The 72,089-nt window shown below is 40.7% G+C and overlaps 1 protein-coding gene across 1 annotated transcript; it reads left to right on the top strand.

Annotated features, from left to right (window-relative positions):
* Nucleotides 1-19,350: 19,350 nt before the first annotated feature.
* On the top strand, nucleotides 19,351-57,544 carry MAP3K7CL (MAP3K7 C-terminal like). Its single transcript, XM_042955323.1, has 6 exons — nucleotides 19,351-19,509; nucleotides 20,015-20,068; nucleotides 21,534-21,642; nucleotides 34,866-34,927; nucleotides 44,796-44,911; nucleotides 56,428-57,544. The coding sequence occupies exons 2-6, from the start codon at nucleotides 20,033-20,035 to the stop codon at nucleotides 56,606-56,608; spliced, it is 504 nt and encodes a 167-aa protein (XP_042811257.1). The 5' UTR covers nucleotides 19,351-19,509; nucleotides 20,015-20,032; the 3' UTR covers nucleotides 56,609-57,544.
* Nucleotides 57,545-72,089: the final 14,545 nt, after the last annotated feature.

Raw genomic sequence — 72,089 nt, 5'->3', positions numbered from 1 at the left:
GGGTAGTTCTGCCCACTGGGGCCTCCAAATGGTGGCCCCCAAATGTCCTGGGAAGGTAGAATAGACACAGGCAGGTTGCTAACTCATTGCTGAGACACCTGGAGGGAAAGTCTCTCTTCCTTTTCTCTTAGGCGTTCCTACTTTCCAGGTTGGGGAGGGCTTACCTCACTGTTTCGAGGGATAAGGAGACCATTCCTTGTGGTTCCATAGATCCCTGCAGTGCTGATTCCCAGATCCTCTCCCAACCCATGGGAGAGAAAGCCTGTATCAGTTTCTCTCCTCTGCAACTTGCACAGAGCCCAAAGACTTCCTTGTATCCAGTTGTTGATTATGTGGCATTTGTGCCATGATGGGAGACAAATGGGTTGGAGTTGGTCGTGGAGGAGAAGGGAGTATTGGTTACAGACTCCCTGAAAAGAGCCTTCAAATATAAAAATGTTGATAAACAAAGTAGAGTCTGTAGCCTCTTGGCAGTGAGAGGGTAGAGGTGGAATATTTATAGCTTCTGGTTTAAAGTGAGTCTTTCAACATGGCGGGGATTGATGGGATTGGGCAAAGTTTGTTATAGAATAGTTCAGAACTGGTGGACAAACTGAAAATGAAAGTTGTAATAAAGCATAAAGAATCATTTGATGAGTCTGGATGAGGGCCGTACTGTTCCGAGAGGTAGTTATTTACTCTAATGAGGACCAATGAATCGTCTAGGTGTTTGGATAAATGAATTTTAGGGAAGTTCCTGAGACACTCAACTTCTTTACACTTCATCTTTCAAGTTTCCTGGAATAGTAATGTGACATTGATGTAGACAATGACCTGTGTGGATGCGGATGGTTTTTGTGTTCAGGGGTCTGGGTCAGGCACCATCTTTCCAAGCTCCCCTGCTGCCAACTATGGCCTTCACAGGTGCATCCTCAACTTTGCTCTTTTAGGGTCAGTGCTTCTGGCTTTTGGTTGCACATGGAACAATGATGTCACTGAAAGGAATTCCAGGAGGGAGGGACAGGTTATCTGATAACAGCCAAATGCAGATTGTATTTGGGGACAGGGAAGCCTCTTTGGGAATCTTGATCTGGCCCTTGGTAGTTCTCAGAAGGGAAACAGAGGTTGGGCGACCTCCTAAGAAGACTGTTGTAGGCCAATTGACTAAATATTACAAGGTGTAGAGACCCTGTTGACCAATCAGAAAATCACAATAGTCAAAGAACTATGGGACCCTGTTGCCCTTACATAATCCAATCATCAAACATGCAGTTTTATCAGAGAACTTGAACATGCTTTAAAACCATTCATATCATGGTTCTGGTCGGCACTGGGCAAGGGCATTTAGCAATAAGAAGTGTGCAGAGTTTCAAACAGCAGTTTCCAGGGTTCTCACCATTTCTGTTCAAATCTGGGTGGCCTTTTTTGTTGACCTATATTTCAAAGTTAGTTTTGCAAATAATAAAACAAGAGTTTTATTCTGATTAAAAAAAATCAAACATAGAATGCAGACAGAAAACTAAATAATAGCAAATAATCATCATAATAAAAACAATAAGAACTCTCAGAGTTTAGGTGGTATGGATCAGGCCCTAGATTAATGGGGAATGTCTGCAGTCCATACCCTTGAGCTCACAGATTTTAGTCAAAGTGAAACACCCACAGTTACCTTAGATAGAAGACGGGGATAGGAGGGGGTTGGCAGGAAACTCAGCCAAAGGAGGCCAGATGCTTCTCCCCACAGGACACTCGACCTTTGACTCAGAGTCCTCAGGAAATCATGACCCTTTTCTTGAGTATTTGATCCTCAGCTGATGCAAACCTTTTATTTATGTTTGCCCATTGGACAACGGGGCAGTTGGTCTGTCTTCACGTCTATAAAAGGCAGCACAGAGTGCTTCCTTTGATGTGTTCCGCCTCTGTTGTGGCATCGCCATTGCTGGCTAACTTGGTCTTTCCCATGTAGGGCTCTGGATCCCACTCCTAAAAGCTCTAATTTGGGGATCAGAGCCCGAAATAGCCCCAAAGGTATCCTGTTTAGCTTGTCATTTAAATAGCTAAGCCCCTGCCATGACCATTTCAAACCCTCTCGCCTTTCATTTAGCTAAGCAGTTCTTTTTTCAAATTCAGCTTGTTTGTGAATGCAACATCTCTTTTTCTTTTTCCATTGCAATTCTGCATCTATAAAAAGCCTTGATTGAGGGAGGGAAGAGTGAAATCAACATTCCTCTTAGTAAAGGACCTAAGTTAGAATTGTAGAACTAGCTAGGAACTGAGCACAATGGCTTCCAGTGTCTCCCCGGTGAGTTCAGAGGTGTGCAGCGTGTGAATCCCAGCTCCAGTGAGGACTAGCTGTTTCACCTTGGGCAAGTTACTTAACACCTCTTTGCCTCAGTTCCCGCATCTGTAAAATGGGAGTGGTAACCTCATCGACATGACCGGTTACATAATTTGCAGAGTTCCTTGTTCAAATTTCAGTGAAATGACAATGCTGGGCCTCTAGTTCCAATTTCAAGATAGCGACAGCAGAGCATTAAACCAAGCATGGGGTCCTTCTGAGCACGGAACCCTGTGTCACTGCAGGAAGCTGGCCCTGATCTAAGATTGTTGTGAAGATAAAATGAATTATTGTTCTTAAAACTCTTAAAGTAGCATTTGGCATATATACCATCTATGTAAATATTAGATGTGAAAAATGACAGCTGGGTGATCTGGGAACTGAAGAGGTTGTCACTACTTCAGGGAAACAGTGGGTTGGTGGTAAATCGAGGCTCAGGCTCTGTCTGCCCAATTGCTTCCTTCATAGTTTATTTACATAATATGCTCGATGCTTTTTTTCAGCGAAAGTCATTCATTCAATCAGCATTTTCGAATGCTTTAATGTTCCATGCACAGTGGGAGATTGTAGCAGTACGTCATTCATGAGTTTTGTTTTTTACTTACAGTGCATAGCACTCTAGACTAGACCTCAATTATACTAACTGTCATTGGTTGGGCCTTGGGATTCTTACCTTATTAAGCTTTATCAATTTAGAAGAGTCAGCTAAACGACACTGGGATCTTGTCCTCAAAATATAAACAGAACTTAGAAGTGTAAATTATTTAAAAAATATAAATGTAAATATAAATGGTGGGTCAGTCTCTTCATGGGTTCAACCAGGGGATGATTTAGATGATTTAAAAGAAATCTAGTTCCAGCATTAGTGATGTAATCACATGTGCTCCAGATTTGTTAACGCTCATGTAGACACAACTGCAAAGACCTAGTTAAAATTACTCTGTTTTGCTCTTAATGTGTCCTTAAAGAAAATTATTAAAAACATCTCAGATCAATGGCAGATAAAATTTTCTTAAAATCTTGTCTAAAGACCCTAAGTGGAATACAAAATACTGTTCATTCTATATTCTCATGAATCTTCATTTACTCCTTTTCTTGGTAAAGGGAATATAATTCAGATTCATGTGAGTTTCAGAATCTAAATTTGGAAATGGAATCCTAAAAGCATGTTAATAAGGCTTTGCAAAGAGTTCTTTAAAAATTGACTACACCCATCTAGGGATTACTGAGTGATGTATAGAATTGTTGAATCACTACGTTGTATGCTTGAAACTAATAATTGATATTGTATGTCAACTAGACATCAATAATAAATTAAAAAGTTTGAATATATATATATGTAATTTTAACATGCAAAGTATGAAGTAGCTACAGTTAGTTCAGAAGACTTTTTAAAGCAATAAACTTTTTTGGGAGGTGTCTGTGTGGCTCAGAAGGTTAAGCATCCGACTCTTGATTTTGGCTCAGGTCATGTTATCATTATTCGTGAGCTCAAGCCCCATGCCGGGCTCTGCACTGGCAGCAGGGAGCCTGCTTGGTATTCTTTCTCTCTCTTTCTCTGCCCCTCCCCTGCTTGCATGCTCTCTCTGTCTCTGTCTCTCTCTCTCAAAATAAATAAACAAACATTAAAAAAATTAAAAAAAGAGCAAGAAGCTTTTTTAATGTTCAGGAATGTTTTCCTGATAAATAACTTCCATTTTCATGGAACTCAGGCCATAAAAGGCTCTGTACTACCGACTTGTCTAATTTGAATTATTTGGACTAATTTGGCAACCTGTGAAATATCACTTTGGTTCTTGTCTTGGTCATGCTCACTTTGAATAAGGCTTTTTGTTCATGATGCAAACTCTTATCACCAACACAAATGCATTTGTGAACTCTGTCGTAACTACTGGTAGGTTTCTTATATTTAATATATAATCAAATCTCAAAAGGAGATCATCTCCTGTTTTTCATTAGGATTTTTCAGTTCCAGGAACATGTCGGTTTCTATTTGTAGACTCTTCTAGGAAATTTTCTTCATTCTCATGTAGCTGGAACAATGATGAGAAGCTGTCGCTTCTCTGATGGACTTAACAATGCTATTTCTGCATCTCATTGGAGAGGCTAGGCCGCCATTCGTTTGTGGCTAATACTGTAATTCTTAAGACGTATTTTTAAGAAGTGGATGGAGATATCTGAAACTCCATTTTCGTTTGAATGCTATCACTGCTTAAGCACACACAGAAGTGTCAGCAAAGTGCTGTTTGTGTTGGGCGACTTCTATGAATTGAAAGTAGCTAAGCTAAAAAAAGGGAAATTGACAGGTGTCTCATTAGGCTGTAGCTATTAGTCATTTTTGTATCTGCACAAGTAGGTGACACTCCACTTCTAAACAAGGATTGTGCATTTGCATGTTTTCAGGAAGAAGTCCTGCTGGGTGATTCTAGTCCACTATTTTGGGATGTGATGGCTTAATTTGAAAAATGTTTTGATGAACAAAACATGATCTCTTCCTTGTCACTTTCCTCCGGTTTCACAGTATAATCAGGGACTGAATGGATTTTGCTGGGGTATGAAATATCTGATGACTAAATGGGTTTGGCAGTAAAATTGGGGGTGGTGTTGGTAACTGGCTTCAACAGGAAAAAGAAGAGGGATTATCTTCATTCTGTTCTTTTCTTGACAGTTGCTGTAAAATGTATTTTTGGTTTATTACAAACCAGTTGACCCTTTACTACTCAAAACTGGGGAAGGAATCCTGAGGATAATTATTTGTTTCATTTTTGGGGGCTGCTCTCTCTCCTAAAATGAACGGTTTGGAGTTATAAGAACTTTAGAGAGCCTAAAATTTAAATCTCTCTTTTCCGGATGAGGAAAACTGTAGCCCAGCGATGTGCAGTAACCATCTCGATGTGGCTAAGTGAGTGGGAGGCGGAACCAAGATGAAAAGGTTACTGAAACACTCTGTGGACTCCTTTTTCCTTTATTCTTGCCTTGGTGACTTTTTCTACAAAAAGGCAAATTGCTGAGCCATATCCCACTCTCATCCTTACCTTACTTCCAAGTCATTTTACTTTCCTCCCACCTCTGAAAACATGAATCTACATGAGCCGATAATCAAATGGAAAAGTTTGAGTTGGCGATTTGATTAATTAAATACCACCACCACCATTAACGACATTTTTCCATACCAGCAGCTTCCCCTTTAGATGAATCCTACAGCTTTCCGTGTCATTGGCCTTTGTGATACCACTCAGGAATAGTGTCATACTCCAAAGCGACCGTACCCATTGGGTAATCTCTGTTGTCTCCTCACAAGCACCTTTCAGTTCAGACTCACTACTTTTTTATTTTATTTTATTTATTTATTTATTTATTCTTTAAATGTTTATTTTTGAGAGAGAGAGAGAGAGAGAGGAGAGAGAGAGAGAGAGAGAGAATCCGAAGCAGGCTCCGTGCTGACAGCAGAGAGCCTGAAGTGGGAACTCATGAAACTGTGAGATCATGACCTGAGCCCAAGTCAGACGCCTAACTGACTGAGTCGTCCAAGTGCCCCCTCACTACTTTTTGACATCCTCAAAATACACACGTCCAGAAATACTGGTTGACGGTAGTGGTGGTATTTAATTAATCAAGAAGTGGATTTTCCTGAATGTTTCCTAGGGAAATAGAGAGAATGATTTCATCACATACTGCCCCCCAAAACGTACACTGTCCCTTGGGAATCTCATGTTTCTCTTCTTGGCATCCTGTTTTCGGTCCCTTTCTTCACTTCCTCTTTCTCACACAGCTTTTTCAATTCCCTTTGTTTTCTGGAGCCCCTCAGCTCTGGCCTAAAGAGTGAATGGTAATCCACCTAATCCTTGGAGGGTGCGTTCCAAGACCCTCGGTGGAGGCCTGAAGCCACGGATGGTACCGAATCCTATGTATGCTATGCTTTTTTCCTATACCTATGATAAAGCTAAATTTATAATTTGGCACAGTAAGAGATGAATGACAATAACTAGTAATAAAATAGAACAATTATAATAACATGCTGTAATAAAAGTTATGTGAATGCTGTCTCTCTCTCTCACGAAATCTCATCGTACTGCACTTACCCATCTTGTGATGATGACAAAATGCCCATGTGATGAGACGAGGTGAAGTGAATGACACAGGCATTGGGGCGTAGCGTTAGGCTACCATTGACCCGCTGATGATATATGTCAAAAGGAAGATCATCTGCTTCTGGACCATGGTTGCCTGGGGGGTTAACAGAAACCAAAGAAAGCAAAAGTGGTGATAAGTTGGGGAACTACTCTATGCTGCTCAGCAAAACAAAGGCCCCTGGTAAACAATGATCTGGTATGTTCTTTATGCACGACTTTAAGGGCAGGGGTGCCTCAATTCATTTGGTCATAGCTGTGGGTTTTTGGTTACTGATTCTTCACAGCAACAGATCTAAAGTTAAGAGGTTATCTTGGATTCAGGTCTGGCAGTAGACAAAACTGGAGATGCTGGCAGAGTCAACTGATATCTCTTAATTTTTCTCCTAATACCCCTGGCTTCTCTGGGTGCTGTCCCCACTAGACACTTGTAGCCCGGATTCGATTTAGTTCCAGAAATATTTATTGAGCTCCTGCTATGAACCAGGCACCGTGCATGTGCCTTTGCACTAGTGGTTTAATGCGGGAAGGGAACAAAGGTGTAAAGAGAACAAAACCACAAGGTGCTGCTGAGTGCTTTAGCTTAGTCCCTTTAGCTTTAGCAAAGGGACAAATGGCTCTGGGAATAGTGAGCTGAATGGCTGCACAGAGGAGGTGACAGCAGAAATGGCCTTGATCTGCAAAGGCACAACGTTGGTACCAAGGCTATGCTTTTTTTCCCTTGTTCTCTTAATGTTTATTTATTTTTAACAGAGAGAGAGAGATAGAGAGAGAGAGAGAGAGCGTGAGCAGGGGGAGGGGCAGAGAAAGAGGAAGACACAGAATCCGAAGCAGGTTCCAGGCTCCGAGCTGTCAGCACAGAGCCTGACGCAGGGCTGGAACTCATGAGCTGTGAGATCATGACCTGAGCTGAAGTCAACCGCCCAAGGGACTGAGCCACCCAGGCGCCCCTGTAGCTATGTTTCAGGACACTAATGTCTCAGTGTGGCCCCCTTGTGGTGGTGGGGAGAGGTACATGAGATGAACACAGGCAAAGAGGCCAAATTGGGAAGGTCTTTGAATGCTGAATGTTATCTTCTAGGCAAGGCTCAGTCCACAAATGGAAACTTAGACATTTTTATCAAAGTTTGACATGCTTGTACACTGAAAAGTCAAGTAGTTCTCCAAGGCTTGTTGCAAACCCCTCCAGCAGCCCTCCTTCCCTTCCTCTCCATTCAGAGGTATCCACTGTCTAGAATGATGTTGGTCTTTACCTCCCCATTCCTATTGTGTTTGCATTACAGTTTCTTGCATTTTTTGGTCTCTGCCATAATCTGCTGGCTTCCCACCATGGAGGATGAGGATTTGGCTCTTTTCTCTCTGCACCCTGATGCCATCATGTGCACAAGCACCCTTCCTATACCGCCTCTTTCCAACAGCAGGATTTTGGTTAAATAAATATTCATTATTTACGTTATTAAGGTCATGTAAATGCTAGTCACAGAAGAGGCAAATAGTCAACTACAGTTACTTTTACTTTGCTACAGACTGCCTCTTGAGTTCATTTTCTTGTTAGTTTGCTTTTTCTTTTCATGTATTGTCACTAACTCAACCCTAAATGTCTTTGCCCTTCCGCCAATGGTATAAATCTCTTCTCATATAGTCCCAATAAAGTCTAACCATTTCCTATTCCTAAGGAGCCATTCCTGTGGGCTTTGGACCTGCCACTGTGGGGACTGGAGACAGCCCTCTGCTTCTTGCACATAGAAGATCATTTAAATCTTTACTGTCATCCTGAAAGTATTTTACTCTCTCTTGTGTCTCCGGCATCCAAGGCTTCCTCTTTTCTGGTTTACCCCAGTAGCTTTCTGGGAAAAGCGCACGGGATATAAATTATTTTTTTATGATCTTGATCCTCAGTCTTGATTGATGGTTTGGTCAGATATGAAATTCTAGGTTAGAAAGAATTCTTTCTTTAGAATATTTAAGACTAGCTCCATTTCCTTGTGGTTTTCAGTGTTGTTACTGAGAGCTCCAGAAACACTTCTGACCACTGATTCTTTTATTTTTTTTTTCCTCCGCTTACAAGGATTATAATCTATTTCGATTCTCAACTTTCCCTGCTAAAGTTTGATTCAGGCCTCCCCAGGCCTCTTCCACCTACTTTCCAGCCTTGCATAATTTTGTTCCTCTTGTGTCTTTTCCTATTTTCCCCATCCTTGTGGATTTATACCTAAAACCAAAAACAAAACCAATAAAAAGAAAAACCAATGACAACAACAAAACTTTATATCATTTTCGTAGGGCTTTAGAAATAGAAAATGTTTAAGCTGCCATCTTTACCTAAAGTCCCTTTGGAGGTAGGGGTGTGGATCTTGGTTAGTAGGGCTTGAAGTTCATGGGTGTTGTTGGAGAGATAGTCTAGAAAATCATGCGTGCCCTCGGGGGGCACACTAATACCATGAGATGACCAGTAGCTCTGTACGATGATGCTGTCGCACTGTGAGTTGGTGGTGGGGTAATAATGGAAGACATTCCTACACTGGCTCAGCCAGAAACATCCTCTGTACTGAGACAGGGAATCACATACATATATGGATAATAAATGTATCTCTAACTCAACTTCCCTTTAGCCACATTCCCACCGTAGCTCATTTCCACTCAACCCTAGAGGAAGTGTGACAGAGGGGAAGTCGGATTGGTAAGACGTGGAAATCTCAACCAGCGCAGTTAAACGATCTCACTTTTGCAGATTCTACAAAGACGTTATGACTATGTGAACCCATTGTAAGGGCCCCTTCCAGGTTCTTGGAAGGAGTTTATGGGAGTGAGGGTTCCCAAAAGCTGCCTCTGTTCAACGGATGTTTTTCACCAGAGTATGATAGTGATTCACACTTTTCTTTTTCTTTTTTTTAAATTACTTTTTTAATGTTTATTTACTTTTCAGAGAGAGAGACAGAGTGTGAGCGGGGGAGGGGCAGAGAGAGAGGGAGACACAGAATCTGAAGCAGGCTCCAGCTAAAGCTGACAGCACAGAGCCTGACACGGTACTCGAACTCATGAACTACGAGATTATGATCTGAGATGAAGCCAGACGCTTAATGGACTGAGCCACCCAGGAGCCTGCCCCCCTCCTCTTTAAAAAAAATTTTTTTTTAATGTTTCTTTATTGTTGACAGACAGAGGGACAGAGCATGAGCGGGGGAGGGGCAGAGAGAGAGGGAGACACAGAATCCAAAGCAGGCTCCAGGCTCTGAGCTGTCAGCACAGAGCCCGACTCAGGGCTGGAACTCACAGACCGCAAGATCATGACCTGAGCCTAAGTTGGATGCTCAACCAACTGAGCCACCCAGGAGCCTCAGGCCCCCCTCCTCTTTTTAAAGGAAGGTGAAAAAAGGTGACTGTGTGCAGATGAGCTAGAGGAGAGTCAAGGTAGGAGTTTCAGTGACTGAGTCACCACCTGGATGTTGTGAAACATAGCTGGGAAGAAATCACCCAATTTGGTGATCAGTTCTGCATGCAGAAGTGAGGGAAAGGAAGTCCTGTGTGAGAAGGATCAGTGAGATTAGAAATTTCTCCTGCCTCACCTCTTTCTTTCAAAATTTAAATGTTCTAAATCCCTACCTTATAAGAGTTCTATTCTGCTTTCAAAAGTACTATTTGGTTGGTATATCTGTACTCCCATATGAATTAGAGCTCATAAAGAGGATGATGCTCCTGGAACAGGTGTGAACTTTTAGTGCTTATCTCCTTACTTTTTGTTCTCCCGTTCAAAGGCATACCCTTTTTTTCCTGGACCTCAGTTTCCCCAGGAAGGAGATAAAGATCCTAGTCTAGTCTAATATTCTGTGTTTCTCTGAATGCTAATGATGGAGGTTTCTTAATGATTCCTTGCAGAAGAAATAACTCATTTAATTCATTGGATGAGGTGAACAGATTTGTATCTGTTGGTATTGTTAATGAGCTAATACTTTGTATATTCCAAGACTTTGCATTTCTCCTTCATAAAGGATTGGCTTTTTGAGACTTCCAGTCTGGTAATGGGAAAAGGCATCTCCTACAAAGGCAACTTTAGCCATATACTTTGAACAGGATTTTGGTTTGTAGATGAAGCGATTTATTTTGGCAAAAAAAAAAAAAAAAAAAAAAAAAAGTCTAGTACTTTATTAGCTCCAGAACTTTGAGCAAATTACTAAAACTTTTTGAGTCCCAATTTATTCCTCTGTAGAACAGAAATGACAGTAGGTATCTTAAACAAGTGTTTTGAGCATTAAATGATGTCATGTGTATGAAAAGAAGCTAGCTGAGTGTCTGGAATATAGTTATTGCCCCATCAAGGTCATTTTCACCAACATCTTGAAATCCGAGTGCCTTTTGGGACACTAACACATCCTACTTCCATAAGTATTAGCATAGGATTTTTAAGCAGCCTTTGCTTTCCTTTCCTTTTTTCCCTTCCTCCCTCTTTCTTTCTTTCCTTCCTTTATTTTGCGGTATATCCAACATCAATTTATCAGTTTGGGTAATAATTTCTTCTCTACCCAACTTTCTGGGTGGGCCTGTGATGCAGGCCTCACCTGTCCAAATACTCTACTCCTTGTCGGTCTACAGTGATGGATATAGCCAATGACTTGGCCAATGACTATTGTGCCCAAGTATTCTGAGGAAAAGATACTCTCTTTTGATTGAGTTTTTAAAGCTGATAGGATGTGAGTTTAGAAAGCTGATGCCCCCTCAGGGGCAGACTCCATCTGAAAATGGAATTAACACAAGAGAAAGATGGCCCAGGAGGTGAAGAGAGACAGATTCTTGATGTCTCTGTGCCTTTGGATAAATCCACTTCTTAAATGAGAAGGTCCCTGGTTTTCCTAGTTAGATGAGCCAATAAATACCTTTTGTTATTTGAGCCAATATTAAATTGGATTTTGACTCTTATATCCGAAAGAATCCTGCCTAATTTAAAGTTAAAACTTCTTTTTTCTTTCCCCTTAATAACACAGGAGGTTGGACTGGCATTTGGTCCACTCTCCCAGTTGGAGGCTTTCAAAGTAAAGACATACACCAAGAAGACAGACAACCACAATCATTAATGGACCATACAGCTCAGTGTCAGGGATTTTTAGTAATAGTTCAGTGAGTCTGTTTAATTAGTAATTGTTAATAAATTCAGTAAAGACCTTAAAACAAGCTCGTTTGAGAAATGTCAGAAAGGCATTCAGGATATATCGGTTTAGCCCTTCTAATTTTAACAGGCTGTGTTCACGGGCTAATATGGTACAAAAGAAACAGTAAGTTGTGGTTAGAAACAAAAGGAGACCAATGTTTGCAGACACCAGATGCTCAGCACATTCTTCATCATGTGTACTTATTGCGTGAAGGGCAAGGATGTCATGGGCAACAATCAGGCATGAGTGGTCACAGAGGACCAAAGTCATGGGCAACAATCAGGCAGGTCACACAGGAAGAGTCCATAAGCAACCAGTCATTTGGAGCATTGTGGATGGGAGGAACCCTGATGAATCATACCCCACAGAATGAGTACTATATTCAAGCTGTGTGTACTCTCTTATTTCCAGGAAAGCATTCTGTCACATTAAATTGATGTGGTTAAACTCTATTCTAACTTTGCTTTATTTGTATTTAATTTGTAAACTTGTTTTTATAAGTGCTTCATCAATTTGGTTTTAATAAGAGTTTCATAAGAAGCTTACCCATAGTTTTATGCTTGTACTTACTTAAGTAACATTTTATCAAAATGATCTAAGTCACTATTGGAGAATATTTTTTTCTTTTAAAATAATGGTATTCACATTGAGTTCTGTACTGACTCTGCAGAGCCTGCTTGGGATTCTCTCTCTCTCTCTCTCTCTCTCTCTCTCCCTGCACCTCCTCTGTTTGCACTCTCTCTGTCTCTCTAAAAATAAATAAATAAATACTAAAAAAATTAATAAAAAAAGAATAGTATTGACTACCTATGAAGTCCTTCCTCCCCTCTCCCCCACCAAAAAAAAAAAAAGGTAATAATCAATCAATCAATCAATCAAACCTGAATCTGATCAAGTTTCTGGATCCAACTGTCAATTTACAGGGAGTCTAGAGCAAAGGGAATCATGTTTAACAATTGTGGGAGCTCAATGGTTTTCTAAAATAAATAAATTACCAAAAAATGAATTGGAGGTGATATCTATAGATTTAAAAAATGTAAGAAAAAAATAGCATCCACTCATATATTTGGACATTGTTTAGGTCTTGATTAAAAATAAAAAAAATGAGGGGCGCCTGGGTGGTTTAGTTGGTTGAGCCTCTGACTCTTAAAATTGGCTAAGGTTATGATCCCAGGATTGTGGGGTCAAGCCCTGCATCGGGGTTCTCTCTCTCTCTCCCTCTGCCTCTCTCTACTGCTCACGCTTTCTCTCTCTCTCAAAAAATTAAAAAAATATATATTAAAAAATGGACTGAAAAAATAGTTTAAGACACTTGTGAGGAAATTGGGGATTTGAATGCTATCTGGATGTTTAATGATGTCAGGCAATTGTGGGGGCTGTTGTTTGGTATGATAGCACTATTCTATGTGTTAGAGAAGGGAGTATTCTTGTCCTTTGGGGTAGATACTGGGATGTTTATAGCTGACAAGAAGTTCATGTTTTCCTTAGACTACTATTAAAGTGTTGAAATACATCTAACTGTACTGTAGTAACAAGTTTTAAAACTTGGTTTTATTAGTCCTAGATTATTCTTGGGAAAGATGGAAATATTGAAATAGAAGATAAATATAATTTCCCATAGTCAAGAATATTAAAGAAAAGTTCATTCTTCTCCCAGAGACTGATGTCTAAGTTATTACAGAAATGGGGACACATATGTCAAATCTAGTCAACTATAAACATATAGTACAAAACCATTAAAATTCTATATAAGTGAAGTTATAAAGGATACACACACGCGCGCGCGCGCGCGCACACACACACACACACACACACACACACACATTTTTCCAGTTTAGGAAACTCTGAGTTATCCCATGCTTGACGTTGGTTAATTCTGTACACGAAGGGTCTTAAAACTATAAACATCAGGAAAAACTGGCCCCTTATCTGTTTTGGTGTAGCTTATAAGCTAAGAATGGATTTTATATTTTTAAATAGTTGACAAATATCAAAAGGGGACAAACTTCCAGTTTTAAAATAAATAAGTCCTGGGAATGTAATTTACAATACGGTGACTATAGTTAATAATACTGTATTGTATATTTGAAAGTTGCTAAGAGAGTAGATCTTAAAAGCTTTCATCACGAGAGAAAGAATCGGTAACTATGTATGGTGAAGATGTTAACCAGATTTATTATAGTGATCACTTCACAATATGTACAAATAGCAAATCATTTTGATGCACACCTGAAACTAATATGGTGTTAGAGGTCAATTGTATCTCAAAGAACCTTAAGAAATACCAAAAGGAAAATATTATTTGGTGATACATATTGTCACCAAATTGTATGATACACTAATGTCAGCACCTATAAATACAGTTTTACTGGGATACAGCTGTGCTTATTTATTTACAGTTTTGTAAATAAAGTTTTATTGGAGTCCATCCATCAGTTTGCATATTGTCTATTGTCACTTTCGACAACAGAGATGGCAGAGGTGAGTCATTGTTACAGACATGAATGTCCTGCCATGCCTAAAATATTTACTCTCTGGCTCTTTACAGAAAAAGTTTGTCAACCCCTGCTCTGATGACAAAACTGAGGCTGGGGATGTGAAGTGTCTAGTGTAAACTTGCATGGAATCACAATTCAAATCTAGGTCTTCTAACTCTAGATACCCTTTGGGTATGGTTTCCCCTATGTTTTTGCCCCCTAGAAATAATAATTTCTACTTACACCGTGCTTATCTTCCTGGCATTGTTGTAAGTACTTATATTAAGTCTTTAAATAATCAAAACATTCTATGACATATGTACCATATTTGGGGAAACTGAGGCACGGATTAGTTAAGTAACTTTACTGGAGTCCCATATCAGAATGGGACAGAGCCAGGCTAGGGATCCAGGAAGTCTGGCTCTTAAATTCTGTGCACTATTCTGTCTCTCCCAGTGGGGGAACCAAAAGGCCCAGGAAGGACCCATTGAATGGTTTTGTGATTCTAATCTACTCATCCCTCTCTTGAGCTTAGTGATATAAAGTTGATCATTCTGCTATCTTAAGCCTGAATTCTCCTCCCACCCACAATACAGTTGACCTTGAACAACACAAGTTTGAACTGTGCAAATCCACTTCTGTGCAGATTTTTTTCAATACGGTACTGTAAATGTATTTCTTCTTCCTTATGATTTTGAGATTTTCTTTTCACTAGCTTACTTTATTGAAAGGATAGAGTATATAATACATACAGCATATGAAGTGTGTGTTACTCAACTGTTTATGTTAACAGTAAGGCTTCATTCAAGAGTAGGTTATTAGTAGTTAAGAATTTTTGGAAATCAAGTTACATGTGTATGGTTGACTGTCAGTGAGGGTGTTGGTGCCCTTAACCCCCACATTGTTCAAGAGTCAACTATTTCATGACAGTGAAATAATCAGTCTTCCCTTACAACAATTCTCTAAACACTGCGCATAGGCATTAGTATTTCTTATTTAAATCTACAAAACCCTGGGCCCATCTCAGCCCTACTGAGTCACTGCCATGACAGAGCCTGGGAGTAGATATTTTTAAAAGGCATAAACCCAGTAATGAGGAAAATTTGGGAAATGCTAGCCTAGAACATATTAAATCTTCCTCAAATGAGGGATGCCTGGCTGGCTCAATTGGAAGACCATGGAATTCAATCTTGGGGTCATGAGTTTGAGCCCCACATTGGGTGTAACGATTACTATCAATCAATCAATCAATCAATCAATCTTCCTCAAATGCTTATTGAATTTTATCAAGAAATTCAGACCACAGTAATTGTGACAAGGTCTACACCATGAGCCTCTGTGCATATTATACACCATAATTCAGAAATAAGTCTAGGTTTCATTATTTGAAAATCTCCTTGAATGCTGTTAAAAATAACTTCTCCTGGGGCACCTGGGTGGCTCAGTCAGTTAATCATGGGACTCCTGATTTTTGTTCAGGTCACGATCTCAGGGTTCAGTTAGTGAAATTAAGCCCCCGTCAGGCTTATGCTGACAGCGCGGAGCCTGCTTGGCTTTCTCTGCCCCTTCCTCTGCTGTTGCGTGTACACTGTCTCAAAAGAAATACACTTAAAGAAATAAATTTTCACATAACAACAAAATACATTTATTGCTGAGAAGAAGAAAATAAAGATTATACATATTGCTTCTATCCAGAGACATAATGTTAATCTGCTAATATTTTGATGTGTACTCACAATCCTTTTTTGATTGAATTAGTACAATTTTATTGAACTCTTAAAATACCATGTAGTTATTTTGGGTTACAGTTGTGGGAAGGGATTTCACTTGGGTTTCAGATTTGTTCTCTCTTGGAAGTGTTTACATAAAGAGCCAAGAAATACACTGTCGCTCCTATGGGAACAGAAGAGCTAGTGAATATTAATTGCTGTTTAAAACCTTGAATTTATATGATGAAACTTGGACAGAGCACATTTAGATTATTTGGATTTATTCTTTTTGTTGCTTTCTTGTTGCTGTGAAATTATCCTTTAATAAAATCCTTTTCTTTACAGCTCTTTGCCAACTGGGCATCCACCAGACCACTGCTGATACCATCTACGATGTTATGAGGACGGAGCCATCGACACTGAAGCCCACACACTGGGAAGTCCCCAGGATTGCTTTAACTGATGCTGGAGAATTCTCTGCACAAAGGCCTATGCTGCATCCGTCAGGTGCTTCTGAAAATATCATCAAAGATGATAGTTCCAGGACTAAAAAAAAAGATGATGGTTTCATTGTATTTAATGTGCAACTGTCCCTTTCTGTCTCTGGGTGGTTCCAGAGTTTTGATGGCTGAGGCAGAGGAGGCAGGTGCCACCTCATTTGGGGTCTTCCCATTCTGAAGGATCAATTTCACTGGAACCCAGATGATTCCTGTTGCTGATTCCCTTGGAAATGTTGATGTCACCACCAGGTTTTCTCTAGGGGCACTTAGCGGTTGATTTGGGATCCAGTGATGATGTGGTACCCCCTTCCCTATCATCACAGATAGAATGAACAACTTGGATTTCCTTGGGGTGTGGTGATAAATATGGCTGGTGTCAGATGAATCTGGATGCCAGACCATTGAAGAAAGTTTCACTTCTGTCTTCTCCAAGCCAGAAGTTGAGAGTCAGACATTGTTAATGAACTAATTCAGTTTGGATATTTCATACGGAGTGCATCTGGTGTAGTGGAAATAGCATGAACCTCCAATTAGAAAACCCAGATCGTATCTGGGTTCTTTATTCCATATATATCATTTACCCCTTAAGCCTGTTACTTAGATTGTCTGAGTCTCAGTTTGCTCACCTATAGGGATGACAATATTGACCATGATTGTGTTACAGGATTACAGGGAAGATAAAGATAAGGTAGTGGATAAGATCTCTTGATAAATTAGAATGCATTATGGAAAGTGATATTACCCATAAAATAACAGCAAAACAGTAATAATTCCTGAAAAGGTTTACAGTTGCGAAATGCAAATAGGTTTACAGGTGAATGCTCTAATCATCTGAATCTGTGCCATTTATTGCTGTGAATATCCTAACAAATTAGCCTTTTATTCATGAGATCAAGGGAAACTGCTAAGTCTTAGTTATTTAACCTTCTTTGAGCAGCTTCAGGTTTACAGGAAAGAAAAATTTCAAAGCAGAATTCCCATATGCCCTCCCAATGTTTCTTCCCTGTTTATTTCCCCGAGTATCAGCATCTTGCCTTAGTGTGGTACATTTGTCACAATCAATGAGCCAATATATATATTATTAACTAAAGTCCATAGTTTAGGTTAGAGTTCACTCTGGGTGTTGTACATTTTGTGGATTCTGACAAATGTATACTGACCTGTATTCACCATGATAGTATCATTCAGAACAGTTTCGCTGCCTTAAACATCCCACCTGTTTGACCCTCTCTGCCTCTCTCCTGAATCTCGGGCATCTACAGACCTTTTTTACTGTCTTCCTAATTTTGCCTTTTCCAGAATGTCTCATTGTTGGAATCAGGCAGTCTGTAGCCTTTTCAAATTGGCTTATTTCACTTAATAATATATGCTTAAGAGGCACCTGAGTGGTTCAGTAGTTTGAACATCTGTCTCTTGATTTCAGCTCAGGTCACAATCTCACACTTCGTGAGTTCCAGCCCCGGGTCAGGCTCTGTGCTAACAGCGCAGAGCCTGCTTGGGATTCTCTGTCTCCCTCTCTCTCTGCCCTTTCCTGCTCATGCTTTCTATTTCTTTCAAAAATAAATAAATAGGGGCGCCTGGGTGGCTCAGTCTGTTGAGCGTCCGACTTCGGCTCAGGTCATGATCTCACGGTCCGTGAGTTCGAGCCCCGCATCGGGCTCTGTGCTGACGGCTCAGAGCCTGAAGTCTGCTTCGGATTCTGTGTTTCCCCCTCTCTCTGCCCCTCCCCCGTTCATGCTCTGTCTCTGTCTGTCTCAAAAATAAATAAACATTTAAAAAATAAATAAATAAATAAATAAATAAACATTAAAAAATGTAATGTACACATAAGGTTTTTTTTCCATGTCTTTTTGTTTTAAGTGCTCATTTCTTTTTATCACTGAATAACATTCTACTGTCTGGATGTACCACAGTTTGTACTTTCCAAAGGACGTGTTGTTTCCTCCAAGTTCTGGCAATTATGAATAAAGCTGCCGTAGACACGCAGGTGTTAAGTTTTTGTGTGGATGGAAGTTTTCAGCGACTTTAGGTAAATACCAAGGAGTGTGATTACTGGATCATATGGTAAGAGTTCATTTAGTTTTGTAAGAAACTGCCAAATTGTCTTCCAAAGTGGCTGAGCCATTTTGCATCCTTGTCAGTACTGGGTGTCGTCAGTGTTTTGGTTTTGACCATTCTGATATGTGTGCAGTGGTAACTCATAGTTGTTTTAATTTGTAATTCTCTAATAATATATGGTGTTCAGCAGCTTCTCATATGCTTATTTGCCATCTTTGGTGAGGTGTCTGCTCAGATCTTTTGCCCATTTTTTACATTGGGTTTATTTTCCTATTGTTTAAAGACGTCTTCTTATATTTTGGATACTAGTTCTTTTTCTGGTACTTATTTTGCAAAGGCTGTTCTTCCCATCTGTGGCTTGTCTTTGCATCCTCTTAATACTTATTTTCCTTTAATTGTTTAACCTCAACATCACCACCCAACTCTCTCAAAGTACCACTGACCTTCAGGTTTATAGCTATTAGAAAGGTTGAACAGTTCTAATGCTCCATTCCTTCTCCCCATTGACTGGTTTGGCGGTCAAGTGCACTTGTAGATGGGATCAAGTCATCAAGCCCATCAGTGGCTCCATCTCAAACCTCACGTTCTTAACCGGGATCGTTGCTGCTATCATCTGAGAGTTAGCTTGCGGTCTGTCCAAGTTGGCTGGGTCTTGCTGAGCTGATTGGAGCTGCCGACATTTTTGCTGACTGGAGTCATGCTATCTTTGCCAGTTTGCTGGAATAGACACAGACACCGATTGGGTCACGCTGAAGACATTCCTGTCTTGTGAAGCAAGTCTGTTTGTATTTTAGGTTTGCCAGGACTAATGAATTAAAACATTTGGACTCTCCACAACTTGCTGTTTATCAATGCCTCTGACAGGAGGAGGGTTTTCTTTTGCACTTGCTTTTTCTAGAAGCATGACAACATCCTGGCTGTTGGAGAGGCAAGGAAAGGAGAGAGGGGTTGTGGAGGGAAGCGGAACAGGAGGCCCGTGGGACGCGGGGGTCTGGGGGAGAGCAGGTAGCAGTGAGCTGCCCTGACAGCTGTCACTGCTCCTCAGATTGTCAGTGGTTGCTATGCAGCAGGTGCAGCCTGCCCTCTTACTAGGTCTTCACTCCACAAAGGCAACGACTGGCCAAGGCAGCGGCTGGCCCTGGATTACACAAGTGCAGACACTCAACTAAGTGAGGTAAGGCAACAGGTGTGAAAAGCGAACTAAATGCTCGGGGCACCGGCCACTGAACCAAAGCTCTGTTACAGCCGAGAGGAGGAATCAGTGGTCCATTTCCCCAGGCGGTGTGATGAAAAGGCAAGTTGCTTTAGGGGCTCTCCTGGCCGACACCGTGGGGAACTCAAAATCTACCCCACTTGGCTGTTGTCATCCTTCCTGAGGCAGACAGATGTTCTTGCTTGTGTGGAGGGGAGGGGCTCTAATGAGCTGTGTTTATCAATTTCATTGCCCGGCGCGAGAAACCTGGAGGCAAATTTTCACCTTTTGTGCTCGGTTTCTTGGTGCAGGAAAGCGTTGGGAAATGTAGCCAAAAGAGGAGGGCTTTTCATCCCTAGATGTTAGGATAAGATGGGTTGGTGATGGTATAGTGCATAACAATAAGGCTTTTTCTTTTAGCTGCAACTTTAAGGGGCTTTTTATTGTTTGTTTTGTCAAATTTGAGACAGTCTGTTCTATTCCCTAGGAACAGGTGGCTAACAAGATGGTTGATTCTAAGCAGAGGAGACTACACAGAAATGTATGTCAGAGCTAAGATAAAACAAATCCTGAGTCAAGTAACAGCAATTTCATATTACCCTTTTCTTACGTTGAATGTTTCACGTTATTACTCTTTTCTAACTTAAGACGACATGACTCGGAGTGCTTTATGGTTCACTGCTATTTGTAGTTTTAAATGAATGGGCCAGATATCATTCTAACTGGGTGATAAACAGCTGTGGGTTTTTCTCCAAAGCTGTACTAGGTGTTTAATATAAGCTTGTTCTCTTTCCATATACGGGGTAGGATGATTCCATATGTATGTATGTCTAAATATACGTGTGTGCGTATATAAATATACATATGCATTCGTGTCTGCTCTATAAATAAGCGTAAAAACAAAATTCACTGTCCTAGACACTATTTTTAGATATAGAAAAGTTATGGGAAAGAGTCAGAAACCTTGCTATGAGAAAATGTCCTGGTAAACATTTCCCAGAAGCTCGCTCAGGATGGCAGAAGAGATGATTTATATTTTGCCATTTTTAGAGACGTTTTCCTTAAAATATCACTCAGTTTTTTCCTTAAAATATCACTCAGTACTCATGTACTGCTTACATGACAAGGAAAGCAGAGAGTTTAGGGAAGCATGATTAAAAATAGAAAAGTTGCACATATGTATTCAAATAATGAAGATATATGTATAACAATATCTTTTCCTTAGTCCCATTGAACAAAAATTATCAAATATCTTGGTTAAAATGTATTTGTGCTAAGTTCTATTATTATAACAAGGAAATATTCATGTATTTTTGCCCATCCTAACTCATCTGTAGGATGTTTTCCCATTCATTCTATCTTTATCAATTAAATGATAATTTAACACGTACATCAATAGAATGTTTTTAAGTTCTGTCTTTTGCTTGTATCATACGTTGTTAAGATGTCCAATCTGAGAAGTGTTTCATGTGTTTACATGTAGTTAATTAGATATTCAAAGCCCGTAATGTTCATAATATAACTGTAAGATATTTAAAAATAGTCTTGGTGTTCTTGAAATGGTTCCGTGATACTCATTCTTTACCACTCAATAATTCAGGTCCAATTTAGGCATTTGAGTATGAAAAGCTAATCTAATATGAGGCTGTCTGATGCCCTCTTAGGACTTCTTCATCCCCCTCAATCAAAATAAAACATTATATCAGACCTTGAAGGGCTAGGGTTGGACCGGTCAGTGTGAAGGGGTACTAAAACAGTGAGGTGGGTGGAGATTTTGCTCTATCTTGTACATTTTATTCTAGGTGTGTATTTCCAAAACAATTCTTCTATAAGCCAGAAAAAGAATTTTACATGGAACAGGTGAATACTTTCCATGCAGGGGAGGAAAGCTAGGGACTAGGAGTATCTTCAAAATAAGACAGTAATGCTTACTAACTTTCCAAGGTCCTCTGAATATTTGAAGGACGACTTGGGTAAATGACAATGGCTCTCTTTTGTCCTTACAGCTGGAAGACCCAGGGGAAGGCCAAGGCTCAGGTGCCCACATGATCAGCACAGCCAGGGTACCTGCAGATAAGCCAGTACGCATCGCCTTCAGCCTTGATAATGCCTCAGGTACGCTCTGCCCCCAGGGAAAGGGTCACCTCTTAACCATCATCTTTTCCTGTTCCACAAAGGGTGTTTAAACATGCATGCCTGGCATGACCTAACGATGGGGCGTGTGATTTTTCATCATGTCTTGTTCGAGTGTGGCCTCCAGAAATGCCTCTGGTGATGCTTCCCCCATTTCCAATCCTCTGGTTGTTTTAGCACATTCCTTCTTCCTTTTTGCTTTCCCCACTTTCTTTTATTATCAAATACATGGAGCTATAACCACTTCTAACGATTCCAACGTATGTCATTGTTGAAACTGTGTGAGGAAACATTTATAGAAGTGCTGGCAGTTGGTTAGGTAATATAAAAATATCACTGTCCTGGTTCCAGCAGCATTTCCTGGAGCCCAAGTTCCAAATGCTGGTTTCCCACTGGTGCTCCCACACTTCCGGCTGAATCAACAGATTTCAGCCAGAGGGATGAATGGGACAGGTGAGACAGACCCTCTCGAAACAGTAAGGTCTGAGGTGAGGCTGCCATACGTAGAGCCCTTTGTCATGGCTCCCCTCAGTGGCCTCTTAACACACATACTGAATTACACCACCTATGATGGAGACCTCAGGCGGTGTGAGGTCACAGACGTGAGGAAGGGAATGCTTGGATCTCTTTCACTGGCGTAAGCCTTCTCTCTCAGTCTGTCATCTGTTAAAATCACATAATCATGTGCTCAAACAACATTAGCATTTATACCTTGAGTCTTTTGAGGGCTGATTCTGTTAATCAATCAATCAATCAATCAATCAATCATCTATTCTTCTTCCTACAGTGCCACTGTAGGAATAATATTTTAAAACGTAATAATTGGAAAGGACCAAGTTTATCCCTAAAATAATGCAAAGTAAGGATCTGGGCTCTCTGAAGTCTGACATTACACAGCCAGTTACTATATCAAGTAATTACGGTGGTAGGACATGTGGCTCCATTTTCCTGGACTGTGCAGCCCCCCGTGGAGGATATGTTCCAGAGTAAGGAGAAGTGAAGCCTTGACTCTTCATCATCTGTTCTTTCGACCCTCTTCCCACGGTCTGCTGTTGTCCTATATCTCCACTCAGGGGTTGCCTTCAAGCGCAGGGGTAAAGGGAAATTCTCCCAATAGGCAAACCACTCTATCCCAACAAAGAAATGATAGTTAACATTAATTGCATTCCTCTTTTGTATTAGGCATTCACATGTATTATTTCGAATCTTTAAAATAACCATGCAACAGGGGCACTTGGGTGGCTCAGTCGGTTGAGCGTCCGACTTCGGCTTGGGTCATGATCTCACAGTTTGTGAGTTTGAGCCCTGCATCGGGCTCTGTGCTGACAGCTTAGAGCCTGGGGCCTGCTTTGAATTCTGTGTCTCCCTCTCTCTGCTCCTCCCCTGCTGATGCTCTGTCTCTCTCTCTCCTTCAAAAATAAATAAAAACATTAAAAAAATTATAAAATAACCATGCAACATAGGGGTGGCTGGCTGGCTGAATCAGTAGAGCACAAGACTCTCGATCTGGGGGTTATGAGTTCGAGCCCCACTTTTGGTATAAAGATTTATTTATTTGTTCCTCAAATAAATAAATAAATCTTAAAAAAAATAACCACGCAATGTAGGCATTAGTATTGCCAATTTACAGAAAGAGAACTTGAGGTCCAGAGACCACACTGTTAGTAGGTAACAGAGTTCTGATTTAAACTCAGGTCTCTAGACTTATGAATCTGAACTCTATTTTATATCACTTCTCTGAAAAGAAAAAGAAAAGTCCCTCCTGCTTTAATGCATTTCATAAGTGCAAGATTTTGAGGAATAGTTCATGCTTGACTGGCTAGCTTTCAAGACAGGTACGTGTAAGCCCCCAAATCCAGGGAGAAAGAAGTATAATTTTCTTCCCTGTGACTGTGTCCCAGAACAAGTCTTATTATAGTCAACAGCCTTACAAAGAAAGTTTTAGTGTATAAACTTGTTTATTCCAAGCAATATTATTGTATCATAATTTTGGACGAGACAAATAAATGTACCATTTCCTCGTCTTTATTTTAACAGAATTTAATTTATCTACAGAAAAGAGCCATGCAGAGGTGGATCTTGATATTTGGGCCGCGTGAATAGACTCTTCCTTGAAGTACAAGACATACAGCTTGTCATTAATTTGCCACCATCCTTTATTGGCCCCTGACTGGGAGCTCTTGCATGTTTTGTATCAGTCAATTTAGATTGATCTGTTCCAGTCTTTCAAATGTCCCAGGAATGCCCACTTTTGAAATTCATGGTTTTTTTTTTTGAGATGGTAGCTTCAAAAAGGGGTTGTCATTTGTTTCCAGTAGTGCCACAAAAAGATGCTTAGGAAGATTTATAAAGAAATTGCTAAAATTAAAAATTTTTTTCCCTTATGATCTATGTGTCCTTGTGTCCCTAAAAAGGCATCCAACTAGAGAATCCAGGGGAGGAATGGGTTTCTGTGTTTCTCAGCTTTTCTCAAAATAATCATCTGAGAGCCCTCATCAAAAATACATGTTCCCAGGCCCTAGTCCTGTATATTCGCATTTATGCAGTGGGTACAGATGGAGGCCCAGGAATCTGTATTTTTGCATGCACATGAACTTGTGAGTGTACAGAAAGATGCTTTGCAGATATTTGGAGACACTCCCTCTGAATTCTTGAAGAAGGAGCATGTGGAGTGTCACAGTGAGTAACACTTGCCGTCACACACTGTGCATGCCTTTTGAATTCCAGTGCATTCTAGACCACACATTTAGGGGGAAATAAAGGAAAACATCCTAGACTTCCCTTGTAAATGGGGGAGCTAAGGTGGAATTTTGGGAAGCATCTCCATATTCATGGATTTATTGCTGAGGGGTATGCAGAGTCCATGAGAAAAGAGACATCTTTGCCTGTTAATATTAATTTGTTCATTCTTGGGTGCCTAATACAGTTATATTAAGTTATATTAAACTTCTTGCATGTTTTTGTATATTTTGCACATTTTTCTGAGATGTCTTGGTGTAGAGGTTAAGGGCATAGGCTTTGGAGTCAGGAAGATGTGGTTTCTAGACCCGTCTCCATCACTATTTCTTTGATCTTGGTGAAGTCACTCAATTTTGCTGAACTTCAGTTTTCCACAAGGGGTATATAGTGATAATTCACACATTTATTGTAAGAATTAAATAACACTATATAGGTAAAACATTTAGCATAGTGCTTGATGCAAATTATGTACTCAACTGGTCCTTATATCTATGATAATTGATTCTGGAGTATTAAGGAAAATATAAACCACTTAAGCAATTTTATGTCCCACCGATACCTCCCACATCTACTTAATATCAAGGTAGGGTTTATAGCATAAATGACCTGAGATTATTTAGGGACTAGTTATCCAACTGGTGGATTGTGGGTATCCCTGCCTCTCCTTTTATCAATGAGCTGAACTTAGTTTCTGTGCTTCCAGCAACCTTCCAAAGGTGGGTGAGATGTGCAAAAGAGGAGTGTTGCATGATCCTTCCTATGGGTTTCATAAGGCAAAGAGATTTGGGGAAAAATCCGTGTCACCAAGAGCAGATGAGAACAGCTTCTTGGGAGATGTGATAGTCTGCCAGGTCTTGAAGATGGGTAGGGTATTGAAAAGCAGTGTAGCATTTCTGGGTACCAGGTATAAAAAAATGGGGGCGACACAACTTTTAACAATTCTTCTTTTTCCTGCCAAACAGAAAAGCTGAGCAAAACCTAAGAGTCAGGAAGAGCATGATATATTCAAGGAATAGTAAAATTCTTGTCAACTGGCGCAGAAGTCTGAATGGAGGGAGAGTAGCATACCATTTAAATGAACCCTGCTTTGAGCCTTACATTGAATATCTGTTTACATAGCCATAGATTAAAGTTAACAATATAATCCTGAAAGTTCAACAACACAGTTTGCATTTGATCAGAAACAATCAAGTGTCAAAAGTTCTTGAGCAAGGGAGTGATAGGATAAAAATGGTAAATGTTCCATTGGTGGCATAGTCTGGAATATGTAGAGATGAAAAAATGGATGAAGCTTTTTATAATGGTACAGAGACTGGGTACCTGGATCAGATAACAGAATGAGATGACTGAATTCAGAGAACACTATGAAGGAAGAGTTGAAAGGACTTGGTGAGAGAGGGAGGCAAACCATAAAAGACTCTTAGATACAGAGAACAACCTGAGGGCTGCTGGAGGGGTGTTGGGTGGGGAATGGGCTAAATGGGTGATGGGCATTAAAGAAGGCACTTGTTGGGATGAGCACTGGGTGTTATATGTAAGTGATGAATCACTAAATTCTACTCCTGAAATCATTATTACACTGTATGTTAATTAACCTGGATTTAAATAAAATTAGAAAATTAAAAAAAAAAAAAGAAAATGGTGGAGCCGGGACTCAAACCAAGGTCTCTTTGACACTGATATCCTTTAAACAATACCCCATTGCCCTTGGTGGGCTAGAAGCAATTTATTAATCCATCTCCTTTTGGATAAGTTGCATCCAGTACTTGATTGGAAAGAAAGAAAGGGTTATAAATGTAAATTTTTCTATCTCTAACAAAGTGTGCATGATCTTGCTTAAACCAGTCTTATGCTATGTAGCAAGAAATTGCTAAAGGACGGGATACTGGTAAAGCTTAATTCCAAGAAATTCTACAATTGCTTTAAAAAAAAAAAGGACTTGGTGACAGACTGGCCCTGGTAGATGGGGAGTTTATCATTGTTTATTGATAACAGAATGAGGCACAACAATCCAAATAGACCCTGGACCTCCAGGAACTTAAATAAAGGAAGCAAGTTTTTAGGGGAACAAAAGCCCTTTAAAATACAATCACCTCTTCTAGCTTATCATCAGAACCCTTTGTTGATTAACACTTAGCTAACCATAATCTTGGAGGCATCAGTGAGTGTCTTTAATAAACTAATGATCTGATTGACATTACTTCCAAACTGGGAATTCCAAAGAGTTAACTTTCTAAATTGGGGCATTCATGGAGTTAGTTTTCCCAATAGAAAATATGCAGAAGAGAAACATGAATCCCATCTCTTGGGTTATTAGAGAGTCACTGGCCCTTCTCCAAATGGAGAGAATTTAGAGTTGGACTGACATGAGGATTTCATGCTCGTTACTTGAGAGTTTTCTTTATTTCAGTCAAGCTATGAAATCTGGTACACTCAAGCATGGATTTAGACCTTGACTTTGAGGTTCTTTTTTTTTTTTTTTTTGTTGTTGTTGTTGTTGTTGTTATTTTTTATTTAGAAAGCGTCAAGGAGACTAGTATCAGCCCAAGATGGTAGCTTTCAACATTTTGTTTTTAAAAAATTCTTTCAAGCGAGGCACCTGGGTGGCTCAGTTGGTTAAGGCATCCGACTTTGGCTGAGGTCATGGGTTCCAGCGGTCTGTGAGTTTGAGCCGCACGTCAGGCTCTGTGCTGACAACAACAGAGCCTGGAACCTGCTTCAGATTCTGTGACTCCCTCTCTCTCTCTCCTTCCCCCGCTCATAGTCTGTCTCCTTGTCTCTCTCCCTCTCTCTCCAAAAAAAAAAAAACCATTAAAAAAAAAATAAAAACTAAATAATTCTTTCAAGGTATCAGAATTTTTCCTATCTGGGTATAAATTAATCAGATGACATTTAGTTGAAAAAGCACAAGGCCCATCCTGTTGGTGTCTCTTTTAAGTAACACTATTCTCGCATATCAGGGTGTTTGTATGGACTTGCTGAAATAGCTCCCATGCATCTAATTTAACCGTGTGACTGTCTAGTGTGCACGTGCACAATTGGTTCTCAGCGAAATTGTGAGGCAGGGAAGTGTCTGTTGTCATTGTTGCTTTCCTTCAACTTTTTCTATCTGTGGTACCTTTGGGTAGTATTTCCCTCTCCCTCCTCCGGGCCCTAATGTTTCCCGTATTCTCTTTGCTCCCTGCTCTCAGTCCTTGTTCAATGCAAAGTCTCGGGAAAACCTCATTCACACTAAGCATTAAATGAATATTGAGGTTAACTTTTTAAAAACAATCTCTCTCACGGTGTTGCTGTTGTTCTTGTTGTCGTTGTTGTCGTTGTTTTGGCATCTCCACAGGGGAGTCGGTAGGAAGTCAAGGATTTGCCTCCAGTTATGCCCAGCATGGACAGCACAGTGGGAGGGGGAGGTAATTGATTCCAAAGTCCAGTCAAGATGCTGCCTGGAACAGTGGTTCTCAAATGCCGCTTTGCAGACCTGGTCTGGCTTTGATGAAGTTTTCACTTGTCTGATGTGAAACAAAAGAAATAAGGGCATGGAATCCCCCTGGAGTTTTGCCAGCCAATGAGGTGAGGACGGCCTTTGGGGAAATGGTGGCTGGGAGAGACTTTTTGAGCTCTTTCAAGTCACCGTTCCCGACTCTGACCCGACCTCCAAAGCTGCCTCCACATGCCGCGACAACGAGCAGTTGAAAATCCCTCATAGGTTGGTGGCGGTGGGGGTCTCCTGTATTTACATCTTTTACAAAGCACAGAGCTGAGAACCACGGGAGAAACTTAATCATCAAATACTATAAAGTCAACAATACGGTATCTGTAATCACTTTGAGTTTGTTATTCTGATATCCGATGCAGGTTCTTTGAGATACAGTTGGATTTACTGGTTGGTATCTGTCCCTTGAGGCCACAAAGGCCAGAAGGGAAGTCAGTGTTTATTGAGTACGTAGATGCTTCTGCTTGTATCATCTCATCAATTTAGACTGGCAACAACTCTGTGGGGAGATGCTATTCGACCCATTTTATAGATGTGGACCATTGATTGGCAAAGGGAGGCTAAGTAACTTGCCTCAAATCAAGCAGTTAATAAACCGTAGGAAGGGATTCAAAGACAGGCCCTTGGGGCTGTTTTTCCTTTATTACCCATTTGGAGGCAGGGTCCATATAATGAGAGACAAGCATGATTATTTCTGAAAGCAAAGAACTTCCTCAGTAGTCATAGGCAATGATAGAGAAAGGTTAGTTCTGATTTGCTTTTATAGAGTGGGAAAGAAGAAAAGTTGAGTTAAGTTTTATTTGGTGGTGTGAATATACTTCCAACATATTCTTTTTGAAGCAAATGTTTCTTATAAGCTAAATAAGTAAAAATATTCTTATAAAAGAATAAATTGATAAGAGCTACAATAATAGTGACTAGATGAATGTTTCTAAGAAACATAAAACCTGTCTTTAAGCTGAATCAGATCTCTCTGTGTGGGGAAATATCATTCAGGCTATTTGATGTGTGATCTTGTTTGCTTCATTATTACAGGTACTGGTTGAGGCGACGTGGCGATTACTATTAATTATAAAGCATTGGCAATCTGCTAGATATCATACCAAATCACTGCCTGCATCCATATCCATATCTGTACTTTTAATTTTATGGGTCCTGAAAAATCTAATGTGTATTAAATTTTCACATATCTAATTTTTTTTTTAATGTGTATTCATTTTTGAGACAGAGAGAGACAGAGCATGAATAGGGGAAGTTTCAAAGAGAGAGGGAGACACAGAATCTGAAACAGGCTCCAGGCTCTGAGCTGTCAGCACAGAGCCCAACGTGGGGCTCGAACTCACGGACCATGAGATCATGACCTGAGCCGAAGTCGGACGCTTAACCGACTGAGCCACCCAGGCTCCCCTCACATCTCTAATGTTTAACAAGCAGGAAGCAGAGTTTCTAAAAAGCTTTTGAGATGTCTCAAAATATTGTGGTTCTCTAACAAGAACCAAGGTATACAGGCTTTTTTAAAAAAAGTTTTTTGATACATTAGTAATGCGAGTTGGCAGCCTTATATCACTTATTTCTAAAAATAAAATATGAATCTCGATTTAGATTTAAAATGAAAGTACTTAAAGAACTTTCATGCCTAATTTTTTTTTACTGATATTTCATATAGAAAGTGTTTGCTTTGATGGGGAAGTAAAAGAGAAACATTTCTTAAATTCTGAGTTAAATGAAGAAGGAAAACCCATGAGACATGAGGTTGTGGCTGCACCAGGGAAATCTCTCTTAACTGGCGTGGGGATAACTAAGTAATCAGAAGCAATGATTCTCACTCTGCCTACTGTCTGTATTATTCAGATGAGGAACAATACCTTCAATGCCCACCATCATACACATATGCACATATTCACATACAGGTGCCTTGTCCCCCATTACCCCTTTGGTTGGGTTTATGGTGAAAGGAACGGAGAAAGTGAACCCAGTTTTATTAAGCATTTATTATCATTACTGATTATTTCCTAGGTGTCGGGCTTCAGGCTAAATGAATTGACACGTGCATTCCTTTACTAATAACAAGTTTTTGAGGCAGGGAATATCATGCCCATTTTGCAGAGAAGAAACTACGTCTCAAAGAGATTATGTGGATTGTTCATGTCAAAAGGTGGCTGACTTGAGCCCTACAGAGGCTTGTATTGACCCTCTTTGCCTTTAGTGGTTAGGAGCCTTCCCAGGCAAATGGTTCCAGGAAAATTTTTGCATGAGTCTTGGCACATGTACCCATTGCCCAAACTCATTTGCCTCTTAAGTGTGCATTTGTTCCTGAAGGATGATCTCTAGGACACTCACGGGCAAGATAGCTACACAATTTGCAGAGACATAGTGCAAAAAGTGTAGGGCTACTTATTAAAAAATGATTAAGAATTTCAAGTATTATGGATAGAACATTAAACCAGGAGCAGGGTCCACCAGAGGGAAGGGCTCTGTGTGTCTGCACAGACACATGCCCACGGAGCCAGCTCTGACTGCAGAGAATGCAGTCAGATGGAATGGATTCTGGACAAGGCTGACTCTTGGGTTTCTGGTTGGGGAGCAGAGTGGGGCTTGGAAGTGTCCTCTGAGGGTGGCTTATCTCTGTCCTGAGAGCTCCTCTGTGTGGAAATCTAGATTCTTCCTACCAAAGATCTGCCTCCAATTATGCCCAGGATGGAGAGCACAGTCGGGGGCGGGGGGGGGGGGGAGGTAACTGATTCCAAAGAGCAGTCAAGATTTTGCCTGGAACAGTGGCTCTCAAATGCTGCTTTGTAAACCTGGTCTGGTTTGACGAAGTTTTCACTTCTCTGATGTAAAACAAAAGAAATAAGGACATGGCATGAAGTGTTTTGGTGTGTGTTTGCTTTTGTCTCTAAAGCTAAATTTATCCAATATAATGGACACTCTTCTACGATCATTTTTGTCTTCAGATTTGGGGACTAACATGTTCTCTCTGTCATAAAGAGAAGCTAATGATAGGTAGTTATTTTGACTCATCTTCACTCACTGAATAAAAAGGTGGACACTCTAAGGCGCGATTCCAAATGTTTTGAGGAACATTTCACTGTCGCATGAAGTACAAAAGTCTGGGAGCCCATGGACCAGAAAGTGAAGAAAAGCAGAGTAGTATAGAGAAGAGCCCCAGGCTGTGAGTCACCCCTTAATCTTAGGAGAGTCCTTTCTTTTGTTGGGGCCCTTATCCTTTGCTCTACATCGAGTCCTGGAGCACATGATAGCTTAGCCCCATTCTCCAAAAACTCTGACCCCATGGCCTCTCATTGCTAAATAACAGTGAGGATTTGGCCTTACAGTCCCACTTGGTCCCATGTATCTTATTCATGGAGAAACACAGAGCGGACAACTTAAGGAAATCTGAAACAGAATAACCTCAAAGGCAACTCAACAGCTGTTTGATAGATGCTGAGGCGAGCCCATAATAAAATGTACTATGGCATGTCATAATGGTTGGAATACCAGTAAGAAAGTTCTATCTTAAGTTCCATTGACTTAGTCTCATTGTGTTTGCAAAACAGGCAGTGAACATCTGCTTATCAAAAAAAAAAAATCCCTTTAGATTCCTTCCCTTATATTTTATTCTTTCAAAATTCCTTAGGATACATTTTACTTCGTCCATTAAGCCCACTGTGGCATTTTGAAAATGAGTTATTTTTTTAAATAATAACACGTTAAAGATTATGATAAAATGATTTGCCAATTTAGCATACAGCCTCAGTTGCTGCCCCACCCATAACAAGCATTCAATCACTATTTGGTAAACAAATATATTTTAATGAAAGTATACTTGCATTTTGATTTTGTCACATTATAAGCATGGCTAGTAAACTGCTTTCCTTTAAAAAAAAAAAAAAAACAAAAACACAAGCCAAACTTGCCAGAGAGAGGGTCTCTTGCATACCTACTTCACCGTCTACTTTGTTCTTCTGGAATCGTCAAAACAAACTTAACTGCTCTCAGGAACTCCGATCCAATATCACTGTCAAAATGTTTTACAACGATTTGGCCAAATGTTTGTGGAACAGCTGTGCTACTAGTCTGCCTGAGTCATTTTCCTTCTTTCCTTTTGGCCCAATCCTGTGATTCATCATTCTGCTTTTAGAATATTTGCCTATTTTTAAAACCAGTCAAAGAAGGCAGCCACTGTTTGAAAGTAAACACACCACACATCAACTCAGGGCAGCTATGCAAGCAGCTTCACAAGCCCTGAAATTTCTGGCTGCAAGGGTGCTAGCTAAACCAGATGGCATCAGGCAGTGGAATACAGGACCGACTTTCAGACTTGGTTGTCTCCTTACATCTGTCTTTGGTTTTCTTATTTCCGTTGCCATTTCCTGCTTGAATTAATCCAACTTGAACCCGTTGTTTAACAAAAGTGTTATTTTTATTCAGCTCGTCGTTACGACGTCCATTACATGTTTCTATGCCAATTAATTAGACTTTGTTTTCAAACTCAAGAAATCCAGTCTGAAACGTTATCTGCAAAATTATCAGCATGGTTACATAGAAGCGCCATGGTTTAACTATAGATAATGACATAGATTTCTATAATACACTTTATTAATTCTGGGTCAGACCAGTATTTGCTATTTACTTGACCATAGTAAAGCAATTGAATAGCTTTCTTCTTTTTTATGATTGAGCAGGAAGGAGTGTGACTTCACATGGAGGAAGGTGGATTAAATCCCAAGAAGCCTTGAGCTCCATTCCTGGCTGTCTTTTGGAATTCTAGAAGGCACTGTCTATTCTGGCACTTTATAGAAGTGGTTTCTCCTTCTAATGAGTGCCTGTTCATCTATGATTATTCGATGCCAAAGTATAATATGTTCCCATTGACCTGTGCCAAATTGCTCTGGCCTTGAACTCAATGCACTGACATAATCAAGATGTCTGGGTCTGGGTTATTGATATTTTATTGAAGTAAATTTAAGTGAACCTTAGACCGAAATCAGTTTTAGAAACTATAGGTTTTATAATGAAGGCTACCTGTAAAGGATCCATAGCAACAAGTGAATATTTCTGTCTTTTGTCCGATGCTCTTCAGATGAAGGGGTGTATTTAAAAAGCCACAGTATTTGTCAGAAGTCATTCTGAGTAGGAAGAGAGTACTCAAAAGGGCCTGAGGATTGGGGTGTCCTCTTGATTCAATCCTCTAGGCTGCAGCAAGGGTCTTGGGAGCATTTCTCCATTTCTACTTCCTCTGGGAAGCTGAATAGTGTTAAATGGGAGTATTATTATACTACGCTTGACTAAAATATACCAGAGGCTGTTAACTGCTGTGACCCTTGAGGTGTTTGGCAGAGGCAAATACTATCCTTGTTTGAATTATCTTTCTGGTAATTCTCTTTGATGCCTTCAAAGAACTGTAATGCCTGGAAGTCAGGAGCTTCATTTTGCTCTGGACTATGTTATCAGAGAGTAGGGAGAGAAGACTTGTTTCTGCATTGGGTATGGCCCATATCACTTGCTCTTGTTCAAACAGAACATCACATTTTGGGACGCCTGGGTGGCTCAGTCGGTTAAGCGTCTGACTCTTGATATCAGCTCAGGTCATGATCTCACAGTTCATGAGTTCAAGCCCCGTGTCGGGCTCTGTGCTGATAGCTCAGAGCCTTCTTGGGATTCTCTCTCTCCCTCCCTCTCTGCCCTTCCCCCCCCCCAAAAGAAACATTGGGAAAAAAAAACCAAAATAACAAATAGAACGTCACATTTTTATAAACAAATTTGGTTATGGTAGTGAGATTATAAAAGCCATGATATTTCCTTTCTTTGTTATAATTTAAAACAGATTTGGCTTTTAAACTATTCTTTTTAATGTTTATTTTTGAGAGAGAGAGAGAGAGGCAGAGCACAAGAGGGGGAGGGGCAGAGAGAGAGAGAGAGAGAGGGAGACACAGAATCCGAAGCAGGCTCCAGGCTCTGAGCTGTCAGCACAGAGCCCGATGCGGGGCTCCAACTTACAAACTGTGAAATCATGATCTGAGCTGAAGTCGGACACTTAACTGACTGAGCCACCCAGGTGCCCTGGTTTTTAAACTATTCTTTAAACTATGTTTCATTTTATTCTCATAGTCAGCTGCCCTGGGATAGGTGTTGTCAACATGGAGGGGATGGGAAATGAATGGCCCCACAGAGCCAGAGTCTGCCTGGAGACATGAGGTCCTGCTGACAAGGGACTGTCCTCAGGTGGCACGGCAGGGTCAGCAGATTTGGGGCTGATTTGATTATTTTAGGCCAAACTCCTCTCAGGTTTCCTCTGATGCTTCTGAGACCATCTTTTGATCCGGCAACATCTGCCTATTGTCAGACAGTCAGTTTAAGGCAGCTGAGGACAGAGCGGCCATGGCTCTCTTCGCTCACGCTCTCCCACATCCAGGCAGTGATCTGGGCCTCAGATGGGGACCACCACCTGGTGTGTTGAGAAGAAACGCTCTGACTGGGTTGCCGCCTGTTATCAACTGTAACCCAGAACGAGGCTCTGGTTAACTGCCTGGTGGTGATGGCTTGTGGTAAAGGCATCAAAGCTTGCCACCTCACAGAAGAACTTCTATTTTTCACTAACACGGTCTTCTGTCCCATTGAGGTTGTCTTGGTCGCCTCATTAGCACCTTGTTAAAGCACTTTCCGGCATACCATGTAATCTGGCTTTGGCCAACATGAGAATACTGAAGGACAAACAATACTTCTTAATTGTAGAGCTACCAGACTGAACATTTGAGGATCCTGATATTTGTTTGCAAAATGTTGGTCAGGCCAACTATGCTCTCTGTGCTTCTGTTTGTACCAAAGGTGAGCAAAATTGTCTTCTGTCCTCTATCTGTCCTCACCGGAAGTGATGAAAATATACATCACACGAGTCTAAAGACGGTAAGAGCAGAACATCGCCCGTGAGAGAAAGAGCTCTGTAGTGAAGAATCATTTTATTTTCATGTTTTAGATGATACACCTCCTGAAGACTCCATTCCTCTGGTCTTTCCAGAATTAGACCAGCAGCTACAGGTAAGGATATTTCCAGAGTCTTTCTTTTTTCCTCCTTAGTTTCACAAATTATAGTGAATGGACAAATCGCGTAATTGAGAAAAGACTGACTTGGAGACAGAGCAGGGAGCTTTCAAGTCACGAAGGCTTGCATTTCTAGAGCTCCAAAGTCTAAGTGAAATATCAGTGAAAGCAAGCTTCTAAAGAGCTTAAGGAGTTCTGGAGCCTGGGAACAGGGCTTGTACCTACTCTCCTTTGCTCAGGATGTCCCTGTGCCGTTGCAGTGATGACCCATTTCGAATTGGTGATTTAGTGGTAAACTGTGCAGATGTTACTTGTTATGGGGCAGGGGAGTGGGGAAGACTTCAGAATAATCTTCCTTTGTCTCCTCCACCCCAACCCTTCTCCACTCTTCTGACAACCTTTTTTAAAAATTTTTTCTTTAACATTTATTCATTCTTGTGACACAGAGAGAGACAGAGTGCAAGCAGGGGAGGGACAGAGAGAGAGGGAGACACAGAACCTGAAGCAGGCTCCAGGTTCTGAGCTGTCAGCACAGAGTCTGATGCAGGGCTCGAACTCAGGAACTGTGAGATCATGACCTGAGCCGAAGTCAGACGCTTAACGGACTGAGCCACCCAGGTGCCCCTGACAACTTTTAATAAAATATAATTGTTTTAAGTTAAACATTCTGAAAACTGTCTGGTTTGATCCATGGGAAAAATATTTCGTGTGCATGGTTTATGGATGATCTATCAAAGGGATCCCATTTTAATACACCAGAATTATTTGAAGGGAGTTAATTTGTAACACTTCAATTTTCTTTAGATGACATATGGTGATGCCAAGCAAAGATGGCTGTCTGCCTGAAATATTTGGATACTGGCCTTGGGTCAAATGTTCTCTTGAGTGCCTCACTTTGCAGTTACATCTAGACAAACCTAACAGGGGTCTTGAATCCTGCACGTAGACATTTGCCTCATCTCTTACTTGTTTTTCTCTACGTATTGATTTTGAACGCCTTTAGGAGGGGTCTGCCACCCCCATTTCCCCCCAGGTGTGATGTTCCCCCTTCTCTTAACACCCAGCAGCTTTTCCCATTCGCGGGTGTGACTGGCATCCTGAAGTCATTTGCGTTTGGGAGCCCTGGTCCTGCACAGCCCTCGACAGAGGTGGGAAGAGCCCTCATGCAAACCCAACCGAAAGTCTTTTCCGTTGGCTCTGGTTCTTATCTCAGTCCCAGGGCCCTGAGTTAAAAACCCGGAAGTAGCCACGTCAGAAAGGAAGAGCTGGTCCTCCAGTACTGGAGTGCTCTCTGAAAAAGCAAGCCAGCACGACTCAGGTGTGACTAGGTGTGAGGAGTCCTCATTCTTACCTCTGCCACAGTCCTGGGCATTGCCACGGTGCTCCGGCAGAGAGCCCACTCCACAGAACACTATCAGTTATACAGAGATTCCTGAAGATTGTCTCTACTGTCTCTAAAATTGCCTCGCAGGTATCAGCCATCTTGTCTCCTCCTTCTGCGCGCCCCCCCCCACCCCCCCCCCACCCCCCGCCCCATGCAGGGTCTTTAACCCAGCTCTCCTGGTTCCTGATATCTAACCATATCCCCCAACATCACTTCTTTTCACCCGGGCGAACAACCCAGCTCTCTGTTTCTGTCTGGCATTTTCCACCACACACATCCCTTGCTTCCATTCTGTCCTCACAGGAGGGCTGTGTTTGTGCTGCTGGTGGGATGGTTGGGATTGTAAGATAATAACTAGATTTTTTTCCCCCCCAAGTCCTAGTTGTTTTTTTTTCTACTTTATTTTACTGTCACCTCACAACTATTTTATTATCATGGGAGTTAGATAAAAATGAATAAACATGTTTTGGAAATAAAATGGTAAAAGCATATTCAGGTTCTGGTTCCTCCATCAAACTACGGATCATTAATTCTCCTTTTTTGTATTGACAAAAATTTTTTTTTTCTCCCTTTGGGAACATTAATGATCTTGCCTGGCTCACGGATCATTCTTCACAGGATTCATAGCACCCTTGGCAATTCTCCAGACAGTTTTTCTGTTAAAGCCTTGCAACATCCATTTGGATTTTATGGTTTTAATTCCATTTGACATGTATTAGAAATTAAGTCTATTTAATTATCTTAGTCCAATGAAACTATTTCATGTTCATTGATGAAGTTAATCAGGTGAGAGGCTGCTTTCTGGCTCCTGGGTTTTGATTCCCCCCCCCCCCCATCCCAACCCTTAAAATAAAGTATTATTTAAGCCTTCATGAATGGAGGGAACATTCTTAGCTTTATACCTAAAATCATTTAAGTAAGTGCTTGTTTGTTGGGTAAAGGGTATGACTGAGTTTGTTATAAACATTTGCCAGTTTTCAAGCCATTTGGTTAGGGTCACCTCTGTCTGGGGCTGTTGCCTGCTACCTTTATTCTGTCTCCAGTGCATGAATGACGAAAATACAAGACAGTGAGACTGGAGAGGGGAAAGCTCACACAGGAAATCACTCTTAAAGCAGATTCTTCTCTCCATGCTTAGCCTAGGCATATAAATTTAAGCCATTCCGCAGCAGGAAGTCTCTGTGTTGAAAGCAATGAAAATGCTTTATGTACAAAAGGCACAATCCATTCTGCAGAGCAGGCCGACTTCACGGTCAGTGTCATGTGCTTTCATCACATGGTAATGGCTCTTGGAATTTTACCGACCATCATAGTCCTCTACGGTAGAATAAAAGTTAGGTTACAAAGGCATATGAAGTGCCTTGTGGTTGTCACTATTTGCTTGAGGATAAACTGACTCTTGATTATCTCTCCAGGAGCCTTCAAAACTTGCCAAATGAAAACTAAATGATGCCAGGTGATTATTGCCGGCCCTGCTCTCTGCAGAGCCTCAGATTTAAATCCCGCCATGCATGTCGAGCATCGCTAGGCCAGTGATGCTTCCCCGCAAATAATCTCATCTGAGCCTTGCCAGGATTGTGTGAGCTATTATGTCTCCACTTTAGAGATGAGAAACCTGAGGTCAAATTTTGGTCTAAATGAATTTTCTATTTCTGACTAGATCTCAGATTCTGAGTCTAGGTAGCCTTCTTTCCCTTGCACATTTTGTGAAACCTACGGACTGTTTAAATTACTTTGATAGGTAGAGGTTTTTTGTTCTGGTTTGCAAGGTTGCCATAGTGTGGTTATAGAACCTTGCAAAACCTGTTCGGACTTTCTGATATCCATTACACATTCTTGTGTTGTTTATAAAATGGAGCTATAAAGTATCTATTTGGTAGATACTCTATCACCAGTTTGACCCCCTAGATTTTTCTGTTGCTTTGCCAAGAATGTGGACATGTTTGAGCATGTAATTCGTGTGGCTTCTATTTTCACAGAAGCCAAAAAAAGCCCTGTGCAAGAATAGCAGTGACAAACATTTCTCTTGATGTCTCTATTAATGCAAAATGTTGGGCAAGAGACTTTGGGGTAAGGTAGGTGTTAAAATGAACATCTCTTTATAATGTTCATTTGTGGGCCTTCAGCCTCAGCCCGGGGGCAATGGGTAGGTTGATTCTATTTTATGCGGATTCCTTTCCTGGAACTTGGTTTCTAAATTCTCTATGCCTAGTAGAGGCAGTATTTGGGCACAGCTGATGTAGCACAGCCAGTGAAAAGAAAAGAGGCTCAATTCTATGTCCACTTCTAAGAATGAATGAAAAATCACTACTTTTCTTTAGGCCTCGGTTTCCTTCTATTTGGAAAGGAAATAATGCCTGACCTCCTTCTTTATCCTGAAGGATGGTGTGAGTCAGCACCATATTTGTCTTAAAATTTAACCACGTTCTTATGCTTCGGAGATCGTCGTTTGACCTATAGATGATCCAAAGCTAAGCTGCAATATGGTCTTAAGTGCACTGGAATGACAATATGCTTTTATAATCAGGCAGGGAACATGTTAACCAGTACGTTGTAACAACTTCCTAATGGGACTCACGATGGCTGGAGCACGGGTATTGGCATTGGGTTGGCCTGAATTTGGATCTCAGCTCTACACCTACCAGTTTTGTGATTGATATTATTTACTCTCTCTAAACGTCACTTTTCTGAACTGCAAGGTGGAGACAGTGGTATCGATCTTACATTGTTATTGTGGGAATTAAATGCGAGAATGAGTAGATATAACACAGTGCTTGGCAAAATGATTGCTCACTTAGTGTTAATCTTCTTCTCTGGTGAAATTGTTTTTTGAATGATGTATTTAAGAATTAGCAATTTATCTTTATATGTACAACATGATAAGAGAAGCATCTCTTTGGATTTTTGAGTTAGGGATAGAGGTTCTGATGCTCTCTCTTTTCCATTAAGCTAAGGTACTTGGAAAACAATATGACTTTTTTTTTTTAAGTCAAATTGAGCAATAGCTTCAATCCTCCTAAAGTCCTCCCATCTAATCTGAGAAGACAGTGACAGGTGTCTCTGTGGTACACACTGAACTTGCTTTTTCTCAGACAGAGTCTGGTAAGTCCAGAAACTGATGTCACCTCCACAAATAAACAATTTCCTAGCTTCAGTTGTGTGCCGTAATATCTTGTTATCCGAGTAGTCTCTTCAGAAATTTCCTTTGGGTCTTGCATCAGTATATTGCTTGATATCTTGGGAAAGACAGTGAGAGAAAACGGAGAAGTCTTAGCATTCCAGGATTCTGCTACACCAGTCTTGAACATCCATCTGGAAATGCAATTAAGAAATAATCCCATAGAAAACACTGAAAATGTCTGCATTTTCTCATACACATGTTGGAAAGCATGGTATGGTTGTCTGTTGGCTGCTGTGACCACACAGAAAATATACACACATACCTTGGAGCTTTACAATGGTAGGTGTACTTTTTTTTTCTTTTTTGTGAAGCCCAGTAGTCCTCTAACAAGATGCCTTGTTAGAAAAGTCTGAGACACTCTTGAGTTACTTCTCTCTTGAATATTGCTTACATTAATAAACATGACTTAAATAGCCTTCATTTCAATGTTATATAAGATATGCAGTAAAATTGCTAGTGTTGACTCTGACTATAATGTAGATATTATAGAAATGTCAATCCTTAAAATATTTTAGGGGTGCTTGGGTGGCTCAGTCGGTTAAGTGTCCGACTTTGGCTCAGTCTGTGAGTTCTAGCCCGTGTCAGGCTCTGTGCTGACGGCTCAGAGCCTGGAGCCTGCTTGGGATTCTGTGTCTCCCTCTCTCTCTGCTCCTTTCCTCCTTGCACACACTCGCTCTGTCCCTCAAAAATAAATTAAGAAAAAAATTTTAAAAATATTTTAAATTCTAATATAATAGAGTTTTCCAATATTGCAATTAGTCCTATGTTTTTCCATTTGGTTTTTAACAAATTATATGTTAATTTTGGGACATTAAAATGCAACGTAAATTTGAACCAGATACCTCCCCCCTGCCCCTCCCCCAATAAAGATAACACTGAGATTCAAGGAATAAATAAAAAATCTGCTCAGCAACTGTAGAATATTTAGCTTCCTAAATATATCCTCTGTGTGGGAAGCTGGGAGAGGAAAATTAAATTCTTACATCTCTTGAAGTGGATGGGGCCAGTAGTATTTGAAGAAGCCAAGTAGAAAACGGAAGCACTTAAGTTGGCTTTGCCCCCTTGCGGAGAGATGCTTGGCTGGGTCCTGTCCCACGGGGTGCTTTCCAGAAGACGGAGTCCATTTCAGGAGGAGATCTAAACCTGGGCAGAGAGCAGAGATAGGATGGTGTGGCTCAAGCCGGCATTCTTGGAACAGGAGCCTGTGGTTTCTCTCTTACTTCATCTTGTTAAATCTGTCCTGATGATTGGGGTGGAGACCAGGGAGAGTAGTGGCTCAGTCACACTGCCGTGTAATTTAAAGCCCTTACAAGCTTCATCCTCAGGCAGCAGATGGGGCTGAGCTGGAGGAAAGGAGGTGAGAAGGAAGTCCCGCTCCCGGGCTCTGACCTCATCCAAACCTCCATCTGGGTCTTGGAAAAATGTGTTTCAAAGTTGGCTTGAGTCGCTGTTGGGACTATCTTAATTTAACCTTCTTAGAACTGGCTGCATTGTGAGAAAACTAGTACCACGGCATTGAGTGAGTCTGAAGAGTTGTTTCTGTGATCCCACAGAATTCGTTCTCTGGTCCAGGAAGAATACCTTGACCTTTTCACTTTCAAATCAAGTATCTTTGGATTCCTTGTCTTTGGAATGCAATATTTCATTCTTCAGGCAAGAGGGTAGGACAAATGTATCCAGAATGTAGCATAATTATGGAGAAAATAAGGAAAATTTTTTCTCTGGATGTGAAAAGAAATTCACTGTCAACACGAAGCGTTTATTTATTGCTCGCCTGTTCCCAGCACAGAGCGAGGACTACAAAAACCTCTTGGAGGAGAACAGTCAAAATTAAGCAATGAAAATATGTGTTAATTTTTATTCCAAGAAGCAGATAGGTTTTTTCTCACCTGGTTACCACCAGTATTCTTTTACAATATTGTTTGGTTTTCAATGTGAACATGTGTTAAACCCTATCTTAAACCCAGGTATGGCTGATTAAGTCATGAATGTCAATGTTTTAAATGTCACATGATAAAAACCTTAGGATAGCTCCATTTTTACACTGGAAACCAGATTATTGTGCTTGAATTTTAGAAATGTTTCCTCAGACACTTTCATTTTCTTCAATGGATACTGTTGGTCATAGATTATCTCTTATTTTGAGGGGTTATAAGAAGGTAAGAGAGAGTCACTCTCAGTGAAGACCTTATCATGCTACACACACACACACACACACACACACACACAGAGAGAGAGAGAGAGAGAGAGAGACGTTATATCATAAGGCAATGACAGTGTTCTGTGTTGTACAGAACAACATCTCATTACCTATAGTTTTACTTTTTTTTGGGGGGGGTATAAACCTAAATATCTTAAAATTCTTCATTCACCAGAATTCCTGCTGGAATGAGAACCATACGTATTTCAAAATTCTTTGCTTAGTTTCTTTGCCTGGGATAACTGTCAAATGCCTTTTAAAGACAATAGGTCCTGCTGCCTGGTTTTTTTTGGGGTGGGGGGAGGCGTTGATTTGTCTAGTGATGTTTAGGGTTTGTGGTGAATGGTTCTGGATGTAAAGGGGTGAGAAATTTTAAGTTCACTGGAGAGAAATTTGGGAAAGAAAGAGTGTTTGGGTGCAAATGAAGTGAACTTCAGATAGTGAGTCTTCATAGGAGTTCTTAGAAGATGAGGGAGGAACAGTGGAAAGATCTAATGACAATTTTTTTTTTTTGCATTAAGCTTTTAAAAAATTTTGGTAAAAACACACAACATAAATTTTTCCATCTTGATAATTTGGAAGTGTACAGTTCAATAACATTAAGTATATTCGCATTGTTGTGCAACTGATCTCCAGAACTTTTTCCTCTTGCAAAACTGAAACTCTATACCCATTAAACAATGCCTCATTTCCCCCTCCCCCCAGCCCCTGGCGACTAATGGAATGATTTTACGATGTTGTAGTGGGTTATGCAATATAACTTCCCTCCTTGCTTTAAAAAAACAAAACTATATTGCTCCTTAATGCGTTCATGCAGATTGTGAGGGCTTGAAGTGGAGCCCAGTTATATGCCGGTTGGATGAAGACAGAGCTCGCAGGAGCTAGAGGCTGGAGTAGCACCTGGCGTCCTTTTACACCCTGAGATGCTGAACACTAAGTATTTTTGGCTTGTCCTTTTTTAATTGTGAGAAACCTTGAAAATAGCGTTATGTGTAAGTAGGCTGATCACCCTGCTAAGAGCACGTGAGGGTACTGAATATATCTGGAAATACTCCCTATCCTCTTATACCCTTAGCAGCATGATCTTGCTACCTCTACATAATATTTTCAAATTTCCCACAATTAAGAAGTGCCAGTAAAAAAAAAAGAGCAGAGGAAGAAACTTCCCACTTAATAAAAAAGCATTGCAGGGGAGCAAGCTAAGGGGGAAAGAGACCCCTCTGTTCTTAAGAAAATTGTGAATGTAACTTTCAGTTTCGCTTTTTGATGACGGCATCAGGGGATATTTCTCCCTCTACATGGCTACTCTCATTTATTTCCTCTTAAGACATAAAGCCTTTGCACAGAGTCCTAGAATCTTTTGGCTGTCACATAGGTTAACTATGCTGAATTTGTGGCTCAGGGACCTCGAAGTGGTGGCAAGTTTTGGCATGGACTGAATATAGCTTACGTGATGTTCGTAAGGACAGGAAATGGGATGCGTAGAGTCTTAGGGCCTTTCAGGAAGGACACAGGGCACAGATGATTTAATAGCGACTTGGCTAAGGTGTCCGGAGTAAATTGTTTTCATTCTCCTTACTGTTATACTTGGTAATTTGCCAGGGTAACAGGTGAAAATTGATGAGGGGGTGGTGATGTCTAGGATATAGGCCCAGAGGAGCCAGGAGTTCTGAATTCCTTTGGCAAGAGCTTTGCCTCACGGGGTGCATTATACGGTAATACTACAGGGCATTACTTTTCAATTTATTATCATAAATAAAGAGGTAATGGTTCCAACAGACTGAGTTTATGCTACGAATGTGTTTATGGGGCAGTAGGGAGAAATGCTATATAATGTAGTTATTATTACATTTTCCATGAATTTGGACATAGGAGATGATCCACGTGAAGGTAAATTTCATGCAAATCTATTTTGAATTTTATTTCCTTTAGAAAATCTCTACTCAGAGGCCTCAGAATAAATAGGGATCATCTTATTTATCTGTCAAACTTTATAGGATTTTATAGAACTTTATAGAATTTTTATTACATCCTGGATGGGGTTGCTAAATAGAACACCCAAAGAAATCTTTGTCTTTAGTATAACGAGAGGAGCAAGAAGGAAGAAATGCATTACTTCCCAATTTCCTAGTGTAAAATTAGTGAAAATATGACCTAGTCAGGCACATACTTACATATATACACTGTTGTGAGAAAGGGATTAGACTGAAGAGCCCATTTAACAGTAAAGTTGTATTTCTCAGATTTTATATACCATTTTCTATAAATAATTGAAAAGGGTGATTAAAAAACTCTTTAAAAGTCTATTAGCTACTGTTCCTTAAAGTAATGTTTTTAATAATGTATTGCTAACTAGAAATTAGAATTATAAACCCAGGGAAAGTCAGTTCTTTAAAAAATAATTTCTAGAAAGAAGTAGGATTTTCAACACGTGATGGGTCTACGGGCTTGCCCTGTTTGTCTTTGTTTTCCTTGTAGATGGGAGAAAAACAAAGACATAAATCCCTGCTGTCTTTGACCTCACATGTTATAAGCATTATTTTACTTGGAGTTTGGTCTTTCATGGGATTTGTTAATCCTTGTAAGCTTTATTTCCAGCCCAGCATCATTTCTTCAGTTTGGATGCATCTCTCAAAAGAGAGCCTTTCTTGTAGGGTTACTCCACACTACAGGATGAGATTATGCCTCTGGGCTGCAGGAACAGAAAGTAAGGGGTAATTAAAGCAGACAACTGAACTATTTCCCCACCACTGCCCTTCTCGAAAGCAGAGTTTGAGATTTCCAGGGAGAAGTGCAGAATTATTAGAAGATCTAATTTTACTCCAATGCATGGCAAATAATAGATATGTCATGAGCCTTCCGGTTCTGGCTCAGGCCTGAGAATGCCCCACAATGACACTGGAAGATGAATGTGGAGAATATCAGCCTACCTCCCTATTTTCAGTCAAGCAGAATCAGCCAGACCCTGTCCAATGTTGACTGCCAATACTATTGTCCTGCAAAAAATCTCTCTCTAAAGAACATCAGTAGAGCAAAATCATTTATAATGTATTCCGATACAAAGAAATGGACTGATTTCTTCTTGTTGTTGTTTGTGAAGCCTCTGCCGCCTTGTCATGACTCCGTGGAATCCATGCAGGTGTTCAAACAGCACTGTCAAATAGCAGAAGAATACAATGAGGTCAAAAAGGAAATCGCTCTGCTTGAGGAAAGGAAGTAAGTACTGTTCCCCTGAACCCTCTTACCTCTGAGTGATGTCTCCTGGTCATGGACTGGGGGAGGTGGGCATGGAATGGGCTGAACTTGAGGGTGAGAGGGAGGGGTGTGGGCAAGTGACATTCTGTGGTTCAGAGGTTACTGGGCAACTTCCATGTTTTTATCATGTTTGACTATAGAAAGAATGCAAATGAAACTGCTGAGGATTAAAAGCTTTACTCTACGGAGTACTGAGACAAATAACAGGAGTACTTCCTACCCAAACCCAATTTTTTGATAATCATTTTTAGATCAGGAAGGTAAAAATGCCCAAACAGCACCCAGATGCACACTATGTGCCCTGTGGATGTGCCCAAAGCCCCCAGAGCACTTTGGCTTCGAGTGAGTTATAATGAATGGTTACATGGTGGCGTTCCCACGTCAAGTAAAGAAGCCACTGTGACAGATCTTTGGAATAATGTAAATGTATTAACATTTTACAGTCCAGTAGCCTGAGGAAGTTTTTTTATTTTGATAGCTCCATTACCATTCCAGTTCTACTGTAGGGAACTTTGGGTATCTATTAATTAAATTAATTAAAGCATTCTAATTTTAGTCACACTAAGCTTTTCCTTTCAGAATTATCATCCTTTTTAATTGCACTCGATTCTGCCAGTGTCTACCCCAGTGACCCCCATTCCTTCATACTTTCAAAGCACCAGACACTTTTCCTTCCTAGCACTGGGTAGTTTGCACTTACACATTTATTAGTGGGATCTTTTGGTTAATAGTTGTGTCTCCTACTAAGTGGTAAACTACTAAGGGCTTTGAACCCCTGAAAGCAGGGCAAGTCAGGTGTTACTCACCACCATATTTCTAAAGCTGGACACAGTACATGGGATGTAAATGCTGAATCCATTTTTGTTGAGTGAGTGACACATAATCAGAACGTATTTTGATTCTTTAACTTCCTACTTTTCCCCCTCTTCCTCTTACTGATACGTGATATATATTTATTACTTAGTTTTTAAATCAAAGTGAGTGAAATATGTTTTGAGAAATTTATAAAATTCTTGGGACTCTTTGAAGACCCCCCTCCACCCCCTAGATCGTGGCTGGACAGTACAACATGGTGGGGAGGAGTATGGGTTATGGGGTCAGACTTTGCACTTACTGTAAGACCTCGGATAACAAACCTTTCCTTACTGCCTTGCTGTGTTGTGCCTCAAATGTAAAATCATACCTGGACTTATGGCCAAAGGGGGTTAAAATATGTTTAAAAAAATTTTTTTAATGTCTATTTATTCTTTTTTAAAATTTTTTAAATGTTTTTATTTATTTTTGAAGGAGAGAGAGAGACAGCATGAGTGGGGGAGGAACAGAGAGAGAGGGAGACACAGAATTCGAGGCAGGCTCCAGGCTCTAAGCTGTCAGCACAGAGCCCGATGCGGGGCTCAAACTCACGAACTGTGAGATCATGACCTGAGCTGAAGTCGGATGCTTAACCGACTGAGCCACCCAGGCGCCCCTAATGTCTATTTATTCTTGAGACAGAGACAGAGCGTGAACAGGGGAGGGACAGAGAGAGAGGGAGACACAGAATCTGAAACAGGCTCCAGGCTCTGAGCTGTCAGCATAGAGCCCGACGTGGGGCTTGAACCCACGAACTGTGAGATCATGACCTGAGCCGAAGTCGGATGCTTAACGACTGAGCCACCCAGGCGCCCCGGGGGTTAAAATATGTTTAAGAGGAGATCAGAAAAACGTAACTTCTTCTCATATATCTGAGACTTTCTTTTTGGTCTGAGAGTTTTCAGAGGAAGGTGGTTGGAAGGCTCAGATTGCACATTTGCATACAGTCTGAGTCCTAAAAAAAGTTTCTTAAAGAAGCTGAAGAAGTTTACTAATAATGTGGCCTATAGTGAAATTAAAGGAGAATTTGTATAATCAATAACCTATAAATGTGTCTGTGTGTGTCTGTGTGTGCGTGTGTGTGTGTGTGCGCACATGAACTATGCTGTTGAGGCAGAAAAAAGCCAGGTAATTCTGTATTTATTTGTAAACTCTTCAGATTGAAGGTAATGGAGGACTTGGCTTATTTTAATTAACCCATGTGTGGTTTTTTTTGGCAATGCAAAACTTACCCACTAAATTATATGTTCTGTGAGTTTATATTTTTTGTATGTTTTGTTAAAAAATATGATAGGATAATGATGTAAGAGTGACTCATCTGGTCTTTTGTTGAAACATATCCCTGCTGTTTCTGCATTAACTCATCTTATTTTTTCCCTAAGCCTATTTGAACTTTGGACTTGTCTTGAAGCTAGGATATTATCTCCCTCCCTCCCCAGCCCCCACTTTCTTCCTAAATAATTGGCTAGATGCATGGTAAAGGACAAATTCTTTTGTTATCTTTTTTCCTTTCTTTTTAAATAAAGTCTCTCAAATTCCTTTTTCTCCATTCCTTCTTGTGCTGTTTGGGGTCAGGACTTGCTGCTTCACATCTTGGTCAATGTAATGTTATACCTGGTTTCCCTGCCTATGATTTCCTGTTGTTGGAAAAGGACATGGAGTTCTTGGCCTGGTTTGCAAGCTCTAGCCCCCTATGGCTTTACACCCCAGCAGAATGTTCTTTCTCATCATTGTCTTCAGCTCCATTGACCTCTTCGCTTCTTCCTGCCTCTGTGACCTTGTTCACAGCAGCCTCTAGGTCTGGAGCACTTACTCCTTCCTCAGATGCTACCCTCGAGGAGAGCTTAGCTAATATCCCTGCCCAAACACTCCATGGGATTCATCTCTTTTCCTGGGTGAAAGAAAATACACTGGAATGACTCTTTTTGCACGTTTGTAGGCTGGGGTTATCAATAGTTATCCTTTTAACTTCATGTCCTTCATGTCCTATCAATAGTTATCCTTTTAACTTCACAGACTTTCTGACTGTGCATAGTTACCTACAAATGTGAATACCTTTGAATATCTCTTTGTGTCCCCATCACCGAACAGGGACTTGCGCATAGGGTCAAACATGAGTGAGGGTGATTTTGAGTGATTGATTGTAGGATATAGTAATACCCTTTGTGTATACAAACAGTGTAACAAATGTGTCATTTGTAATTTATATGGTCCATATTTAAAATAAAGAGTCAATATCAGCATTAAGGAATTGCTAAGATAAACTAAAATAGGAAGTATGGTTATATCTTATATTTATAAATAAATGATCCTGGTCCTCCAAGGGTTATTGGTGATCATTGTTTCCATTAACACTATACTGAAATGGAAATTCATTGCACAACAACTATTTTCCAGAACAGTGTTTAAGCAAGATAAATAAAGCCACATGGATCTGACCCACGTAACTAGCTCTCTGTTTTTTGGTGATTTGGATAAGAATTTCTTTCCCATCATTTCATACAGTGTGGGCGATTATGTTGGTCTCCGGTGATTGGCTAGCATAAGCTAGACACAGAGAGAGATGTTAACTCAGGTATTTAAAGGAAAGTTTTTCTTTAGTAGAGTCAGACGGGCACAGGTTAAGCTGAACTTCTCTCTCATCTCCAGAGGGGGTCACCCTGGATCAAGCTTGGGAGACCGCAGAGGGGAGCGAAGAGTTGATTATAATTATTATTTTAAATCATGTCTATTAGATAAAGAGAGTCCAACATTTTCTAGGACTATAAACTCAGCACGCAGTGAATTTAATTTAAAGAATCACTTCTGGCTTATGTGATGTATGAAAAGCTTGTTCTTACTTTTATTGGATTTTTTTTTCTCAATTGAAAAAAAAATGACAATTTTATTGAAAGCCTTAAAAACTTACCGAGAATTCTGACATCTTTCCAGGACTCCTACTATTATTTCTTGCCTCTTTCTAGGCCTTTGAATGTGAATAATCTTACAGAATTGCATATATAGTAAAATGAAACGTATACATGATTTTCTCAACAAATAGTATAAACTCTTAAAATATAACACATGCAGTTTTTTGTGGACGTAATGGAAAGAAGTGAGAGGTGGACATTGGATGCCTTCTGAAATTTATCATCCATATTTTGACAGCAAGTTAAAGTACATGATTAAGCTACAATTAGATCTAAAAATGAGATTTACAATTAGTAAAGGTTGCTTTACTCCAGATAGGGTATTTTATCTTGTTCAAAGGAGAAACCATTTGTCTTCTGTGTATATGAAACATTGTGCCAGGTGCTGTGGTGTTTAAAAGATTGACTTAGAATGTCAGAAAGAGAGATAGATTCTTAGAAAAGTCAGGATGAAAAATGTCACATAATTAAGAAAAAATAACTCCATGGTTTTCAGTACACTTACAGAGTTGTGCAGCCATCATTACAGTTTTAGGACATTTTCATCACCCAGGAAACCTCGTAGCTCCCGCTTCCCTCCCTCCCCCCGCCCCCAACAGCCACTGGCCTCCACTCATCTACTTTCTCTCTATGCATTTGCCAATTCTGGATACGTCATATAAAAGGAACAATATGGTCTGTGGTCTTTTGTGGCTGGCTTCTTTCACCTGACAGGATATTTTCAAGGTTCATCCACATTGTAGCATGTATTCCTTTCTCTTGTTGAATAATATTCCATTGTATGGAGAGTCCATACTTTATCCGTTCACCAGTTGATGGACATTTGGGTTGTTTGCACTTTTGGTTATTATGAACATTTGTGTAAAAGTTTTGGGTGGATGTATGCTTTCGGTTCACTTGGGTATGTGCCTTGGAGTGGAACTGTCAGGTCATGTGGTAAATCAACGTGTAACCTTTGGAGGAATTGCCAGGCTTTTTCTAAAGTGGCTGTACCCCTTCATAGTCCCACCAGAAATGTCCAAAGGTTCTGATTTCTCCTTATCTTTGCCAACACTTCTTGCTAGTGAGTGCAAAATGCGGTCTCGTTGTTGTTTTGATTTATAGTCCCCCGACAGCTAGAGATGTTGAGCATCTTTTCGTGTGCTTTTTGCAATTTTTATGTCTTCTCGGAGAAATGTACATTCAGATCCTAGCCCATGTTTTAGTTGGATTATTTCTCTTTTTATTATGGAATTGAAAAAATGTTATAGAAGTTCGTGAGTTCAGGTAAAACATTAGAAAGGGATTTTCATATGGGGGTAACACAAAAATAGCAGACCTATATTTTCATATCTTTTGAAAAGACATAAAATGATGATTGAAGAAGCAACATCTCATTGAGGGGATAATATTGGAATTGGGGGAAAGGGAGCATATGTAATTTGTAATAGCATAGTCTAAAAATAGCCCTGTTCTGATTTGTTTTCAGTCGTGGCATTTAATTTGTCCCGAATTTTCCAATAACAATAGCTTTTTATGTTTAACCAGAAACATTTATTTCTTTAGGACATTCCTGATGGCAGAGATTTTTAAGTTGTATTCTGGGGACCCTTTCAAAGATTGGGGATGGAGCCAGTATCAGGCAGGGGACTGTCCAACGGCTAACGAGAGACGGTCCCATTAGCTCTGTTTTATTTTCTTCACTTCAGACTAAGATTTTCCTTGCAAAAGGGCATCACGCTAGAAAACATTGAAAACCTCACTTTTATATTTGTTTTATATGTATTATATATATTTATATGTATTTTATTTTTAGCACTTATTTAAAAAAATTTTTTTAATGTTTATTTTTGAGACAGAGAGAGACAGAGCATGAATGGGGGAGGAGCAGAGAGAGAGGGAGACACAGAATCTGAAGCAGGCTCCGCGCTCTGAGCACAGAGTCCGACGCGGGGCTCGAACTCACAGACCGTGAGATCATGATCTGAGCTGAAGTTGGAAGCTCAACCGACTGAGCCATCCAGGCGCCCCTATTTTTAGCACTTATTTTTATTTAAAAAATGTTTATTTACTTTGGGGGAGAGAGAAATAGAGAGAGGGAGAGCGAGCACAACCAGGGAAAGGGCAGAGAAAGAGAGAGAGAGAGAGAGAGAGAATCCAAGAAAGCAGTGCAGATCCCAATGTGGGACTTGATCGCATGACCGTGAAATCATGACCTAAGCCAGAATCAAGAGTCAAACGCTTAGCTGACTGAGCCACCCAGTCGCCCCTATATTCCAAGCAGTTAAAAAAATTATTAAAAGACATTTACACAGGGGCACCTTGGTGGCTCAGTAGGTTGAGTGTCCGACTTCGCTCAGGGCACGATCTCACGGCTCGTGAGTTTGAGCCCCATGTCAGGCTCTGTGCTGACAGCTCAGAGCCTGGAGCCTGCTCTGGATTCTGTGTCTCCCTCTCTCTGCCCCTTCCCCAGTTTACACTCAGTCTCTCTTTGTCTCTCTCTCTCTCTCTCTCTCTCTTTCTCTCTCTCAAAAATAAATAAACATTAAAAACCATAAAAAAAAGACATTTACACAGCTCCCAGAAATGAGGTTTCTGCTGTCATAAAGAAATAGTAAATGGAGATATTTCTCCATATGTCTGCAATGTTGGCAGTAATGGGGGAGTCCTATCGTCCTCACTAAGACATCCTGATGTGGGTATGATGCCTCTGTATAAAGTATAGGACTTGCGCTCAATTTCTAATAGTGGAGATATGCTTCCTAAGACCAACTTGGCTAGCAAGAATCCAGGTTAGTGCCTGGTTTGCAATAGGATTTCAATAAATACTTGAACGGATGAGTGGAGGAACCAAAGAACTGTCTTGGCTCTTGACTTTTCTCCAGAGGTATAGCCGAGGGAGTTTTTCACTTTAGGATTTAGCTTTGTGTGAAATCCCCATGTTCCAAACTTCATCAGGCTTTGAGATCACACTTTCTGTTAATGCCCCAGTCATAATGATTTGGGTCTTTTATGCCACCTAATTACATGCTGTTCAGTCTTCTAACTGGAATCTCATTCCTCAACATCTCTCCATCTAATCTTTGCCTGGAACCATGTTGAAAGGGACAGAATATTTACCACTCCTCAGTGAGAGTGCCTTTAAGTAGGTCTCCCTGGCTAAGGAAAGAGGGTCCAATCTTTGGGGGAGCAGAGTGAGGAAACATTTTGCCTTTCATCTGTTCCTATTCCACGATTAACTCTTGGTGGGATGATTGATAGTGGAAATCTCCATTTCCTTTGGAATAAGTGGTTCTTAACTGGGCCGACTCCTCAGCCCCAAACCCCCAAGATATTGACAATACCTAGAGACATTTTTGGTTATAATGACGGGTTGGGGGAAAATGCTACTGGCATTTAGTGAATAGAGGCCAAGGGTGCTGCTGACCCTTCTACAATGTGAGTGGATATAGGGCAGCCACCAATAGCAAAGAGTTGTCTAGCCCAAAAGATCAATTGTGCCAAGAGAAATTCTAGAGCAAATCTCAATTCTTCCTGCAAGGAAGTGTTGTCCTTTGGCTCCCAAATGATATAATGCATTTATTCCTTATGCATTATTCATTTGTAGGGCTTCAGTGCCACAGTCTAGACTGCACTTTGCAATTCCATTTCAATACCATTTATTATTACCCCACCTGCATAAAATGAAGGTAGACTTTCACATACTTTTTACCATCTTGAGGCATCTACTTCTTCTCTCCTGTGTGTCATTGCTTGTACTAGAACACAGATCTTTTAAGAACCACCAACAGTGTGGTCGAAATCACTAGTTAAAATAAATTCTCCCCAGTATTTTATAATATTATTACCCAAAACTCTTTAGCTCTTTATGTCTGAACTGTCTAGGATTTTGTCTTTTCCAAATGAAAGTCTTAGTTAATGCTGAACATCTAAAAAACCATGGTAGTGGTCTTTCCCAAATTAGAGAAATGTTTGTCCTAATGATGAATTCATGTTCTAAACTCCTGCAACATAAAGAATCTACTTAATTTTGGAGTTAGTTTCTACAAAGTTTCAAAGTTCTCTTCACTTGGACTCTCCCTTACCCTATTTGTTGTAGCAAATAAAACCTTTTCCAGGCATATGGCTTATGATGGGAGTGGCAGATAGTCTATGATGGACCCAAGGTTATGGCCTTTTTACTGTTGAAGTACATTATGTTGGAAACAGTATTACAGACTCTTGACTTCAGCAATAGGATTCCTGTAATGATGGTCTTCTACCCCCATATCACATTACACTGAAGGGAATGATAGAAGTGATCAACCCAAAATCAAAGGCAAGACCACATTCTAGCCAATTATAGATATTGATTTGTTCCTCAGATCATCTATTTACAAGATTGTCTCCATAGCTTAATGTACCAGGTTTAATTATGAATTGCTATTGGATGAACATAAACACGTCTATGTAAATAGGTCTTGGACAGGAGACAGCAGACATTTTGATAGTATTCATTGAGTATATGTATAGTTGGTTATCAGATACATCAAACTAATTTAAAAACCTATCAGTTGAGTCCTCCTGATTCCAGTAAGGAAGAAATTATCATTGACTTTCTCCAATGCAAGAAAAATGGACTAGACAATCATGATCATTCCTTTTAGTTGTAAAGTCTGTGATTTTCTAATTTATCTTTTCTACCAGTCAGAATGAATAACAGAGGTCTTCAGGAGTTTTAAATGAGGTCAGATATGGAACCAGGACGGCAGCCATTGTTATACCTTGTACTGCCAGTTCCCGGACCAGGATTTGAGAGCAAAACTCTACTTCCATTTGAATTACTTGTGTGAGACAGTTCATTTGAAAAGAAAAAAAGAACGAGAATAGACGATCTGATGGGTAGGGCTTGAGAGATATGCATCCTCTTTACTTCTCTAAGTTTTACTATAAATTTCGTTAGGACAGTTACCTAAGGAGCTTTACCAATATTTAATTATTGACATGTATTGCTTAAACTATACTTAGAGGCAAAGGGCCATAAGCATTTAATCATAAGGATAGGTTTGATTTCTGGCTTAGTCTTATTAGTTGTGGGATTTTTTTCAATGTAGTTAAGCCCTTTGCATTTCTTTTTCCTCATCTTTAAAATGCATGTGATTTGTCTCTGAGACATCTTACTCCTCAGTTATTCATTCAGCAAGTATTTATTGGGAGCCTTTATATTCTAAATACCATGGGAGACTCAAAGATCAACAAGAACTCAGAGGACCTTTGTGTATATACATATCAGTGTTCCAGCTTACCTTCCTTTTGTCCCTTCTAGGCCCTTCCTTTCCAATGCCTGGTTTTGCTCAGTGGTCATCAAAGCGGGTGCACGAAGCAGTCCATTGGGGGAAGAAAGAAAATACTAGAACTTCCATTCTGATTTGTGTTTTGTCCTTTTCCTGGAGTAACTGTTTATTTTGACAGTTTCAGACTTACAGAAAAGTTGCAAAAATGGTGCAAAGACCTCCCATATGTCCTTTCTTGGATTCACTGATTATTATTATTCTTGTATTATCATTAAATATTTGTTATTTACCTTTGAGAGAGCACAAGATGGGGAGGGGCAGAGAGAGGGGGATAGAGGATCCGAATTGGGCTCTGCATTGACAGTCTGACAGCGGTGAGCCAGTGTGGGGCTCAAACTCACAAACCGTGAGGTCATGACCTGAACTTGAACCTGAAGTCAGATGCTCAACCAACTAAGCCACCCAGGCACCCCTGGATTCACTGATGATTAAAAACTTCCCCAGTTGTGCTTTAGTCTCTCTCCCCCAACACTGCACACTACTAGGGTTCTCTCTCTCTCCCTGTCTCAGTGAGATGAGGTATCTATCTGTCTACCTATTGTCTCTCTACCTCTATCTATCTATCTATCTATCTATCTATCTATCTATCTCTCTATCCCCCCCATCTAATCATGCCCCATTATTCTAAATATTTCAGTATTTTCTTTTTAAAAAAAATTTTAAAATATTTATTTATTTATTTTGAGAGAAGAGTGAGCAGGGGAAGGGCAGAGAGAGGGGGACAGAAGATCTAAAGCAGATTCTGCACTGATAGCACCGAGCCCCCTTAGGGCCTCAAACTCCTGATGCATGAAATGATGACCTGAGCTGAAGTCAGACGCTCAACTGACTGAGCCACCCAGGTGCTCCAGTATGTTCTAAGAACGAGGACATTCTCTCACTTAACCACAGTACAATAATTACAAATTAAGAATTTTTTTTTTTTTTTTTAAAATTTTTTTTTTTTCAACGTTTTTTTATTTATTTTTGGGACAGAGAGAGACAGAGCATGAACGGGGGAGGGGCAGAGAGAGAGGGAGACACAGAATCGGAAACAGGCTCCAGGCTCCGAGCCATCGGCCCAGAGCCTGACGCGGGGCTCGAACTCACGGACCGCGAGATCGTGACCTGGCTGAAGTCGGAGGCTTAACCGACTGCGCCACCCAGGCGCCCCACAAATTAAGAATTTTAGCATTGATACAGGGATATTTCATAATCCACGTTTGAATTGCATCAATTTCCGAATGATGTCCTTCACAGCAATTTTTTTTTTTTTCCGGCCCAGAATTGCACATTGCTCTTAGTTGTCATCTCTTTAGTTTCTTTAAATGTGGAACCATTTAGGCTAGCGGTTTGAAGAGTACATGCTAGCAATTTTGTAGAATTGCCTTCAATTTGAGGTTGTCTAGTGTATGCGTTTTTGGCAGGAATACCAGAAAAAGGATGTGTCCTTCTTGGTGCATGTGATATCTATTTATCTCCTTACTGGTGATGTCAAGGTTGATCACTTGGTTAAAGGAGTCTTCCAGGTTTCTGTGCACTTTTGCCTACAGAGAAAGAGATGTGACACACGCTTATAGGCAAAGAATTCTGTTAGATCTAGTTTAGGATTAACTGACCCACATAAGGGGGGTGGACCTGTGTTGGGTTGTCATGTTTAGTAAATCTAAACATAGACTGGGAACCTTTAGCTCCTTATTATGTGTATTTATATCAATAAATTATTGATAGGTAATTACTGAGAACTGAATTTGTTTAAGACTTTATCACTCCTTATCCCTCCAATAAACTTAGCCTGCTCTCTGAATTCTAGAGTCAGGCCAGAAGGAAATGTAGATATAATGTTTTGTTAAATAGGGCTGCAGATATCTATACCTATCTATATCAGCAGTCCAGAAAGGCATGGAAAATAATATTTGCAGGCAGAAGTTGGATTCTTTAGTTTAAAGGAGACTGTTAAGGATTTGTTAAGCTCTCAAGTAGAAAACAAAGTTAGATAGTAACTGATTTTGGAGGACAAAGACAAGGTAAAGGACAAACTACAGTTCTATCTGTAAGACAATAGATAACATTTTAACTCATAAACCGACTTTCTGGGTTTTTTTCCCCTTAAATTAATAGTAACTTTTACCATTTTTGTACTCTTTAAACAAATCACCTTGTTTTGACTGTCAAAGGACTTATTGAGCTTTTTGGGTCTATGTTGAGTATTTTGGATGTGTCTGGTAGAGGTGCTAGAACAAAATAAAGTGGCTACAACTTGCAAAGCTGGAAAAGCTAAAAGGAAGTCGCTGGAAGTAATTAGAGGTGGTGAATTTAGAAAAGCAGAATCAAGATTCTGCTTCCATTATGCTGTTACTGCATAATTTAGTTGGTTTGCATTAAATTGTGTGCTTTTTCCCTCACCTGCCCCCTGGGTCTTCAGAAAGGAGCTCATTGCCAAGCTGGATCAGGCAGAAAAGGAGAAGGTGGACGCCGCTCAGCTGGCCCGGGAATTCGAGGTACTGATGGAGGAGAACCGGACATTGAAGTTGGCTCAGTCCCAATGTGTAGAACAGCTGGAAAAGCTTAGAATACAGTATCAGAAGAGACAGGGCTCATCCTAACTTGAAACTATTCAATGTGAGCATAAAAGGTTGGTGACTGTTGTGTGCTGGCCAAAAGATTTTCATTTTAAAGGGATAGTGTGTAAAACCTACTGTTTCTTTCTATTACCCACGTGGCAAACATCTGTAATGAATTTAATGCTTGCCAGATCAAGTTTGTGAGAAGGGAGATTATATTTTAAATAAGATAATTAAAGCAAGCCTATTGGCAGTATACGTTTTTTTCTTATTTACGAAGATGTGATCAGAGTGTATATCAGGGTAGAAAAAGATGAAAATAGAATATTAACTGACTCCGCTAACAATTGTGAACAGAATTAAGCCAGGAAAACAAACTAGTAAGATGCTCACTGTAGTTTCATACCTGTGTATTTTTAAATTTCATGTCTCGAATATTTCAACTATGCTCAAACCTGAAGTCAGAAACTTCTGCACACATTTTTATGTTCACCAGAGTTAGGTTTAATCCCTCAATGATTGATTGTACTGAGAATAAATGGTTGCATATCATAAAAGATTTCTCATGAAAATATTAGCAGAAAGCATGTTTGTGCCAAAAGCACACTGCCAGTGCTAACTTGCTGTTATAATAAAAAGTTGATAAGGCTGCATTTTTTTTCACGCCATGTTACCTGACGGTAAACATCTCTGCCTTTGCTTGTGTGTGTTCTGGGGCATGCGGGAAATGGAAAAGTATTGTTTGGACGTTGCTTTGGTGAGTTCCCATGAAAACATGAGTAAAACTATGACTATGACTTTGTTTTGGATTTAAAGAGAGGTTTTGGATCAGTGATAACTAATAAGAATATATGAGTAATTTCAAGAATAAAATGATTTGCCTCTTGTTCCACCTATCACCATAGTTCCCCAAATGGATCTCTTTGTTTTATGTCCATTTCTGTTCATGTAACTTCTTTTTCATTAAACATGAATCAAACTGTCAGTCTTTATTTTGTCCCTTTCTTAACTTCCCTTATGCTACCGTTAGTTGGGACTGGCTACCCTGAGTCGGAATGTGTTCCTAGTCATATTTGTATGCGCAGAATCAGCAGTGAAGCCCCTTCTCTTGGAAAGACTGCAGAGTCTCATGTAGGTCATGCAGAATTCTAATACTCAATATGATGCATTAGTGTCTTAAGGTATTTTCCCAGAAAACGTAAAAGAGGATGGTTGATTAAAACACCAGGATGGCCAAGGATAGACCAGTTTTTCAAAATTTTTTTTAACTTTTATTTATTTTTGAGACAGAGAGAGCATGAATGGGGGAGGGGCAGAGAGAGAGGGAGACACAGAATCGGAAGCAGGCTCCAGGCTCTGAGCCATCAGCCCAGAGCCCGACGCGGGGCTCGAACTCACGGACCGCGAGATCGTGACCCGGGCTGAAGTCGGACGCTCAACCGACTGAGCCACCCAGGCGCCCCAGGATAGACCAGTTTTTATGGACGGGGGGTGACTTACCCCTGGGTGGACAGATGGCAAGGTCTAGAGCCATTTTGTTGTTGTTATTGTCATGACTAGGATGAACAGGTGCTAGAGGCGTCTAGAGAATAGTGGCCAGGGATGCTGCTAGACATCCTGCCATGCACAGGATGACACCCTCAGCTACAAGGAATTGCCTGGCCCAACATGCCAATGGTGACCAGTCTGATACACCCAAGACTAGACTAGTCACTGGGCAGGTGGGCAGATGCCAAGGGGAAGCATGTTGCAGGGTCACAAGTTTCTTGCCAGGTGGTGCAGAGTCCATGAAGTCTCTATACACCCTGAACGTCCGTTTCCTCATTTGTAAAACAAAGCTTTTTGCTAGATCTCAACATTCTAATGTTATATGCACCTATTCATCCTGAAGCTGCTTTAACATTTGACCAAAGATGAAAGTCCCTATTATCCTGGTAGAACCTTCTTCTTTAGTAACCCCAAGGCTTATACATACTAATATAAAGAAGGAATTGTCCACTAAATTTATATAAATCCAGGGTTAATGTACTGGGAGAATGAAGAGTACATTGCCAATGTCTAAACACAGGAATTAGTTTTTGGTCACTGCCCATCTGAAGAGGTTTACATAGATTTACAGAATTCAAGCAGTCATGGCCCCTTATAGATAATTGGGAGCAGGGAAATATAGTTCCAAAATATCTTTGCTCTACCAGAATGAAAATAATTTAACAGGGTCAAAATATTGGAACACCATTGGTAATATATTGAGGAGACACTGAGTAAATACTTGTAATATCTGTGCCTGTCTCAGCCTGAAATTTTACTACATGTTTCCTAAAGGTATCTATTCATGACTCAACAGCAAGAATTTCCCTACGTGTGTGTGTCTGAGGCAGACTTTTATTCATTGAAAACATGAAAACATCATCTACTTTTGAAGTCGTGCCAGAGAAATCTAAAAGCAAAATTTCTCGCATTGCCAGTCTTAGCTTTCCATGCATGTAACAAATTCCCCCCAGTCTTACTCACCTCTGCGTATTATCTATATAACACAGAACCATTTAAGAATTTCCTATCTTCAAATATATTTACAGTATTCTTGCTATTAGCAATAATGAAAATGATATAGAGCATTAAAAATGAGCACAGAGGTCCGATGAATATTAAGGTGAAGATATTTGCTTTTCGGCCAGAATGAAAGGAAAATGCAACCCATTTTGTATTCTGCGATTGCTCTATTGGAGAATTGCTCTTTGTGGGTCACTTAGTTGATGTAGACACGACAAGAATGTGGTCATCTGTGGGTAGAGGTCAAATGTCTAATCACTGGAAAGGGCAGAGCATGTGCTCTATCTCATTCTGGCATCTGGACTTGGCTGTATCGCGAAGTCAGTATAAATAAGGAAATAAAAGCCGTCTGGAGCTCAAATCCAATTCAACAAAAGTTTATGGTACACTTTCCTAGTGCAGGGCAGAGGAACGACAACAGAGGATGAAGAATGAATTACACCATCCTAGCCTTCGAGATGCTTCCAATTTAGTAACAGAAGTAGCATATTTGTTCTAGTTCCTGAAGACATGAATAAACGTCAGTGCAATAAGATAGATGAAGTTTTCAGTCGGAGTTCAGAGAAGGAAAGGATGGCAATGAGCAGAAGAACAGTGGTTGGGAAGCCCAGATATGGGGGCGGTGACGAGTCTTTACTGTCCAGTATATGCAGGCGGATAGTGAATAATTAGGTTGGGAAGTTCCACCGGGCCCTGGTTGCAGGGGGAGTTTGGACAGAAATGTTTTAAAAACTTTGTTTTTTAATGTTTCTTATTTTTTTTTTAACGTTTATTTTTGAGACAGAGAGAGACAGAGTATGAACGGGGGAGGGCCAGAGACAGAGGGAGACACAGAATCCGAAGCAGGCTCCGGGCTCTGTGCTGAGCTGTCAGCACAGAGCCCGACGCGGGGCTTGAACTCACCAACCGCGAGATCATGACCTGAGCTGAAGTCGGAGGCTTAACCGACTGAGCCACCCAGGCGCCCCTGTTTATTTTTGAGAGAGAGACAGGATGTGGGCAGGGGGAGGGGTAGAGAGAGAGGGAGACACGGAATCTGAAGTCAGTTCCAGGCTCTGAGCTGTCAGCACAGAACCCAATGGGGGGCCCCTGAGCGCATGAACTGTGAGATCATGACGTGAGCCAAAGTTGGATGCTTAACCGACTGAACCACCCAGGCGCCCCTGGACAGAAATGTTTTGAAATCAGGAGTGAATGATGAGGACAGGACTTGAAGATAAGCAATATGGTTGTAGTGCGTGGGATGGATCACAGGAGACAGAGACCGGAGGCAGAGGAACTGTCAGAAGGGTAATAGGAGTGTGCAAGGAGAGAGGCCGCAATTGAAATGGAGTAACAGACTAGAAGGGATAGGGAGACCGTGATAAGTAGAATCCATGTGGCTTGGGATGGATTCCATATGCAACGGAAGCAAAGAAGATGAGAGGTGACATTTCCTGAGCCCCTTCTGTGCCAGACTATGCCAGTGCTTTATATAGACTGTATTGTTAAATTCTTATAATGACCTGAGAAGTAGCTATAATTATCCCCATTCTCCTGAATTAGTAACTAAGTAATTTGTACAAAGTTCCCTAGCACTGGGATTGAAATACTAAGTTTCATTCACTTATTAATTAATTTTTTTAAGTTTATTTATTTTTTAGAGAGAGAGAGTGCAAGCGCGATCAGGGAGGGGCAGAGAGAGAGGGAGACACCGAATCTGAAGCAGGCTCCAGGCTCTGAGCTGTCAGCACAGAGCACGATGCAGGGCTTGAACCCACGAATGGTGAGATCATGACCTGAGTCGAAGTTGGATGCTCAACTGACCAAGCCACCGAGGCGCCCCAAATTCATTAATTTTTAAAACTATTTCCTGAATGCTTGTACTTTGCTAGGCATCCTGGAAGGTTCCAGGGACACAACAGTGAACAATAAAAAAAATGGGTGCCATTCTTAAGGTACCCTTAGTCTAGTAAGGGAGGTAGACATTTACCCAAATACCCACTTGGGGTAGTCTTTTTTTGTTGTTGTTTCTTTTAAGAGAGAGACAGAGAGAGAGAAAAAGAATGAGTGAAGGAGACGGGCAGAGGTAGAGAAAGAGAATCCTAAGTAGGCTCCACGTTCAGGACAGAGCCTGACGCAGGGCTCCATCCCACGACCCGGGATCATAACTTGAGCCGAAATCAAGAGCTAGACTGTCAACCGACTGAGCCACCCAGGCGCCCTGGGGTCATCTTAAAATATATCCAAAAATCCCCTCCAAAGGTAGAGCGTAAGTTCCCTGCCGTGTACTGTGGATTGGACTAAAAGACCTATTTTTAACAAACAGAATAGAGAAGAAGTGGCACTATGTGACTTCTAAGGCGAGGTCGTAAAAGACATAGTAGCTCCCTTCTCATCTGTTCTCTGGGATCACTTGCTGTGGGGAGAGCCACCTGCCTTGTTCTGAAGAGACTTAAGCAGGCCTTGGAGAGGCCACATGGTAAGGAACTGAGGCCCTACAAATGAACTTGGAAGCAGACCTTCTAGCACCAGGCAAGACTTCAAATGGCTGCAGCCTGGCTGACATCTTGAGGCCATGTCACGAGACTCTGAGCCACAGCCACACCACCAGTCTGCTCCTGGTTCTTGATTAGCAGGAACCAAGAGATGATAAATGTTTACTGTTTTAAGCTAATAAATTTCGAGGTGATATTTAGCAGTAGATAACAAATACATCATGTAAATGAGGTAAGTGCCAAGCAGAAAAGAAACCTAGTTTATGAAAGCGAATCTAACTGAGATAAGGAGGCTGGGATGGTTTCCGTGAGGTGGTAACTCCTGTGGTAAGATCTGGTGGATGAGTAAGAGCTCAAGAGGCAAAGAAGGTGGGTGGAGGAAGGCATCTAGACAGAATGAAAACATGTACAAAGGCCCTGTGACATGTTCAAAGACTTGAAGGAAGACCAGTGTGGCTGAGCATGAAGATATAGGGAGAGTGTGATACAAGATGAAGTTGTAGAATAAGGCAGAAACTTGAAGATCACATTAAGAATTTTGGCCTTAATCCTAAAAGCAATAGGAAGCCACTGAATTTAAACATAGGGCGTACCATGTGAACACATTATCTTCTATAGTGACATGTTTTAAGAGTTTTCTTTTTAAAGTTACTTCACTTTAAATTACTGAGAGTGTTAGGGCGTCTGGGTGGCTCAGTCGGTTAAGCGTCCGACTTTGGCTCAGGTTATGATCTCGCGGTCCATGAGTTCGAGCCCTGCATCGGGCTCTGTGCTGACAGCTCAGAGCCTGGAGCCTCTTTCAGATTCTGTGTCTCCCTCTCTCTATGACCCTCCCCCGTTCATGCTCTGTCTCTCTCTGTCTCAAAAATAAATAAACGTTAAAAAAAATTTTTTTTTAATTGCTGAGAGTGCAATATAGGAATATTTATATTGTATATATTTAGCTAGTGGGCTAGATAGATGATAAGTTAGTTAGACAGGGTTATTATATACATTTGATTTGATAAGTCACTTAATGAATATTTTTCTCCTTAGAGAATAATAAACGCTTGGTCAGACTGAATCTACCTTCACAGTCACCATTAATATATTTAAATAGGTGACGCTTATAATAATCCTTCTTTTTAATGAATATTTCTACTATCCACCTGTTTTTATTTTTAAAATTTTTTTATTTAAAAAATTAAAAAAAAATTTTAATGTTTATTTTTTGAGAGACAGGGAGAGACAGAGTGTGAGTGGGGGAGGGGCAGAGAGAGAGAGAGGGAGTCACAGATTCCAAAGCAGGCCTCAGGCTCTGAGCTGTCAGCACAGATCCTGAGGCTGGGCTCGAACTCTCAGACCACGAGATCATGAGCTGAGCCAAAGTCGGACGCTTCACCGGCTGAGCCACGCAGGCACCCCTAGCAACCTGTTTTTAAATGTTTATTTCATGTTTCAAAATTGCCAAACCTAGAACTGGCAAGAGAATATTCTTAAGCAATTAGAACTTCTAAGACAATATTTTTCAGCCATCTTGTTATTTTTAAAGAATGATAATCAGAGAAGAGAGAGTGAAATCATCTCACACATGAACATAGAAACTTGAAATGCACATAGGTCAAGATTAAATAACCCATGAAGCTGATAGCATGAACATTTAGATTCTTTGAATACCCTTCCAATTCTAACAGTCTGTGTTTTAAATAACTGGGAATATATGATTTCTCAGGGTTACCAACAAAAGTTCCCTGAAAGAAAAATGTCTTCTACTCAAGAGTTTTAAGTTATACTGTTAAAATCATGTCTATTTCATTCTGCTCCCTGAAACCTTGAAAATGTTCCTTCCTATCCAGTCCTTGTGTGTGGGTGGCTTTTAAGAGTGCAGATAATGTGATAATGATAGTGAGGTGATGGCCTGAGTCATACAAGACAGAAAACAGAGTGGGTCCCTGAAGATTTTGTCTTTTAAAAACTTTTTAGTGGCTGCTTTTGCACTAAGGAGTTTAGGATGAGAATTCTGAGCAGAAGGACTGAGCCAGTGTGAATAGAGGAGGAACCAAGTTTTTCAACAGCCAATGAGGGAGAAATTGCATTTGCAACCGGCTGATCTCAACCTATTTTGTCTGTCACTGAACATGTCTGGGCAGTAGCTGTTCTCTCAGATCTGAGCCTTGGAAAGGGAAAGATAAAGAGATAGTAGGATGAGGTAAAGTTATGTGTGAGACAGACTGCCCCCTCCACCCCCCTGCTTCTTAATTGCCTGCTCACTTCTCAAAAATGAAGTAAATACTGAACATGCTGACTTTCCCTATCATTCCTGTAAATAAGGATATGACTCACAAATCCTGCAATCTCCAGAATGCCATAGATTCTATGGTGATTTGATTTAAAAATAGCTGGGAAAAAGCAAGAAATCATGCGTAAGTTGGGATGGTTTTTCTTTTCTTTCTCTTTCCTTTTCTTTCTTTCTTTCTTTCTTTCTTCCTTCTTTATTTCCTCCTTTCTTTCTTTCCCTTTCTTCTTTCTTTCTTCCTTCTTTGTTTCTATTTTTTAAACTTAATTTAAAATGTTTATTTATTTTGAGAGAAAGAGAGAGTGTGTGAGGGGCAGAGAGAAAGAATCCCAAGCAAGCTCCGCACTGTCAGTGCAGAGCCTGATGGGGGGCTTGATCCCATGAACCGTGAGACCATGACATGAGCCGAAAGCAACAGCCAGATGCTTAACTGACTGAAGCATCGAGATGCCCCTGTTTTTGTTTTTCATTTAACTTGTTGTTGTGTCAAGCCCTATTCTGTCACAATATATATTCTGAGAATATCTGGTTTCCCGACCAAATTTTAGGGATTTCTGCCTTCTGGGAACTAGCATAGTGAACACAGGGGTCAGATCTCAGATCCCAGGTGAGAAGACTCAAGACTCGGGAGTCACTGTGCTCTACATGCAAATCTCCATCTGGTTGTACGTTCTTCTTTTCACAGAGAGAGATGAATGTTGATGGCATTTGAATACACTGACCCCCACCCCCAAACTGTTACAAAACCATTGCAATATTATAAATACAGATATGCAGGGTGCTAATTATAATAATAGTGGTTCAAGTAGCAGTGACTATAAAAGCCTACTGAGCGGCATTCACTGACCTTTAGCTGGCTGACCCAGAGATGGGAAGCAAGGAGTCTCTTTATTATTGGTGCTAAAACCCCCAAAGCGAGACTTTCTGCAAACCTAGTTTGAGTTTGAGATTGAGGATTAAGGTGCAGGTGAGGAGTTTGTATATCCCCCCAAATCTCAGTCCTTCTCTCTGTAATCAATGTCCCTGTAGGGAACAAGAGCGCATTCAAAAGGGGCCAATGAAAGGAGACCTAATGAAGGGAATATTTACCAAGTTGGGGACAGAGTTAAGGGAAGCTGGGAGGATTGGTGAAGCCGTTGGGACTGGCAGCCTCAGGGAAGTCTCTCCTACGCCTTGGAAGATGAAGGAGGGAAGAAGCAGTACTAGGACCTGGCAGGGACTGTTCTGGAGAGGAGGCTCTGCCCCATCGCATTCCCAAGAATTTGTGCTTTGGTGGGGAGGTGAGGCCACAGCTTACCCAGGGCTTAGGTGGGAGTAGCCTAGAGGATAGATACTTCGGTCTTTCCCTCCTCCTGTCCTTCTCTCTTCTGCTGGTGGCTCCCACTGGGAAAACCCAATCACAAGTCAGAGGGCAAGGGAACTTTGTTGCTGTGGTCCCTCTAGCCAGGCTCCTAGGGCACATACCAGGGTGGAAAAGTGGGGAGAGTGATGCATCTACAGAGGTGCATGGAGAGTCTTTTTTTTAACTTTTTATATTTTTGAGAGAGAGAGAGAGAGAGACAGAGTGCGAACAGGGGAGGAACAGAGAGAGAGGGAGACACAGAATCCGAAGCAGGTTCCAGGCTCTAAGCTCTCAGCACAGAGCCTGACGCGGGGCTTGAACTCATGAACTGTGAGATCATGACCTGAGCCGAAGTCAGACACTCGACCAACTGAGCCACCCAGGCATCCCTGAGAGTCTTTTGCACAGATGACCAACAAGGTAAAAAGGTAGAAATACCTCAGTAGCTAATTAATAACAAACAAACAAAAAAACCCCAAGATGGCCAGGATGGCCAAGTTTGTGATTTTAACCCTGTGTCCTTCCTAGTTTGTCCATTAAATGTCTGGATATATGAGCCAGGAGGACCATCAGCCCCTCCCTTCCTGAGGATGGGTCAGGGGCAGGGTTGTCAGACAAAATATGAGATGTGTATATATATACATATATATATATATATATGGCATAAGTATGTCCCAATCATTGTGTAAAAAAAAAAAAAAAAGCTATTTATCTGAAGTTTAATTTTAACTGGGAACTCTGTATTTAAAATTTTTTTTTAATCTTTTTAAAGTTTATTTATTTATTTTGACGGGGGGGGAGGGGCACAGAGAGAGGGAGAGAGAATCTCAAGGAGGCTCCACACTGTCAGTGCAGAGCCCAACATGGGGACTGAACTCACAAACCATGAAATCAGGACCTGAGCCAAGATCAAGTGTTGGTCGCTGAACCCACTGAGCCACCCAGATGCCTCTGTATTTTGTTTTAAATGGTTTATTTAGTTTTGAGAGGTGGGGGAGAGGAGCAGAGAGACAGACAGAAAATCTAAAGTAGGCTGATTGCTGTCAGCACAGAGCCCGACACAGGGTTCGATCCCCTGAACCAGGGGGATCATGACCTGAGCTGAAATCTAGAGTAAGAGGCTCAACTGACTGAACCCCCCAGGTGCGCTGGGAGCTCTGTATTTTTATTGGCTGAGTCTGGCAATCCTAATTTGGGAGGATGGTGGAGAGAAAGCTGGGCGCGGAGACCCTGCCCCCTCCCAACCTCATCCTTAACTGCTGTTTGTTTAGAAGAAAGTGCTCTGGAAGTTGAATGTGGTATCAGATTTCTGAAACCATGCTTTTGCAACATCAGTGTTTGAAATGTTAAGTATGTAATAAAAAAAAAAAAGAAGAAAACACTGCTTCATGATCAAATAAATTAGAGTAACACCGGGCTAAAAAAAGTTAAAGAGCTCTCAGCTTTAGGATTTCTCCTGGCCTTTATTTATTTATTTAAAGATTTTATTTTTAGGGGCACCTGGGTGGCTCAGTTGGTTAAACATCTGACTTTGGCTCAGGTCATGATCTCACAGTTTTTGAGTTCCAGCCCCGCGTTGGACCCTGTGCTGACAGCTCGGAGCCTGGAGTCTGCTTCAGATTCTGTGTCTCCCTCGCTCTCTGCCTCTCCTCTGCTCACACTCTGTCTCTCTCTGGCTTTCAAAAATAAATAAAGGTTTTTAAAAACTTTAAGATTTTATTTTTAAGTAATCTCTACATCCAACGTGGGACTTGAACCCACAACCTCAAGATCAAAAGCTGCACGCTTCACTAAACTAAGCCAGCCAGGCGCCCCTCCCCTGGCCTTTAATGCTAACATGCATTTGACACCAATAATAGCGTTTTCTTGTTTAATTGAAAACCCAAGACAACGAACAAATGACAAGCCCAAGTTCCTTCTGTTCTACAGTGACCAGAGTTTTCCATTGAAAGGCAATTAAATTTAGCAGTCATTTTGATGTCGATCATGTTAAAACAGAATGTTACTATTATTTCAGCATATTGCTTTAAGGCTTAATTTGCATTTATAAAGGCCGTTTTAAAGCTCCCCATAAACATTTGCAAAGTGATAGTGTTCTATTTAATAAGATATTAGATTGCCCACTTGATTCTGCATGGTTTTGCTTAGCTTCATATGAGGAATCAATTAAAACCAAATTATCATCCAAGCAGGGCAATCCTAGATTTTTCAGAGAGAAACATGAGGGTGAAAATATCAGCTTTCTCTGCTTCACAAGGTTATTTTTGGAAAGAAATGAATTGTTGTGAAAGGTGCACGAAAGATCACTGTGCTGTAGAAGTCTTATTATCACCCTCACTGTAGAGTTGGTGAGCTACACAGGTCTTATAGCTTTCTTTCTTTCTAGTCATAAGTATTTTAGCTAATTTGTTGTCCAATGTGTGATCCTGTTCTGTAATGTGCAATGGGAGAATAAGGGAGGTGTATTGGGATTAGAATCAGTGGCAAAGGGGCAGATTCCATGCTTGTGCCCCGGACCCAATCACCACCCCCTAGTAACAGTGGAAAGATTCTTCTATAATGTGAAAAAGCATTTTTTTTTTTCACATCATAGAGTAGGTGTGAACATAGAGTCCTGGGTTGGTTTGGAGGTTCTGCTCCATAAAATCTTCAGAGCCTCAAATTTATCTGCTCTTATTAAGGGATGTCCCTCATTATTATATTAAAATTTTTTTTAACGTTAATTTATTTTTGAGACAATGCGGGAGACAGAGTGCAAGCAGTGGAGGGGCAGACCAGAGCCTGATGCGGGACTCGAACTCACAAACATGAGATCATGACCTGAGCCGAAGTCGGACGCTTAACCTATAGAGCCACTCAGGTGCCCCTAGGGATGTCCCTCGTTATTATAATCTGAGATGCCAGCTGCTCATTGTTAGGGTTCAAGATGGCTACAGGGAGTAGGGACAAGAAGAAGAGAGGCCAACTTGGTGGGCTGGCTATCCTGGAAGCTGCCATGAGATGCTTCTGGGCCATGGGGTCCCCAGATGTTTGGTCAAACATTATTCTGGGTGTCTCTGTGAGGGTGTTTTTGCATGAGATTTACTTTTTTGTTTTTATTTTGCGAGATAGAAAGAGAGAGAGAGAATGAGCGAGGGAGGGGCAGAGAGAGGGAGTGAGACAGAATCCCAGGTAGGCTCTGTACTGTCAGCAAAGAAGCTCAAACTCATGAATCATGAGATCATGACCTGAGTCAAAATCAAGAGTCTGAGGCTTAACCGACTGAGCCACCCAGGCTTTCTGGGATTTACTTTTTAATTAGTAAGATGAGTAAAGCAGATAGGCCTCCCTAATGTGGGTGGAGCTTGTCTGATCAGTTGAAGTACTGAATAGAACAAAAAGGCTATGAGTAAGAGAGATCTCCTCCTGCCTGCCTCCCTTGAGTTGGGATGTTGGCTCTTTCCTGCCTTTAGACCAGATAAGAGACATTGGCTCTTTCTGGGTCTCAAGCCTGTCCACCTTCACATGAGAACTGCACCATTGGCTTCCTAGGTCTCTAGCTAACAGATGACAAATCTTGGGACTTGTCAGCCTCCATAATCACATGCGCTAATTCCCTTTAATAAATCCCCCCCCTCTCTATCTCCTATTGGTTCTGTTTCTCTGGGGAACTCTGGCCAATACAATCCTATTGCTTGAAACTTAGTATGGAATAAAAAGAACCAGTATATGGGGTGGAGTGTGTGGGGGCGGATGCAGAAGATTCTGCCACAAGAAGGAAACTCAAACCCTTGAGGGTAGTGGTGAATCAGCAGTGACGGGGCTACGTTCTTTTATTTTGGGAGCTGATTAAAAGCACTGCCATACCAGCAGGTCAGGCTCTCCATTTATCAATTTGGGCAGCAGTGTCCTCTGTCTTACCAGGTGAAAGTTCTTGGAAGACATTGATCATATCCAAATTCCTTCATTTTAAATATCTTTTCAGAGTATGTTAAAGAAATTTTTTACATCCTATTTTTTTTTTTGAGAGAGAGAGGCAGAAAGAAATCCCAAGCAGGCTCCACGCTGTCAGGGCAGAGCCGTTGGCGGGGCTCTCGCTCATGAATCCTGAGATCATGACCTGAGCTGAAATCAAGAGTTGGGCGCTTAACTGGCTGAGCACCAGCCCCCACCATGTGCCCCTCTATCCAGAGTATGTTAAATACAAATATGTCTACAAATAGAAAGCCCTGTCACTTCGTGCAGAGATGCACGTTTGTATTTATATGAATATGTGTGTATAGAATGTGGAAATAGGACATTTGTTCTGTTTCAATGCCTGAAATGGAAGTAAGGGTAATTACTTTTCTACAGTGAGTAATACACGCTCAGCTTGTAGGCATTTTCTTTTTCTTACACTGGGTAACGTCTGTTAAGGGTGAAGGATGACAAAGGATGGTTTTGACAATGGTGACGAATTACTCAGTTCCTAGATTGGGGATTTTGAAGCCACTTCACTAGCTAGGGGCAGATGTCACCCATTACTAGAGGTCTAGCATTCGATTTTAGGAGCAGTTATCTAAGCTCGTGTAAGAACTCTTAATAGGAACACGCGTCTCTTCCTACGCTCTGCGCAAAGATCAATTGTACATGACTCCTGATGGTTGTTGCTCAGAGTCGTTTCTTGCCTCCTATTCTTTCCATCTGTGGGAAAAGCATGGGACTGTGAGATCTCAGTTTGGTTTGCTATTATTCTTGGATCCTAGTATAAGGCCATCAGAGTAATAAATAGGTGGAAATTTGAATAAATGCTTCCTTTTAATTTGTAATTGGTTCAAACTTAAAAAAAGCTTGATGTAGCATCAGGGTTTATTGCATAATTTGTGGACCAAGCGTGACATGAAAATTTGGACCCCTTGGTTCAAAAACTAAGAATCTCTGACACTGACAGTAAAGCATTTAAAGCCAGGGCAGGGCCCTTCTGAGTGCAGGTCCTGTGCAACTGCACATGTGGCACATCTATGAAGCCAGCCGTGCTTAGCTCTGTATGATCATCACTTTGATGCCCTTGAAGTCTCCACAAAACTCCCACTTTATCCTCTCCCTCCATGTCCTCGAATCTTCTCTTTCTTCCGAAATCTTTACTTTGTATAACATTATAGGAAATGAGAGAATCTAAAGAGAAAACATTAATTGATTTTAGACTCCCCCCCCCCCTTTCCTTCCTGACTATCAGGGCTCACAGACATTTCCCTGTTTTCTGACTTCCTCTAAATCGATGCAGTACCCTAGGTTGCTTCCTTGTCATGTATACACACGTGGAGAACATTCGTGGGGCTGTATGTAGGGAATTGATTCCTATCATATAAACTAGGAATAGTCTTCAAAGGCCCTTGACATTTAATATGGAAAAGTGACCTATAAGAATCACGTCATGCACATGTAGTGAAAAGTGAACTAATTACCCAGGGAGATGGGATATACCTGGACCCTGAAAAGATTTATAAGGCAAATTAAAGGCACAACTTTTTTTCTTTTTTTTTTTTAAATATGAAGTTTATTGTCAAATTGGTTTCCATACAACACCCAGTGCTCATCCCAACAGGTGCCCTCCTCAATGCCCATCACTCACCCTCCCCTCCCTCCCACCCCCTATCAACCCCCAGTTTATTCTCAGTTTTTAAGAGTCTCTTATGGTTTGGCTCCCTCCCTCTCTAACTTTTTTTTCCTTCCCCTCCCCCATGGTCTTCTGTTAAGTTTCTCAGGATCCACATAAGAATGAAAACGTACAGTATCTGTCTTTCTCTGTATGACTTATTTCACTTAGCATTAACACTCTCCAGTTCCATCCACGTTGCTACAAAAGGCCACATCTCATTCATTCTCATTGCCAAGTAGTATTCCATTGTGTATGTAAACCACAATTTCTTTATCCATTCATCAGTTGATGGACATTTAGGGTCTTTCCATAATTGGCTATTGTTGAAAGTGCTGCTATAAACATTGGGGTACAAGTGCCCCTATGCATCAGCACTCCTGTATCACTTGGGTAAATTCCTAGCTGTGCTATTGCTGGGTCATAGGGTAGTTCTATTTTTAATTTTTTGAGGAAACTCCACACTGTTTTCCAGAGTGGCTGCACCAGTTTGCATTCCCACCAACAGTGCAAGAGGGTTCCCATTTCTCCACATCCTCACCAACATCTACAGTCTCCTGATTTGTTCATTTTAGCCACTCTGACAGGCGTGAGGTGATATCTCAGTGTGGTTTTGATTTGTATTTCCCTGATGAGGAGTGACGTTGAGCATCTTTTCATGTGTCTGTTGGCCATCTGGATGTCTTCTTTGAAAAAGTGTCTGTTCCTGTCTTCTGCCCATTTCTTCACTGGATTATTTTTTTTGGGTGTGGAGTTTGGTGAGTTCTTTATAGATTTTAGATACTAGCCCTTTATCTGATATGTCATTTGCAAATATCTTTTCCCATTACATCAGTTGCCTTTTAGTTTTGTCAATTGTTTCCTTTGCAGTGCAGAAGCTTTTTATGTTGATGAGGTCCCAATAGTTCACTCTCACCATTGTTATTTAACGTAGTGTTGGAAGTCCTAGTATACAGCTCTCTCAATTGTCTGTGTATGCGTATGTGTGTGTGTGTGTGTGTGTGTGTGTGTTCTTTCAATACTTTCTTGAATATATAACATCTTACTGTGTCCCACATTAAGTAATGAATTAAATAAAACCTTTGCCATGTGTTTATTTAATATTTGTATTGATTTATGTATCATGTTTTTACCTTTAAAAAATTATCTTTTAACTTAATAAAAAAAAAAAGTGCTTCCTGAATGGCAGATAAGGATCTCCAAAAATCTGCTTCTCCATAAAGGCAATAAAAGCTGTGGCAAAAGTCAAAATCAAATTTTTCTGT

This window comes from Panthera leo, chromosome C2 (genome assembly GCF_018350215.1).
Source record: "Panthera leo isolate Ple1 chromosome C2, P.leo_Ple1_pat1.1, whole genome shotgun sequence".
Taxonomy (NCBI): Eukaryota; Metazoa; Chordata; class Mammalia; order Carnivora; family Felidae; genus Panthera; species Panthera leo.
Note: the sequence above shows the minus strand (reverse complement) of the source record. Positions and strands in the feature narration are given on the sequence as shown.

Bases quoted from the DNA above. Each gene is read 5' to 3' on its own strand.
- MAP3K7CL (XM_042955323.1), top strand. From the start codon at position 20,033: ATGGTTGATTCTAAGCAGAGGAGACTACACAGAAAT. The intron at 20,069-21,533 runs GTATGTCAGAGC...TTGTCCTTACAG, and splicing joins AGAGGAGACTACACAGAAAT to CTGGAAGACCCAGGGGAAGG. The intron at 44,912-56,427 runs GTAAGTACTGTT...CTGGGTCTTCAG, and splicing joins GCTCTGCTTGAGGAAAGGAA to AAAGGAGCTCATTGCCAAGC.